Genomic DNA, 72,089 nt, shown 5'->3' with positions numbered 1-72,089 from the left:
ACAGCGGCCGGTGGACTCCTCACTGAGCGTGTCGTACTCGCACGTGGTCTTTTTTGGTTTTTGTTTTTCATATCCGGAAAATCTCTGTTAATATTTACCCGCCCAACGTCAGACCACATCCAAATACGTCTCGTAGGTCTGTTGGGACATTGCAGATTTTCCATCCAACAGCGCCCATACCCGGGAGCGAAGAGGGTCCTTACCGCCTTAGCTCTTTCGTTAGAAAGGAAAATATAGTGCAGTCAGGTGTTTTTGTTTCAAGGAAATGATTTAAAACTAGATATTACGCACGTCTGTAGCAGGTTTGGAACTTTTTTATAGCTCCATTATTCGTCTTCCAAGGTATTAAAAATACTCCATATCCCGAGATCTAAACCGCCCCTACAAACTATCGTACGTGTGCTCTTCCATCAATGTGCATTACAGGTGCAGACAGTGAATATGGGTTTGGATAAGGTGAGCAGGGGTTTACTCGTAAAGCCGTTTTATCGAAACAACACCAATAGTGCTGCTTCGTTGAGTATCGAAGCATTAAACAAACACGGAGAGGTCCTCTTTCCGCACCGGGGTTGAAGAAGGTTATTCGGAAGTTCGAATTAACTGGTCATTTGGGAATTGCTGGTGGGAGAGGCCGACAGCCAATTGTGCGACAGATTGTTGTAGTTACTGTTCCCATGGCTAAAAATGCTGGATGCAATATGCGATCTTCAAGCAATGCGCGAGCAGTGTCACTACAGCTAAACATTCCATGATCCAACGTTTGAGAAGTTTGTGAACAGTTGTAAAATGATATCTCTAGTGCGTTTCCAGCGTCGTCGTGGATGCAGACGACCGTCTCATTCGATAACGTTTGTAACCGGGAACGTAATCTTGGTACTGAATTAACAAATGTTAGCCTTTCATATCGAAAATAAAATTTGTTTCTTCAGGCGGTTTATTCGTTCTCTCTATCCCGGGTGTCGTTACAAATGTGTCCACAAAGATTCATTGTCCTGCTATCAAACAGTGAAATTTAATTATAACGACCCTGAGTACATGAACCCCAGGTGCCTGCCGTCTGCCAAACCTAAGTCGGGAAGCAATGCGCTGCGATGCACGCTCTCGAACCCGAAGAAAATGCGCCTGGCTGAATACGCAAGTGTGCTTGAACTGTTGATAACGCAAGCGCATGTGCAAAGCTGAACAGAAAATGGCAAGGTGTGGACGCACCTATAATGGCATTTCCAAAGTTACCAATAAACAGTAAGTATTTTTGTAAACGAACAAGCGGGTGTGTCTAGTGGCGCGCCGACGCGCGCGCCATCTGCCCACCGAAGCTGTAAACTCGGCAAGCCTCAACCGACACTGCTCGCTCTCGCCATATTATGTAGCAGGTATTAACGGAAACAGCCAAGTATATATATATCTCATTACTTGGTCTCGACATTAAATTGTTGGATTGATCCGGTAGAGTTAGTGATAATTAAAATGACGTTAACGCCATGGAAAATTTTAAGGGGAAAGGGGCAGGTTGCTCTGAGAAGCAGGTACGCCAGGTCACCCGCACAGAAGCGCCCTTCTGCCGGCTGGGAGTTGTGGCGTACTCCTGTAATCCCTGCGTCTGGGAGGCCGTTGTGTGGGAGAGATCTGTAGTACAACTACATGTTCGGGCGTTTCGTGAGCTCAGGGACGTCCGCGGCGCTTCCGCCGTGCTATGGATTCAACGAAGATGACAGTGCCGACAGTTTCGTGAACCGCAGCCATTGGAATTGGAGCAGACGAGCCTCAATTATCCTCGGGAAACCGAAGCGATGTACTTCAGATTGTTCCTCCGGGAAAATCATACTTCAGACGGAACGTCAGCGACTATGGTTAAGCAATTGATCGATATCCACTGCAGGTAGCAGTTCTTCGAGAAGACGAATTTCGGGGTTGTCGGTGAGCTGAGGTAGTCGGCGCGCATTGGAGGCGAGAGCAGAGCCCGCCGTCGGTGCCGCTCCACCACACAACATTTTTTTTTTTTTTTAACTTTCGTAAACATTTTTGGTACTGTGACGTCTCATCTGTATTCCTTTACAACCTTTACAAATGAAAATTGCCCCAATTTCATTCTCGCACCACTACAAGACACAAATGTCTTATGACCATGAGTCCCACAAAGTACATGTTCTGACATATGAATTGGTGCTATGTAATGTAATCCTAGGCAATGCATTATTTCTCATACTACAGACCACTACCTGATGATTAACGTCAGTTACAATCCCTGGCATGGAATACTGCAAGGCAGGAGGGCATCACGAACGTGTGGTTGCGTATACGAGCACCGTTGTTGCATTGGCGCTCCTGTCGTTGCAGGGTCAGCAGCGTGCTGCGGTAGCCCCGTGTTGTAAAGTTGGCTCAGCGGTCTGCGGTGAGCTGTTCCGTTCTCGTTGTGTGATTGCGCTGTATTCTTGCTACATCTTTTTACGTTCGCGTACATTTCTAGTAACTCCAGATGCGTACCATAGTGTTAGGCTCACTTACAGGTCACGTTTAAAGTACATATTATTGTGATATTTGTAGTGAGACACAACACATTTCTCTCTTGCAGATAATCTGACACAAGCTTTCAATGGACGCCTTTTATTCTACAAGACAAATGGCAGACATGATTTACTACTGTGGTTCAGCAGATGTGCCCTGAACGATTTCCAGCACGCAGGGTACCTTCTGTTAAGCTGTACAGCCGATTGTTTCAGCGTCTTGGGGAAACGGGTTCCGTAGCACCCAACAAAGTAGACAGTGGAAGGCCTCGTTCAGTTCTCACGCCTGAAATGGAGGAGCGTGTTCTAGGTGCAGTGGACGACAATCCTGGAACTAGTGTGCGATGAATAGCAGCAGCTGAAAGTGTTAGACATCCTCTGGCGTGGGCGGTATTCCATGAGCAGTTGTTGTATCGGTGCCATGTTCTGCGCGTGCAGGCACTTCGGCCACAAGACCATCCTGCCAGAGTGCAGTTCTGCCAATGTTTCTTGAGGCAGTGTGGTGAAGATCCACAATTTGTCTCCAAGATTTTGTTTACTGATGAGGCAGGCTTTACACAAGATGGCGATGTGGCTAGGCGCACCAGCACATTTTCTCTGCATTGTGCGTTGGCACCCGACGAGGACATTGAAAACCTGTGGATTGACTGGGGAGTTCCCATACCTTGACCTGCTCGTTTCCCTAACCTAAATGCACTAGACTTCTGGTTATAGGGACACATGGAGCAATCGACCTATGCCACTGCAATAAACGATGTGCAGACGCTACAGAATCGTGTCTTCTGTGCATCTCAGCACATTCAAAACCAACGAGGGCGATCTCAAAGAGTGAGTCCTTACACCGAAGGACAGGGGCATGCAATCAGATGAATGGACATAATGTTGAGCACCTCCTCTGAACAATTGCTCATATGTCAGAATGTATGCTTTGTAAGACTCATGGTTATAAGATCGTTTTTCTTGTTTTGACGCCTACAATTCTCTTCTGCAATGTTGGATAGTTTCTTTAACATCCTGTATAGATCGACATCAGCGCATCTCAGTAACAGCAGAAATCATTAAAATTCAACGCAGCCGCAGTGTCCGATTGAAGACCTATACTGAATTCACGACTGAGTCAACCTCTCTCTTAACATGCGGCGGTTGTCGACAGCGAATAGAATATCGACTTCAGTGACAGCATCGGTATCTCTGACATCGGATCTATTTGACAGTTCTGTTCTAGCCAGTTGTTAATGCATGTGTGAGCATTCGGATGCCCAGAACGACAATTCTGCCCGCAACATCTCCTGCAGCTCGAAGTCACGTTAATTAGGGACAGCACGTTTTAAACGTATGACGGTTAGCGTATTTTAACTGTTACTACTTCGCGATGCTTCATATAGATCACCTTCAGAAGTACCGCGAAGCTCTGTATGCGTGTTTTAGAGACAGCTTAACAAATTGATACCAAGAACTGAGGTTGCCTTAAAGATGTGAAGAGCACCAGTACTGTGCTTTCTCGCTATAACATCAACAGCTCAGATACACTTTATTTTCGTGATGACTGGGTGTTGTGTGCTGTCCTTAGATTAGTTAGGTTTAAGTAGTTCTTAGTTCTAGGGAACTGATGACCATAAATGTTAAGTCCCATAGTGCTCAGAGCCATTTGAACCATTTGAACACTTTATTTTACGTTTTTCTCGGTAACGGGATAAGATTTGATAGTCAAAAATATTTTTTACGCTTTCTATTGCATTTATTCATATTCTCGAATTCCTGCTCTAATTAATTACGTCATGATGACATTGTAGACGGCGCCGAAGCGTCACGAAAAAATGATGCTTTTGGAACTATGAAACTATTACAGTTAATACGGTAAGCAATTTGCAGCACCTGCTTGTCCATTATTATTTTCAATTTTTCTTTACTGACCCTTCTGCTTTCTGTAGACAAGTAAAATAAATGTAGCATTTTTTGCCATCTCAGCAGAAAAGTAAAACTTTATATTATGCACAAAAAAATAAAAAAATACAGGATCAATGTTCGAATTTTTGAGTAATAAAAAATGTATTTTTTTACGTTTTCTATTGCACTGATCGTATTTTCGAATCGTATCTAATTAACTGCGATACAAAGTCATTGTACAACAAACTGTCTAATGCAGAAATACTTACATACACAAAAGGAGTTGAGAGCCTGAATAAACAGGAGGAAATTAATCAAAGTGTCGTGTATAAATTTTTTCTACATATGAACACAGCATGTGTACATTGACTGGCGGTTTACTGAAACACACTTGCAGATTTATCTATCTACCACTTGTCTCCTAAACACATGCCATAAAATTGCAGAAATTATCTCTAGAATACAAGAAAATTTTTCGATACGTAAAGTGCCTCATATCAGTATGAGATTTACAATAATAAATTTGTTCTACATACCTACGAAAAACTAGTCTTCCTTTCACATACTTCTCTTTACAACTGTAGCAACGACATTACTGCACCATAGCTGTTACTAAAACTCAAATGTGCAGAAACAATCTTGAAGCAGCTGAAGCCCATATTTACTGCAAGATATTTTCAGAGGAGTAGAATCCCGGTTTCCATCATCTCAAAAGAGACCGGCGTCGTCCATGCATGGCCTACAGTAGCGCTATTGTTAAGAAAGATGAGCTTACATATAACTGTAATGCTCACCTTTTAGCGAAAGGCAGAGCTGCAGAGGAGAGGAACCAAGACACCGAGAGAGCGCAGAACTCAGGTGGGAGTTCTGTTAAGTTGCAAGTTCGACCAACAGCAAGTTTTGTTGGCACGAACTTATCCCTCCAACAATATTTTGTTTTAGAAGAAATGATTGAAATCTTCTAACTTTACGGTGTAAGGCGCGTAACGAAAACAAGTAGATTGCTTCATGTGATCAGAAACAGAGGCAAAACGAGGAAGCTGAGAGATAGCAAGCTGTACGAATATTTCAAATCTCTCCCTGGAATGATAAGCCACATTTACTGTTTTAGCGATCACTGTGGAGGCCGGAATCAAAACAAAGTTGTTGCTAGAAAGTGCTTGACCGCTGTTCAGGAAATAACTGACATAGAAATCATCGATTTTAAAATTTATGATCGTTGCTCATAGTGAAATGTGTTGCGATTAGATGCGTTCTGCAATCACTATAGATCGATTAAAATTAGTTACTTGATTATTGACACTTCAGGCGCTGGAGCTGGTTTCCTCCAAACACTGCACTCAACGTCACGCCGTTCGCCGTTGCCAAACTGTCACAACAGTTGGTTCACTTCCGACTCTTTCCCTGATTTTCTTTCTTGAGGTATTTGGATCCCGAATCCTGAGTTTTATTTCGCATTTCATCACAAACGATAACCACCCGACGAACAACACACGCACACACACACACACACACACACACATACACACGCATACATACATCCACACGCAACGATGCTAATGAAATACGCACGTTTCATCCACAGCATTAACGAAACGCTGTTGGATCCTTCCGCACAAGACGTGATTCAGTGTCACATATACAGTTACTATAATCACAAATATCTGCTTATATTAGATAAGCTTCGCACGACATTGAGTGAAACCGAATTTTTGAAGGCTCTTATTCATCGTTGCGACTGGATGACAAATATAGCACTATTCTGCAGTGTAGGGACGGCAGTGGCTAGCGTACAAACATGGCGTGTACAAGGTTGAAGTTCGAACCTCGTCAAATACAGCGAATTTTTTAATTTCTAAATCTGATTAAATTACTTTGATTATTACACTACTGACCATTAAAATTGCTACACCAAGAAGAAATGCAGATGATAAACGGGTATTAATTGGACAAATATATTATACTAGAACTGACATGTGATTACATTTTCACGCATTTTGGGAGCATAGATCCTGAGAAATCAGTACCCAGAACAACCACCTCTGGCCGTAATAACGGCCTTGATATGCCTGGGCATTGAGTCAAACACAGCTGGGATGGCGTGTACAGGTACAGCTGCCCATGCAGCTTCAACACGATACCACAGTTCATCAAGAGTAGTGACTGGCGTATTGTGACGAGCCTATTGCTCGGCCACCATTGACCAGACGTTTTAAATTGGTGAGAGATCTGGAGAATGTGGTGGCAGCAGTCGAACACTTTCTGTATCCAGAAAGACCTGTACAGGGCCTGCAACATGCGGTCGTGCATTATCCCGCTGAAATGTAGGGTTTCGCAGGGATCCAATAAGGGGTAGAGCCACGTGGTTGTTGTCTTGTATACGTCCCCATCTGTTGACTCAGCGATCGAGACTTGGCTGCACAATCCATTACAGCCATGCGGATAGAATGCCTGTCATCTCGACTGCCAGTGATACGAGGCCGTTGGGATACAGCACGGCGTTCCGTATTATCCTCCTGAACCCACCGATTCCATATTCTGCTGACAGTCATTGGATCTCGACCAACGCGAGCACCAATGTCGCGATACGATAAACCGCAATCGCGATAGGCTACAATCCGACCTTTATCAAAGTTGGAAACGTGATGGTACGCATTTCTCCACCTTATACGAGGCATCAGAACAACGTTTTACCAGGCAAAGCTGATCAACTGAGAAATCGGTTGGAAACTTTCCTCATGTCAGCACGATGTAAGTGTCGGCCCCGGGCCAACCTTGTGTGAATGCTCTGAAAAGCTAATCATTTGCATATCACAGCATTTTCTTCCTGTCGGTTATATATCGCACGTCATCTTCGTGGTGTAACAATTTTAATGGGCAGTACTGTATTTTTATTCAGTTAACTGGTTTAAATGTAATTTTTTTAGTTCTGATGCTTTTTCAAGTCATTGTCATAATCGTGATCACTTTTTTTATTTGCTCCTATTTTTCTTCCTGTCATTCTGTTTTCCGTTTGGAAATTGCCTGTGTCACCTATAATCTGCAACCAAGTGCCAACCAGACAAAGCGCCCATGCCGATGGGATAGCGGAGAGCGGGGGACGTCCGCGGCCCCCCTAGGACTTAGGGAAAGAAAAAAAAAATAGCGTAGCCACGTGCTTTTCTTTCAAGAAAATAGTTCAGAAGTCAGTACTGCGCATGTTTTTAACGGGGTTGGAACTGGAACTTTAGTATGGCTACTTACAGGTCACCATTCGTTTTCAAAAGATAATAAAAATACCACATACCCCTACGTCTACGCCACCTCCCCCTACAAACTATCGAATGGGCACCCTTGGTTTCATGTATCTGACTTCACCACAGCCGTATTTATCGAATCCTTCGCCTTTGAGAGCCCTATTTAATTAGATTTCTTTCGACAGGCTCTACGCTCGTTAAGATGCCATTCAGTGCTCCAAATTTTCCAGCTTTATGTTGAAAGCTGCTAATTACAAGTCGCCTTTCAGGCTATTCATTATTACGAGAGTTATGAATCACGAAATTATCCCAATTGCATTCTGTTCATGAGTTGCCGCGCGGGATTAGCCGAGCGGTCTTAGGCGCTGCAGTCATGGACTGTGCGGCTGGTCCCGGCGGAGGTTCGAGTCCTCCCTCGGGCATGGGTGTGTGTGTGTTTGTTCTTAGGATAATTTAGGTTAAGTAGTGTGTAAGCTAAGGGACTGATGACCTTAGCAGTTAAGTTCCATAAGATTTTACACACATTTGAACATTTTTGTTCCTGAGTTCTCGACTGCTAAGCAACATATAGTCTTCGCCTGGTCAAGTGAAGATGTAGACGTAGTCGGTGCTATGGAACTAACCAATGAGGATCCCGCGTGGCTGAGTTCGGTCGAAGTAAGCCCCGCTGAATGGCAGACAAAACGAATCCTTTTATTTTTTCTGTTTTCCGTCGTTTCTTAGCTGCTTCAAAATTCATGGAGGTATGTTCCGTCTATGTAACTAACGGATGCCAGTTTGTTTACTGCCATACGCGTTTTGCTTCTTTTATTTGTGAAGCATCTTCAGTGACCTGTAACACACGTCTAATTTTATACATACAATAAATACGTCATGTGGTGGTTACAATATGTTAGTATAGTTGCAATATGTTAGTATGCTACATTTTACCATGTTTCTCTCTTGTTTTTCAGGTTAGAATTAACTTTTGTAGCACAAATTTCGTGGTACTTAATGATTTCCAGTGCTGTTAGCCCATGTATGTAGTTCTGGAAATGTGTTCATTAGTCTCCATACCCCGGCTGGCCGATTTCCGGCGTTCTTTCACCCTCGTTTGTCACGACACATCGTTTACATCGCTTGCACTTCACATTTTGTGTTCAACAAGCGTGTGTTTACGGTGTGTGGTGTTTCAGGACCACACACCGAACGATAATTTTTACCTCACGAAATTTGTGCTACAGATTTAATCAAACTTATTCACAATGCATAATGCATATAAAACTGTTACATTACAACTTTGTCCGAACAGACCTTGTAAGGCTCAACGGTACCGGCCGGCCGCCGTGTCATCCTCAGACCACAGGCGTCACTGGATGCAGATATGGAGGGGCGTGTGGTCAGCACACGGCTCTCCCGGTCGAAGTCAGTTTACGAGACCGCAGCCGCTGCTTCTGAAGTAGCTCCTGAGTTTGCCTCACAAGGGTCGAGTGCCCACCGCTTTCCAGCAGCGCCCGGCAACCCAGTCCGACACCGCTTAACTTAGGTGACCTGACGGGAACCGGTGTTACCACTTTGGTAAGGCCGTTGGCCAAACTGTTGTATTATTAAACTAAAAACATTCAAGGTGTTGTATATAAAAAAATGGTGGAGGATGTTATTACTTACAGTATTTATTTCCTTTTGAAGTACACATTATTACTCCACATTTTGCTAATGTCTTGTTATTGGATATCGCTATTATTAGGCTAAGGATTGAGTGGAGACTAATATTCATCGATATTTTGGACGCCATTTTTGTTGTTATCCATAACTCCTGCCAGCTGTGGACCTGACAAAAGGATCGTTGGACTGTCATCATAAATCCACTGCTCTTGATATTCTTTCATTACAATGACGTGACAAACGTCATGGGATATCTCCAAATGTCGTGTCGGACTTTCTCTTGATCAGTCTAGTGCAGTAACTCTACGTGGCATGGATCAATAAGTCGCCTGCAGAAATATTGAGCCATGCTGCGTCTATAGCCGTCCACAATTGCGAATGAATTGCCGATGATGGATTTTATGCACAGACTAACTCTCGATTGTATCCCATAAATGTGGGGTGATCTGGGTGACAAATAATTCGCTCGAACTGTCTAGAATGCTCTTCAAACCAGTCGCGAACAATTGTGACCTAGTGACATGGCGCATTCTCATCCATAGAAATTCCATCATTGTTTGGCAACATGAAGTCCATGATGCCGGAACATAACCGTTTCCAGTCAATGATCGGTTCAACTGCACCAGTCCATTTCAAGTAAACAGAGCCCACACTATTATGGAGCCACCACCGGCTTACGCAGTGCCTTGATGACGAGATGGGTCCATGGCTTCGTGGGGTATGCGCCACAGTCGAACCCCAACATCAAGTTACCAGCTGAAATCGGGGGTAATCTGACCAGGCCACTGTTTTCCAGTCGTCTAGGGTCCAACAGATATCGTCATCGGCACAGAAGAGCCACTGTCGTGGTGTTAGCAAAGGGACTCGAGTCAGCCGTCTGCTGCCATAGCCCAGTAACGCCAAATTTCGCCGCACTATCCTAACGGATACCTCCGTCGTACGCCCCACATTAACTTTTGAGGTTATTTCACACAGTGTTGCTTGACAATTCTGCGCAAACGGCGCTGCTCTCGATCGTTAAATGAAGGCCATCGTATTGTCGTGGTGAGAGGTAATGCCTGTGGATCTCGGAATATTGTATTCCCTAACGATTTCCGAAATGTAATATCCCATGCGTCTAGCTCCAACAGTCATCTCGCGTTCAAAGCCTGTTAATTCCCGTCCTGTGGCCATAATCACGGCGAATACCGTCTCCCATGAATTGCCTGAGAACAAATGACAACTGCGGCAATGCGTTGCCCTTTTGTACGGAGCGTACGCGATAGCACCGCCATTTGTATACACATATGCATATCGCTATCCCGTGCCTTTTCTGACCTCAGTGTATACAGTCTATGGAGTTGTGATGACAATACATTCCTATTTGTTACCATCTATCCATGGCAATACCTTTATGAGTCACACTGAAGACAGTTTTATTGTTTGTATGTATTTCACTGTGGAAATTTGTGGTGAGGACTATGGGACCAAACTGCTGAGATCATCGGTCTCTAGGCTCACGCAGTTAAACAAGCTTATGCTAAGGACAACACACACACTCGAGCCTCCGACGGGGGAAGCCGCGCTAATTGTGATTAGGCGCCTTACACGCCACGGCTACCCCTCTTTGATGCTAACGTCATTTTGATTTTTCACTGCACAACTCTGTAAGTACTGCAGGTAATTCTCCGTTCATACAAACGATATTTTTATTTGATCACGTATACAACGTATATTTTTAGTTTTATTTCACCTCTAGTCTTCCAGTGGTGATGCTTCCATTAAGTGAAACCAGTTGAGAAATAAAGCTGCAGATCTACTGCTGAAGATCAAGATGCTTTGTTTCAAGCATTTAATATCTTCTCCGGTGAATTACCAGTTGCACGTGTCGATGAAGTGAGCAAGTGTAGTCCCGCTACAAAATCGCTGTTCCAGCTGCCATGAAGCTATCGTTCCAACATTCACATGAAAGAATTCACATGATTCGCAACAGACACCCCCAAAATTTATGAAAACAGTTGAAGTGACTCTTCAGGAAACGAAACACTTCTCAGGAGGAGTCAGACAGCATATTACTTCGCCCCACATACATCTCCCGTATCGATTACGAGGAGAAAATTCGAGAAATTAGAGCCAAGTCAAATATCAGTTTAATAAGCCACGGCTGCAAAATACTAACACGACAGTGTCTTGAAAGGAGGATATAAGATGAACATCAACAAAAGCAAAACGAGGATAATGGAATGTAGTCGAATTAAATCGGGTGATGCTGAGGGTATTAGATTAGGAAATGAGACACTTAAAGTAGTAAAGGAGTTTTGCTGTTTAGGGAGCAAAATAACTGGTGATGGTCGAAGTAGAGAGGATATAAAATGTAGACTGTCAATGGCTAGGAAAGCGTTTCTGAAGAAGAGAAATTTGTTAACATCGAGTACAGATTTAAGTGTCAGGAAGTCGTTTCTGAAAGTATTTGTATGGAGTGTGGCCATGTATGGTAGTGAAACGTGGAAGATAAATAGTTTGGACAAGAAGAGAATAGAAGCTTTCGAAATGTAGTGCTACAGAAGAATGCTGAAGATTAGATGCGTAGATCACATAACTAATGAGGAGGTATTGAATAGGATTGGGGAGAAGAGGAGTTTGTGGCACAACTTGACTAGAAGAAGGGATCGGTTGGTAGGACATATTCTGAGGCATCAAGGGATCACCTATTTAGTATTGGAGGTCAGCATGGAGGGTAAAAATTGTAGAGGGCGAACAAGAGATGAATACACTAAGCAGATTCAGAAAGATGTAGGTTGCAGTAGGTACTGGGAGATGAAGAAGGTTGCACAGGATGGAGTAACATGGAGAGCTGCATCAAATCGTTCTCTGGGCTGAAGACCACAACAACAACAACAACAACAATTACAGAGGCTTACCGACAATCATTCTTCCCACGCACTATTCGCGAGTGGAACAGGGTTAGAGGGATCAGATAGTGGTACCGAAAATACCCTCCGCCACACAACATTAGGTGGCGTGCGGGGTATGATGTACATGTATCACGTTGGGGTTCATAGCAGGGATTGGTTCAGGGTTGGGCTCTAAAATCATTTTTGGAATGCGAAGTCCAAAGGATACGCCTTCCTCCAGTTTCACTTCTGGCAGACGAGGAAACTTCGAGCAGAATATTCTCTAAACATATTCCGGTTTTGCGTAACGGTTTTTTTCCTGATGGACGACATTTCTTTGCGCCTTCTTCCCTCGCTTCCAGAGTGGCTTCCCCCTTCCCCCGCCAGGGGCGCTGGCTGCGCAAAGCGGATCGCCGCAGGCCCATCGCGCGCCGCCACACCACACGGCTGTGTGTGAGCTCTCGCGTTTCGCCGCCTCGCGTGACCTTGCTGGCGTCCACGTTCGCCCGAGGAATGCCGCCTGGGCCCGCCGGCCCACCACACCCACCCCGGCCGTGACGTCAGCCGCGTCCGACGCTGGAGGCGGCAAGGCTGCCCCGCGAGGACCGCCGAGCGAAATGTGGAAGAAGGCGGCTGCCCGCTGGGGGGCTGCAGGCTGCCTCAACACTGGAGCCGGCAAGAGCGACAGGTTTTAACGACTGACAGGCCAATCAATGTATTGTTTTTTTTTTCGTTCAGTCGGTTTTCTCAGTCGAATGAAACAACTGAATGATCCAGAATGAGATTTACACTCTGCCGCGGAGTGTGCGCTGATGTGAAACAAAATTCACGCCTCCATATAGCTGGTTCGAACAAGGAAAGGCAACCCAACAGTTGAACTAGCGGCAAGTTCTGTTGCCCAAGGCAATTGCCGCAAAACTCGCCCATTTGTAACAGACAAAAAATCGAGACCACAATTTTTCGCTGACAGTGGGGGATGATGTTTCTGTAATTCCAACTGACTCAAACGTTAATGATGAATCACCGTTTAAACCGTATGCTACTAATGGTACCGAAATTTCTGCATTCGGGATCGACCTTCGTACCATCGATTTGCGACTGCGACGTCAATTTCAATGGTCGTTTATCGCTGCGAAAATGAATACAGCTATACTGGGAGATGTTTGAATAAATTCCAATTATTCAAATGGTTCAAATGGCTCTGAGCACTATGGGACTTAACATCTATGGTCATCAGTCCCCTAGAACTTAGAACTACTTAAACCTAACTAACCTAAGGACATCACACAACACCCAGTCATCACGAGGCAGAGAAAATCCCTGACCCCGCCGGGAATCGAACCCGGGAACCCGGGCGCGGGTAGCGAGAGCGCTACCGCACGACCACGAGCTGCGGACAAATTCCTATTATTAGTAGATGTCCAGAGTAAGAGATTAGTAGATGACATAACTAACCTCAGTTGTGAGGGCAAAGTTATGTCAGTCTCAGAGCGAAACGTCGTACGTACCATGAATCAAAACACAAATTTAAGGAGCTATTGCTGCAATATCCAGATGCAGATAAACCTAATATGGTACCCCGCGAAAGTAAACATGATGTCAAACTCTACAACAGTATATTACCATTGAAGGCCCTTCCTCCCTCTCCCCCCTTTCCCGTGTTTTTAGGGCAAGACAGTTAGACCCGGAGCCCATATGTCCTTCAAGTGTTCTGCCACAAGATGAACCACATATCTGAAAGCAAACAGCAGTTGACGTTTTACAATACCTGGACAAAGAAAATGCTATACCGTGCACATTCCATAATCCTAGAATACCGGAAAGTGTTTGGCACGCTGCCAGACTGTCAACGGCGGTGCCGCGGTGGGAAATGGCTTCCCGTCAGATCGCTGAAATTTAGCATCGCCTGGCGTTGCCAGTATTTGGAAGAGAACGGCGCTCGCTGTTGGCAGTTTTCCTCTTTGGCAGAGGCGACTGGGGTGCTGGTACCAGCGGGTCCCTGATCGCAAATCTTGGCGCCAGTGTCCTGGATTACACTCGATACCCTTCCGCCGGCCGGAGTGGCCAAGCGGTTCTAGGCGCTTCGGTCTGGAACCGCGCGACCGCTACGGTCGCAGGTTCGAATCCTGCCTTTGGCATGGATGTGTGTGATGTCCTTAGGTTAGTTAGGTTAAGTAGTTCTAAGTTCTAGGGGACTGATGACCTCAGATGTTAAGTCCCATAGTGCTCAGAGCCATTTGAACCATTTTTTTAAAAACCTTTCCGCAGTGGCCCATAAACTGAGGGAATGTTGAAAGGAATCTGTTTTATTTGCCATTTTTTCCAGGTAGATTTGGCAGTAAATGTGAATGAAATTATGAATTTGATAAATGTACCGAACCTCCGTAGTATCGATATAACCGTATTCTTTGTAAGTCCCTTCCTGAGGCCACAGACCTTGGTCAGAGAGGTTAGTTTGTCAGAGTAGAAGTCACTATGTGATAGACAGTCTCGCTATGTACTTGCTTTGAGAGGGATGGAAGCTGGCCTGCCATGCACTGCAGGCTACATTATCTGAAAAGGAATTTGAATTAATATATTCTGAGGAAAAACTTTTTGGAACTGAGATGATATGACTCCAAGAATATCAGAATGGAGAATGGGAGTTTTCTAAGGTAGCCTAGTTATACACTACTGGCCATTAAAATAGGTACACCACGAAGATGACGTGCTACAGACGCGAAATTTAACCGACAGGAAGAAGATGCTGTAATATGCAAATGATTAGCTTTTCACAGCATTCACACAATGTTGGCGCCGGTGGTGACACCATCAATGTGCTGACATGAGGAAAGTTTTCAACCGATTTCTCATACACAAACAGCGTTGCCTGGTGAAACGTTGTTGTGATGCCTCGTGTAAGGAGACGAAATGCGTACCATGACGTTTCCGACTTTGATAAAGGTCGGTTTGTAGCGTTTCGCGATTGCGGTTTAACGTATCGCGACATTGCTGCTCGCGTTGGTCGAGATCCAATGACTGTTAGCAGAATATGGAATCGGTGCATTCAGGAGGATAATACGGAACGTCGTGCGGATCCCAACGGCCTCGTATCACTAGCTGTCGAGATGACAGGCATCTTATTCGCACGTCTGTTACGGATCGTGCACAAACGTCTCGATTGGCTGTAACGGATCGTGCAGCCACGTCTCGATCCCTGAGTCAACAAATGGGGACGTTTTCAAGACAACAACCATCTGCACGAACAGTTCGACGACGTTTGCAGCAGCGTGGACTAACAGCTCGGAGACCATGGCTACGGTTATCCTTGACACTGCATCACAGACAGGAGCGCCTGCGATGGTGTACTCAACGTCGAACCTGGGTGCACGAATGGCAAAACGTCATTTTTTCGGGTGAATCCAGGTTCTGTTTGCAACATCATGGTGGTCACATCTGTGTTTGGCGACCTTGTGGTGAACGCACATTGGAAGCGTGTATTCGTCATCGCCACACTGGTGTATCGCCCGGCTTGATGGTATGGAGTGCCATTGGTTACACGTCTCGGTCACCTCTCGTTCGCATTGACGGCACTTTGAATAGCGGATGTTACATTTCAGATGTGTTACGACCCGTGGCTCTACCCTTCATTCGATCCCTGCGAAACCCTACATTTCAGCAGGATAATGCACGACCGCATGTTGCAGGTCCTGTACGGCCCTTTGTGGATACAGGAAATGTTCGACTGCTGCCCTGGCCAGCACATTCTCCAGATCTCTCACCAACTGAAAATGTCTAGTCAATGGTGGCCAAGCAACTGGCTCGTCACAATACGCCAGTCACTACTCTTGAACTGTGGTATCGTGTTGAAGGTGCATGGGCAGCTGTACCTGTACACGCCATCCAAGCTCTGTTTGACTCTATGCCCAGGCGTATCAAGGCCGTTATTAAGGCCAGATGTGGTTGTCCTGGTTACTGATTTCTCAGGCTCTATGCACCCAAATTGCGTGAGAATGTAATGTCATGCCAGTTCTAGTATAATATATTTGTCCAATGAATACCCGTTTATTATCTGCATCTCTTCTTGGTGGAGCAATTTTAATGGCCAGTAGTGTATACTGTTAGAACATTGTTTTTTTGTTTTTCTTTTTTTTTATTGTTCCACTCGTCTGACGTGAGAATTGCGTGGTGCAGGGTAGTCAATAACATCATCAGCACTAATGAGTGTCTCTTTACCATCGCTTTAAGTGACACTCATCTCTGCAGCAAATGCAATATCGTTGATAGTGTGCCTCATCGTTACACACGTGGAGATCGGATTATCAAGTGGAGGTGGACCAGAGAGAAAATAGCTCAGATAACAAGAACTTCAGCAAACAATCTACTGACTAATATTTTCTTCAGACCAGAAGAAAGTTACTACCCTCAGGCAAAAAATAACACAGCGATTTGGTTAATGGGCAAATATACAAATTACATTTTTAACAATATTGGGAGCGATGAACATATTGAATACAAAATGTATATAGAACATGAATTCGAGAAAACACTTAAGTACCTGAATCACAATAAGAAATATGGTAACATGCTCCGAATCGTCTTCAGGAAATGGATTCCTCGTGGAGAGGCTAGTGTCACGTTCCTGGCCCTAACCTCACCTGCAAGTGACACATGAAAAATAAATCAGTAGTACAGCAGATACAAGAATATGACGGCAAACACCTGGTGTCTGTTATAGAGGAAGATCTTGAACTCCCTGAGGATGCGTTTAGAAGGGAGGAACCGACAAAAATAACAAGGCAGTGAAGGGCTTTGTGATGTCGCTGTTCGGGACTTCTGTCCACGTAATTTACCCTGGAAGGAACACACATCAAGGATTTACTGGATGATTAATTTGGGTCTGGGAAATGAGGAACCTCAGGCTGCAGGAGAAGAAAATGTGCATGCTGAACTGCCACCAGTTGAAGGTGACAGTGAAGGTGCTAAATGTATGCTACTGCTACTAAATACTCCAAAGACTGAATATCAGTCCTCATTGTATGAATGCTGTAATTTATGACTGCAATTATCTGTCACCTTATTTATGTCAGTTCATTGTAAGCTAGCCATTTGGTTAAAGTCTACTGTAGAAATACTGAAGCACATGCATTTCTTTTATAATTGAAACAAATATGAAGGAAAGTAATTGTACACAGGAAAATTACTATGAAATGTTTTGCTAACTTGTCTAGTTGCGAGAACTTTATGAAGATGTGTATTTTCGTTCTGGCTTTATGAAGCATAGTTATACCTGAAGTCTTTGTTCTCATTTATCATTCGTTAAGTTTAGTTCCTTAGTTTTCATTCTTTGCGTTTATCAATGTGTTTGTACACTCGCATTGCACATCGCGATTTGGGTGCTGCAGAAACATTTTCATGAAAGATGAGAAGGCTCCGTCCTGCATTGCTCATGGCAAGCACGGTAGGCCTAAATGAAATTTATTTTTTGAGAGTTTCATCATCATCTTAATAGTGACAGGTTGCAGAACGGACGAGCATTCCCTGTGCACACGCAGGCCAGTGAATTTAATTAGCGTCAAAATTCATATCAACTGAAAGGCACAGTGATTCTCAGAGATTATTTGTGAAAGTAGTACATGGTGTATCAAAAAAGAATCCTCCGGTCTTAAAAATTGAGATACCTGTGTGAACAACGTACTGTTGGAAAGAGCAAACTATCGAGTTTTACATGCTTCTCGGTAGGTATGAGAAGTGTGGGCCCACGTCAGTTCTAGTAAAAATGGCGTCGGGACAACAGAAAGCGTTTTGTGTTCTACGTTTTGCGCAGTGCGGATCATTAATAAAAGTTCAGCGTGACTATCGTATTCGGTATGGTGTGGATCCTGCTACAGCACAGAGCATTAGACGAAGGCATGAACAATTCCGGGAAACAGGTTGTTTGTGTAAAGGCAAATCGCCGGGCCGTCCCCGAGTGCCTGACACGTCGAACGCGTCGGCCATGGTTTCATAAGGAGTCCGCAGAAATCCGTTCGCCGTGCAGCTCGAACAGCTCAACATGGCCTCGATGTCCATCTGGCGTGTGCTGCGTCGACTTTTACACGTGAAACCGTACAAAATTCAGCTGCTGCAAGCTGTTAGTGAAGGTGACAAACAACAACGTGTGGAGTTCTGTTGTTCCGTTCTTGGCAAGATGGAGGATGACACTTTTCTTCCACGAGTAGTGTTTAGCGACTTTTTTTTTCTTTATTATTATTTTGAAACCTGTATTACAGGCAGGCCTGCAGCAGCATACGACGCCGCTCTTTGGCCGTAGAGAAACACAAATATACAAATGAAGACATTTAGAGAAAAAACATGGTGGACATATAAACGGAGACAAACACTTTTTAAAATACAAGGTGCCCTTCACGGGCGTAGAGTCTAAGATAAAATTGTTCAGACACTCGGACACAGACAGAGACGAAAATTGTCACACGTGAACGTAGGTGCACAAAACGAATAACACTGAATCACTTAAGCACAAAACGACGGCACACACAGAACACGAGGCGTTGATCTCCGGCGCGCGAATGTTCACTAACCGTGTACGAGTCTGGGGACCTGCCAAGAGAGGAGGAGGGGGGGGGGAGCGGGAGAGGGGAGAGCAGATGCCATGGGCAGGGGAGATAGGGGGAAGGGAGGAAGGGGTAGGGGAAGCCTGGGGGAAAAGGGAAGGAGGGAGGGGATGGGGGAAAAGGAAAGAGAAGGGAGGGAGGGTGCCTAAAGGAAAGGACACAGGAAGTGGGGGGGAGGATCAAAGTTGATAGGAGGGGTAGATGGAGGGGAGGAGGACATCATCAGGGAGGGGGAGCTGGCGGAAGCCACCTTGGGAGAGGGTGAGGAGGGTGGAGAGATGGAGACCGGGTGGGACGTGGGAATACAGGCGCGGCAGTGGGTGCGGGTGTGGGTGGGAGAGGATGGGTGAGACAAGCGGATGAGGAGGATCGAGTTTGCTGCAGGTGTACAGGATCCGTATCCTTTCAAGGAAAAGGAGGAGGTGGGGGAAGGGGATGAGATCATACAGGAGACGCGTGGGGGAGGGGAGACGGATGCGATAGGTGAGGCAGAGAGCATGGCGTTCAAGGATTTGGAGGGATTTATAAAAGGTAGGGGGGGGGGGCGGAGGTCCAAGCCGGATGGGCGTAACAAAGGATAGGGCGGATGAGGGAGTTCGTTTAGTGATGAGGCAATATTCCATTTAAATGGAATGATGAACCGTTATGATATGAGCATATGGAGTACGGAACAACCACATGAAGTTGAACAACATGAGATGGACTCTCCAAAATTTAATGTGTTTTGTGCAGTTTCATGGGAAAAGGTGTATGGTCAATTTGCCGAGAACACTTTTACAGGAAGCACATATATCGACATGCTTGGGAACTTCCTTTTCCCAGAGTTGGAGACTGATTCGAACGACTTCATTTACCAACCAGCTGGCGCACCACCACACTGGCATCTGGAAGTGCGGGAATTTTTAAGTCCAAGGATTACTGAACGATGGATCGGTCACACTGGACCAAATGATTCAGTCATACATTACTGGCTTCCAAGGTCACCAGACCTATCTGTATGTGATTATTTCTTGTGGGGGCTGTTTACGAAAGACTCTGTTTATGTGCCTCCGTTACGAACAACGATTAATGAACTGAGACATCGCGTAACAGTAGCTGTGGAAGCCGTAACTCAAGACATGCTCGACGCAGTGTGAGAACAATCTGAATACCGCATTGACATATGCCGTGCATCCCAAGGGGGACATATTGAATACCTATGAAAAACATGAACTAAACTTTTTGAGTTTCCTGATCATCAAAAAACAAAATTCGCTGTACATTAATAAAATTTTCTCGGGCTTCCAGCCGCGTCAGGTGGTTAAAAGTGTACAAGATACCATGTCAGTGTGGCTGTTACTACAGTACCAGTTATCACAGTACGCACTGTGGTGCAACGCTGGCCGGAACACGAGAGGTGCTTACGCCTACGCTATCCAGAAAAATCAGCCGTGGCAGAACACGCATTAGAAAATGAACACCGAATTCTATTCGACGAAACATCTGTCGTTATGAGGACGAAGGGGTTTTGTGATAGCGTAACAAAAGAAGCTATTGAAATAAAAACGTCTGAAAACACCATTAACAAGGACGGCGGTCTGCAGCTCAGCACGGCCTGGGACGCGGCCATCGTGAGGTTGAAACGGGCGCGACGGACGGGGGATGAGAACATTACCATATATGGAGAGGAAAAGAGACATCACAGGCAGCAGTGTGGTTATATAAGGACGCGGCTACGGCGACACAGCAGTCATTCTTACCACTTGACAATGGCTGAAGAGAGCTCATTCGAAAGCTCGTGGGATTTCAGCCACCTGACGCGGCTGAAAGCCCGAGAAAATTTAATTAATTCATATCGCCGCGAAACCATGCATTCATACTTCACTGTATATGTTTATTAGTTTCAGAAATATAGACGTGCCAAATTGGATGATTATTTTTGATACACCCTGTATACTATGATGATAAAATCTTCTCGGGTTGATAGCCGAGCCAATGTGTTGCTTTCCAGCAACGTTTCAGCAAGTTTCTTACTTGCCATCTTCAAGCTAAGTGTCGGGTTCATGTCTCGTCCAGATCTTTATAGCCGCTGGACCACGGGCTTCTCTGCATCCTCGGCGTCGGTCGGGCCAATCAGGAGCGAGCGGAATCGGCGCGGTGGTGCGTAGTGAAAGGGGGGGGGGGGGGGAGCCCCGGGCGTTGGGTCCTGGCGTCTCGTCTCGGTGCGGCCTATTTATTCCATCCTCCGCCACCGACCTGCCTCCATCGGTGCGCTCTCGTCTCATTCTTGATAATGTTATGTTCCACGCGCTGCTGAGTTGGAAGCCACTATCCCGATTGACCAGGTTATCACTGACCCGTATCTCCACTGCCTCTGCACTGCATCCGAGATGATTTTATCATCGAGATTCGCCGAGAAAGTCTGCATTGTCACCCTGTTTACTAGTTCAGAGGCTTAATATCAGATTATCTCAGTAAGGTGCTATCTTGTGAGTTTTCAAACTGTTTTATCAGAAATGCAGATGCGTTAAATTTTATGTTCATTTGCTGTGTAAATAAATTAACAGCTCTGCTACAGTCATTATTTACAAGACTAAACATAAAGATTGACAATATTGAGGGTGTACATTGTAATCGGAATCATTTGTTTTGCAGTCAAAGAGCATATGTAAATTTCATTGAAAGCAGATTACTCTCTCGCAGGCAACTTGTTTGGTATACTGGGTAGTGGGAATTTCGCATTACTTTCGCTCAAATTTTAATTTCAACACAGTTCCGTTGCCCTGCACCGACTAACCAGACCGTTACAAACACGGATTGAAATGTTTACACATTGCTTTCATTGTGATCCGTCCCTTGGATGTGGGCGTTAAAATCGGCGGCTTCCTTGGTGCAGTTTGGGGGGAGCTGGCTAGGTGAAACCACACTAAACACACACACCCATCACAGTCATTCACACTCTACAGCTACACTTCAACGACACACAACGCTCACACTTCAAGGTGACTGCGTGTGCGAAGCATAGAAAACAACTTTCCAATTGAGGCGGCTGAACCTGCCATCCGGGGTCTCCCAGCCAATCACGCCGTTACAGTTTGCTAGTGCCCTACTGCAAACTATTAACAAAGATCCGAGCATACGGGCTAGTTTCCCAGGTACGTGAGTGGCTCGAAGTACAACCCAGTAAGTTGTCGCCGGCGGTGAGTGTTCGTCAGAGACATGGTATCATCAGGAGTGGCTTGGAAACGTGTGACAGGAGCGCTGTTATTTCCACCAAACATAAACGGTCTGACGGATATTGTGAGCAGTTTGCTAATGACGCTGCTGCGGGGAAGGTGAAAGGAGGGGGGGGGGAGAGGGAGGGAGGAATTTCTTGTGCTAGGATGAAATCAGTAGACACATGAAATGAAATCGGAATTGCGAATAAGGATTACCATCAGCTGTAGAATGGAATGACGGCAGTGAAAATTTGGGCTGGACCGAGACTCGGACCCGGATTTCCCGCTTATCGCTATTTGGCTACCCGTGCACGACTCACGGCCAGACCCCAACTTTCATATGTCGTCAACCATGCGTCTACGACCTGAAGGCGTACATCTATTATATACATGGTGGTCCATTGATCGTGATCGGGCCAAGTATCTCACGAAATAAGCGTCAAACGAAAAACCTACAAGCAACGAAACTTGTGTAGCTTGAAGGGGGAAACCAGATGGCGCTATGGTTGGCCTGCTAGATGGCGCTGCCATAGGCCAAACGGATATCAACTGCGTTTCTTTAAATAGGAACCCCATTTTTTATTATATGTTCGTGTAGTACGTGAAGAAATATGAATGTTTTAGTTGGACCACTTTTTTCGCTTTGCAATAGATGGCGCTGTAATAGCCACAAACATATGGCTCACAATTTTAGACGAACAGTTGGTAACAGTTATGTTTTTTAAATTAAAATACAGAACGTAGATACGTTTGAACATTTTATTTCGATTGTTCCAATGTCATACACGTACCTTTGTGAACTTATCATTTCTGAGAACGCGTGTAGAATGGAATGACGACAGTGAGTACCTGTAAATACCACATTAATGCAATAAATGCCCAAAATGATGTCCGTCAACCTCAATGCATTTGGCAATACGTGTAACGACATTCCTCTCAACAGCGCGTAGTTCGCCTTCCGTAATGTTCGCACATGCATTGACAATGCGCTGACGCCTGTTGTCAGGCGTTGTTGGTGGATCACGACATCCTTCAACTTTCCCCACAGAAAGAAATCCGGGGACGTCAGATCCGGTGAACGTGCGGGCCCTGGTATGGTGCTTCGACGAACAATCCACATGTGGTGAAATATGCTATTCAATAACGCTTCAACCGCACGCGAGCTGTGCGCCGGATATGCATCATGTTGGAAGTACATCGCCATTCTGTCATGCAGTGAAACATCATGTAGTAATATTGGTAGAACATTACGTAGGAAATCAGTATACATTGCACCATTTAGATTGCCACCGATAAAATGGTGTCCAATTATCCTTGCTCCCATAATGCCGTACCATACATTAACCCGTCAAGGTCGCTGATGTTCCACTTTTCGCAGCCATCATGGATTTTCCGTTGCCCAATAGTGCATATCATGCCGGTTTACGTTACCGCTGTTGGTGAATGACGCTTCGTCGCTAAATAGAACGCGTGCAAAAAATCTGTCATCCTCCCGTAGTTTCTCTTGTGCGCACTGGCAGAACTGTACACAACGTTCAAAGTCGTCGCCATGCAGTTCGTGGTGCATAGAAATATGGTACGGGGGCAATCGATACTGATGTAGCATTCTCAGCACCGACGTTTTTGAGATTCCCGATTATCGCGCAAGCCGCGACAGCAGCTAAAACATGTACTTGGGCATCATCATTTATTGTAGGTCGTGGTTGACGTTTCGCATGTGGCTGAATAGTTCCTGTTTCGTTAAATAATGTAACTATCTGCCGAACGGTCCGGACACTTAGATGATGTCGTCCAGGATACCGAGCAGCATACATAGCACTCGCCCGTTGGGCATTTTGATGACGATAACCATACATCAATACGATATCGACCTTTTCCGCAATTGGTTAACGGTCCATTTTAACACGGGTAATGTATCACGAAGCAAATACCGTCCGCACTGACAGAATGTTACTTGATACCACGTACTTATACGTTTGTGACTATTACAGCGCCATCTATCAGAAAGCGAAAAACGTGGTCCAACTGAAACATTCATATTTCTTTACGTACTACACGAATATGTAATAAAAAATGGGGGTTCCTATTTTTAAAAAAAACGCAGTTGATATCCGTTTGACCTATGGCAGCGCCATCTAGAGGGCCAACCATAGCGCCATCTGGTTTCCCCCTTCAAGCTAGACGAGTTTCGGTCTTTGTAGTTTTTTCGTTTGATGCTTATTTCGTGAGATATTTGGCCCGGCCACTATCAGTGGACCACCCCGTATATGAGCGTACCAGTCAGACGTTGTGCTTGGCAGTCGCTCGCCCGATATCGGCAGATAAATACGATATTGCAGTGCCTGTGTTATTTCGATTACGGTGCATCTACATCTACATCTACATCTACATACATACTCCGCAATCCACCATACAGTGCGTGGCGGAGGGTACCTCGTACCACAACTAGCATCTTCTCTCCCTGTTCCACTCCCAAACAGAACGAGGGAGAAATGACTGCCTATATGCCTCTGTACGACCCTTAATCTCTCTTATCTTTGTGGTCTTTCCGCGAAATATAAGTTGGCGGCAGTAAAATTGTACTGCAGTCAGCCTCAAATGCTGGTTCTCTAAATTTGCTCAGTAGCGATTCACGAAAAGAACGCCTCCTTTCCGCCAGAGATTCCCAGCCGAGTTCTTGAAGCATTTCCGTAACACTCGCGTGATGATCAAACCTACCAGTAACAAATCTAGCAGCCCGCCTCTGAATTGCTTCTATGTCCTCCCTCAATACGACCTGATAGGGATCCCAAACGCTCGAGCAGTACTCAAGAATAGGTGCTTTATAAGCGGTCTCCTTTACAGATGAACCACATGTTCCCAAAATTCTACCAATGAACCGAAGACGACTATCCGCCTTCCCCACAACTGCCATATACATGCTTGTCCCACTTCATATCGCTCTGCAATGTTACGCCCAAATATTTAATCGACGCGACTGTGTCAAGCTCTACACTACTAATGGAGTATTCAAATATTACGCGATTCTTTTTCCTATTCATCTGCGTTAATTTACATTTATCAATATTTAGAGTTAGCTGCCATTCTTTACACCAATCACAAATCCTGTCGAAGTCATCTTGTATCCTCCTACATTCACTCCACGACGACACCTTCCCGTACACCACAGCATCATCAGCAAACAGCCGGACATTGCTATCCACCCTATCCAAAAGATCATTTATGTAGCTAGAAAACAATAGCGGACCTACCACACTTCCGTGGGGCACTCCAGATGATACCCTCACCTCCGATGAACGCTCACCATCGAGGACAAAGTACTGGGTTCCTTTTGGACATGCGTACATGTCCATCCATGTTGACGACATATGGAAGTTTGTGTCCGGCCCTGAGTCGTGCAAGGCTACACAAATGGTGAGGCGACCGCTCGCGACAAGCGGGAAACCGGCGTTCGATTCCCGGCCCGGCACGAATGTTCACTGTCCTCATTCCATTCCATAGCTGATGGTAGTCCTTATTCGCAACTGCGAATTCGTTTCACGTGTTCCGTAACGGCTGTGGTCGCCGCAGTGGTTGTTTCTTTGGACGTCGGAATGACAAAGGCACTGAATATTGAAACCAGTAGAGTCTTAAAGTTTGCAGCAAAACACGTGAACGTGCATTAGCTAACTTTAACGAGGAGGAAGGTATATCACAGAAAGCAAAGTAACGCGCGTTCCATTCCTAAAATATCAGCTCCAGCGAACAGGTATGAGATTCTGAAGCTGAATGTCGCTGCGATTCTGTAATTTCAAGAATTCTGAATAGCATTTCTGACGTACAGACCATTTACGCCCGTTTTTCGGTGATTGTCTGCGGTGATTAAAGCTTTTAGCGCGTGTGCCCTTATTCGGACGGTCAAGTGGCCACTTAGGAGGGCGTACCTCGCTTTAAAACCTGCGCTTAGCGGCCGGAGCTGCTGCGCATGCGCCGTGCAGGTGCCCGCGAACAATGCGCTGCGTCTAGCACAGGCCGCGTAGTCCGGGTCCCGCTTCGCCTCCACCCACCTGCCCCCCTCTCCGAGCCCTTAACGTGCTCATGACGCGGGCTGCAGCTGCTGGCGGTGTCTCGGTTAATCCCGCGTGAGATGCGGCCTCGCCCCGCTGCTGCTTTGCAGTCGCCGCACGCCTCGCCATCTCTCCACGAGACTCCCTCTCAAACGTTCCCCACCCGGCGACAGCTCACAGCCACCCCTCGATGCAGCACGCTGTACGTTCTCTACACACGGGTCGTGCAGAGCGACAGGCGCCAGCTCCGTAGACGGTGCTACTGTTCGCAGCACTGCAAACGCCCCCTTGAAAGAGCAGACTGGTCTGTTATGACACGCGAGAGTCCAACGGGGGAGAGGGGGAGTCATGACCCCATCCTGAAACAAATTTCAATACAAGCGATTTTAAGACATTTGTATTACTTCGCTTTCTTGTTTGTTTATCTGTTCGGTACAAATTTCACAATTCGTTTTAAACTAAGTTCCCGCTCAGGTAGAGACTTGAAAGTTTCAACATGGCCCAGAACTGGATGACGACGCAACATTAACTCTCTTTCTTGTCTGGTCTTTGGCGGAGAGTACTTTCTTTATCACTGCTATTTCCCCTTTTTGCTGTTCCAGCCTCGAATGCGGGTAAGTCACCGCGTGAGTACGATTCTCTTGAATTTCTACCTTCACGGCCTTCTCGCGAGATATACTGTACATCGGAGGAAGCAATACACTGTTTGATTCAAGTGAAGAGAAACTGAAATAAACCTCAAGTTTACCACATGTCTCTGTTGAACTCTCATTAAAATGTTCAAATCGACTGAATAACTTTACACACACAAGGCTAAAAAGCAGAGAGTAAATGTTTAAGTAAAAAACTTTTTAATGTTTTTAAAACGGCTTAAAATGTATAAAATAATTTCCCCCAGCCCCTCACAGATTCCCACCCCATACAGATAGTTTTGAAAATTTGTGCTTGTGAATTGTTAACAACTACGGCAATATTTGTAAAATTTAAAACGTCGGCCGCATGCAACAGATAATGGTAAGGAGTGTGTAGAGAGTAGCTGTCGTTGAGAAAAATCACACAACTGTTCACATGATTTGCAAAGCAGTAAAATTATTAGTAACTTATCTGAACTCTTTGTACAACAAATATCCATTGCTTGCGCCCCAAGATTTTCGTTCTATATTTTACAAGCACTGTCATATCTATTAAAAATTCGCAAGCACAAACTTCTAGAATTGTCTGTATGTGGTGAGGAATCTGCAACCGGCTGGGAGAAATTATTTTGTACTCTTTAGTTCTTTTTAAAAACGTGTTATGTTAATAAGCTTTTTATTTAAATAATTTTTACCTATCGGGTGAGGCACTCAAACGAGAAGATTTGAGGCACGGCTGGCTGCCGTGGTGACGGCTTTGCGAGTGGGGGCTTGATCTTGGAAGTGGACAGATGGCAGTTTCAGTAGCCATGGAGCGTTGGTAAAAGTTATTGCAAAAGCTCGGAAACCTTTGCTGGAGCTCAGTGCGCCTGTGGGATTTCCGACGAGAGTTTGATCAAGCCCATGAGCTCCCGTGTCGTCTTCCAACGCTATCAGCATCCAGTGAGAAAGCTTAAATGGGTTCAACATAAACGGGATGCGTGGCTTTTTAAACTTACTGGACTACCGAATGCTAATTCAACTAAGCGCTCTAATATTCTCTTTCATAGTAAATTATTTGGGGTCGCCTTCCAATGGAGTTGGGAATCAACTAATTACAATTAATTAAACAAATTATTAACTTGTTTTAGTAACCATTAAGTTGTCGGTACTCTCATCAAATGAACGCTGAAATTAATTTACTTAAAAGCGTGATCATACTGAATAAAGCAGTTAGTTAAAATAAAACATAATTCTTTAGAATCTAATTAAAATTCAGAATCTGGGCCTGCAAGAATACTGCACTTTGGTAACGACAGGTTCCAAGTACTAAATCGATTTCGGATGGTGTGGCTGTGTTGATGGGCACTCATGAAGTATAAACACAACTTATTTAACCAGAAATACAAATTAAACACTATACAATAAATAGATTGTAATAACGCTTGCCGTTACCTTAGTTAAGATTAACACTCTTTCAAATGGTTGAATGGTGACGGACCACATGAAGGGGAAGGTGTGTGAAAATTCTGGGAACTGGATGGGATAAATGCACGTTCTTACGCAAGATCCATGCTAAAGAACAAAGCGCAATACACATTACGCCTTCACCAGAGTCAGGGAAGCAGACTCATGCCTTCCGAAGTAGTAATATTTCGATAAAAGCAATTGCTTTGAGAGGCACCCTCATGCCTTGCTCATACTGTGGCATCAAGCAGTCAGGCCTGCAAGATGAGTGGTCTGCCAAGCGAGTGGATTCATTCTTATTTATCGAGTAATATGAACTCTCGTACTCTCAATTAAGTTACAAATTATCCTCCTGTATGAATAATACGCAACGGAAACGCACATCTGACTATCAGTAACTTACAGAACTCTGGCTGTTCACTACGCACTGGCAATACCACATTTTCTTTTTGTCTTTTATTTAACGGCTTTTATCAACACGTGGCCACCGCACTGAATATGAATGGCGCACACATTATAAATTCGGGACATCATGACAACATACAATTCGAAGGAAAAGTCCACCAATCTTTTTCTTTTCACTATGTTATTTATTCCGATAAATTCTATAACCTAAACACACAAATTCTATAACCTACTACAATAACACATGAGAAATTCCGCCCAGTGGGCATGGCTTTACATTGGTGATTCTCTACCTTATGGTCTCGTAATTATTTAACGCTACAGTGCACTTTCTGGATAGGATGGTGGATCTTTTATTATATCTCACACTTCGACTCTCACAATCATCATCACGAAACTTTCCTCCAGATCGAGCGGTACAGAAGTAACAAGCATAACCCACTAATCTTTTGAAACTACCTTGCTACTCTCCCATGCAAACCACACATACCCAAATTACATGACATACACCACACTACAACATGAAATACAACACAATAAGTAGTCACAACACTGTCACTTTCAGCTTTCCCACTTCAATTAGTATTTATCCCAGTTTCACACGACACTGCACCACTTCGTAATTCTTCTTTCCTACTATGAACTCTGGAGGTATACGCACGTCTTCCTGTGCAATGCAAGCCAAGTGGCGTTGCTGGATAGACGGCTGACTCACCTTGCTTCTCTCTCTCAGAGTATTATAGTTTGAATCAAGTGTCACGCGGAAACATAACACGCAAAGTAATATTAAGAACGTATTCATCACACACGTGAGTCCTCAACTGATACCATGGACGAGTACTTCTATTTATCCTTTGTCTCATACACACATTGAGACTCACACAGTACTCACCACGTGGAAGTACTCGTCTCTAATTTCAAGTCCTGCACACGCCATTTCTTAAATATTTCAACTTATTGTACACACGCTAGTAATTCAGCTTAACTTAAGCACTCGGAAGTATTTCAACTTATTGCTACACGTGGTTTCATTGTGACCGTTGGTCACTTCCGAAGATTACTACGATTCCCTTAATATTACCTGCCTGACATTTAATTCTCCCCACAAAAGTTCCTGAAATAGAGAAATCATTATTCTAAACTGCTATTAAGTATTTCACATGCATACCACGTCTCCACTCTTTTGTCTTCACGGAGCACATCTAAGACAGGTCTTACCAACACCAGATCCAGCGGCAGAGTGCTGAAACATGGCCGTTCTTCAGGTCATCTCGCACCTCTGTCGAGGTGGGGGAAGACCATGCTACCCATTGGTCAGCCACATTTCAGGCGCTCAAAGCTCAGGTAAATTTCATCTCTTTGGTTCCACCAAAGGTGACCAAAAGATCGTCTCAAAAATGATCATATATTCACATTCACTATCTGCGGTTAGCAGACGACCATGCATTCATTCATTTGACAGATCTCACCAAACTGGATGTAAGGATTTATTTTGTGGGAGTGCACATGTGATCAATTAAATAAATAAATTGTCATTCTTTCCTCACTGGTATCCTGCTTCGGTGTATTAAGTGAAATTGAGTTTTTATTACAAAAAATATGTTGTTCTGACAAGAATAATGAAGAATGTTGTACCTATTTTCAATGTCGGGCGGTACTGTACCCTTTCACTACTAGTGACTTGAATGTTCAAAAGGTCTCTGTGTACTGCATCACTATAAAAATACTTAAATTACCTAATTGTTTAAATACAAGCCCTAAAATTATATTGAATATACACTACGTGATCAAAAGTATCCGGACACCTGGCTGAAAATGACTTGGAAGTTCGTGGCGCCGTCCACCGGTAATGCCGGAATTCAATATAGTTTTGGCCCACCCTTAGCCTTGATGACAGTTTTTACTCTAGCTGGCATACGTTCAATCAGGTTCAAAGGTTCAAATGTGTGTGAGTTGTTAAGGGACCAGCTGCAACTTAAACTAACTTAAACTAACCTATGCTAAGAACAACGCACACACCCATGCGCAAGGGAGGACTCGTACCTCCGGCGGGTTTCAATCAGGTGCTGGAAGTTCTCTTGGAGGATGACCACATTCTTCAAGGAGTGTTGCGCTGAGGAGAGGTAGCCTAAAAAAATGGTCATGTATAACCAAGCCAGACCCAAAGGTATGCTGATCGTGTAGGTGAAGCTTGACGAAGCAGTCAGCGAAAATCATCTAGAAGGAAAAGCAAAGAGCTTGATCTCAGCAATCGATCATTGACAATGATTTTGAAGAATCATTGCCAACAACCTAAAAATTACAATAACCGCTTTCGCTTTTGTCAGGCGATGTAAAATGCTTTCGGAGAAAATGAGAAGAGAATTCACAACTTATGGATGAGTGATGAAGTCCACTGGTGGGCCAACCCCATGTCACTGGAAAAGATGTCGTGCCTGGTGGGGGGGACATCTCTTCCGGAAGTACACGACTGGCTGACCTGCTGGAACATAGGCAAAGGAGTCTGCTCTCCAGCGGCTCTAAAGGAACGACCTGCACATGAATCCTACACCTGAAGATAGTGGGCAGAAAACTCGTCGAAACGTCGCGACAGCAGGAGCGCCCCACGAGTCGGCTGATAAACCGGGAAGATTTCATCAATGAAATTCACAGAGAAAGCCTGCATTCGTGTATGATGGTGAATTCATCTTGAAATGGAAGCTGACTTTTTAGCCCGTGTTTGCTTCAACAATAACAATGTTTTGAAAGGAATTCTGCCCTGAGTGAAACTGCATTTTCTTCTTCTTCGATAAAATAGGTTATCGCTACATATCAAGCAACAAACAAGAAACCTTCATCAGTTGCAGATGATAAACTACGCCAAAATATCGTCGATACTTCTGAGACAAACGGCAACCTTTACAGCAGCAGGTGCTATTGAGGCATACTTCTTGAACTATGTATCTCTTCAACTAACATTTTACATGTTGTTCGACACAAAAACGGAGGAAACACTATATGGATGGAAAATTTGAAAACTGTATACTGCTCAAAGGGAATTACATTCAAAACACATTTATTTGATTGATACTGAATTTATACGCCAGTATTTTTGGTGACGCAGTATGTCAATTTGATTTATTTTTTCTTTTTTAAAGGTGGTGGTTGGGAGAGTGGTATGGGGGGGGGGGGGGGCGTAAGGGTGAGCACCTGCCCTTTCCTGCCTTGACACACCAGTCATTTGATGAATCTCATCTGTCAAGCAGGCGGTAAGATGCAAAACACTCTGAAAGCTGTGGATGCAAAAATTAAACTGCAAATGCTAAATCATCTGCTTACCATTTCGAAGTAGTAAATGTGAGGAGGCGAAGCCAGTTTAGGTGCATACGTATTTTGCATATATATTTTGGCATATTACTTCCAATGACGTTCGGATATTACTTAGATGAAGAGATGAATTGATAGTTTCATACGTGTGGTTCCAGACAATATAGGACAAGATCTGACAATAGAATAAAAACACTCAGAAAGGTGAAAAGCAGAATACCAAGGGCCCACTGTCACTAAAGATGGAAAAGAGGTAGCGTTTTAAGTTTTTGCAAGTTACTTACAGTACTGTGGTCGAAATTACGACTGCCTTCCTATGTTCTGGTAGCAACAACTCACCTGTAAAAGAAGAAAACACACGATAAGACACTCATTACAGCGATACTGAAAGGCAAGTTTTTTAAATTAATTTTATTGGCTTCCGAGCATAACCTGTACAGGAAGCCACCACGTGTTTTATCCAGTTATATAACTTCGTGTATATCTGGAAGAAAGTTATGGGTTATAACACATATTGTAACAGGGCATAATTACACATAGAAGTATTATTGTAGAACGGATCTTATGGTTTGGTATGATTAGTTGGACACGTATTCATGATGCAAAGTGCTACACTACTGGCCATTAAAATTGCTACACCAAGAAGAAATGCAGATGATAAACGGGTATTCATTGGACAAATATATTATACTAGAACTGACATGTGATTACATTTTCACGCAGTTTGGGTGCATAGATCCTGAGAAATCAGTACCTAGAACAACCACCACTGGCCGTAATAACGACCTTGAAACGCCTGGGCATTGAGTCTAACAGAACTTGGGTGGCGTGTACAGGTACAGCTGCCCATGAACTTCAACACGATACCACAGTTCATCAAGAGTGGTGACTGGCGTATTGTGACGACCCAGTTGCTCGGCCACCATTGAACAGACGTTTTCAATTGTTGAGAGATCTGGAGAATGTGCTGGCCAGGGCAGCAGTCGAACATTTTCTGTATCCAGAATGGCCCGTACAAGACCTGCAACATGCGGTCGTACATTAGCCTGCTGAAATGTAGGATTTCGCAGGGATCGAATGAAGGATAGAGCCACGGGTCGTAACACATCTGAAATGTAACGTCCACTGTTCAAAGTGCCGTCAATGCAAACAAGAGGTGCTCCTGGTTGTGCTGAGTCTTGCTGGCAAGATAGCACAACCAGGAGCACCTCTGAAGATGTCCAACGTAGCTTTGGACGAAACGTCAGGGATAGAAGAGTTCCATGGACCACGGCCATACAACCCGGAAGAATTTCCGGCAGTCTAAACTTTTAAGTCATAATTAGAGACACTTACGATGTTTTGAAAAGATGACCCCTTAATTTTGTTGCTCAATTTGGTTCCAGATTAAGTTCAGTTCGTTTCCAATGCCTTCAAGAGACACTTCGGGGGTATCCTGAGAAATTATTCAATTTTTATGCTATGTCAATGACGTTACCTGACGTAGATATTACAATAATAATACTGTCTTTAAATTGTGGACATTAATGTCAGGAAACATACGAGGGCAGTCAGCCAGTTCCCGTTATCACTTCTGAAAAATCAGACTGCGACCATTAAACGTGATGATGGTGTCCGTCCTTGTCTCCATGTCCCCTTGGGCAGCTTCCCGCGAAGTCTCGTCTTGACACCTTCCTGTGACCTCACTAGAGTATTTCGGTAGCATTCTGACGGTTTGCATCTTACGAGCATAAGCTGTAAGCACGATGCCATGGCATTTGTCGCGATTTGTGGGCACGGTAGCCTTCACGGCTCTCCGCTTACCGCGGCCATACAAAATACCTGTTAAGTCTGTGCCTCCTATAAAAATCAAGTAACTACTCTTCAGACTCACATAAATTTTTTGAAAGCAACGGAATTTTCCCGTCGGAAAAACAATTTCACCCTTATTACGACCACTCGAAAACTATTGAATTCTTTCGTTGATTGATTACGAAAAGACCTCCTTCGGTAGCGGATCTTTTCAATATGGCGTATCGCACTGCGTTTGCAAAGTAAAGGCATCGGAAAACAGCGTTCTTTTTATCTCGTCAATATTTAACTTGTGACAACTAATAAGTTCAAAGTTTGTAAACCTTCAACCCTCACATAAAAATTCCAAAGCTCGATAATGGCTCTAATTGTGCTCTCAGTTTTAATTAAGGCAGCCGTTATGTTTATTCTTGAAACAGCAGAGATTTTTGCTCCAGGTATGGGCTCGTATTCGAGAACTGGGATGCACAGTACTTCGCATGGCTGAAGCGTCAACACAGTGGGATCCTGGGGCTGCACACGCCAGTGGTCTCCAGCTGCCACTGGTGTACTGCCCACGGAAGCAGTCCAGCTGGTTTCTGTTCAGGTACCAGCCACTTTAAATAGGACTCTGCTATTGCTGTTGTGGTCTCCAGTCCGAAAAATAGCTTGCTCCAGTCCGCCTCGGCAGCCAAGATGCGGGGTCAGGACGGTGGGTAGCTAAGCGAAGGGGTTCGTGTTCGATTCCCGGCAGGATCGGAGATTTCCTCCGCTCAGGGTCTGGATGCTGTGTTGTCTTTATGCTCGTATCGTCGTACTCAAGCCTTGGTCTCCCTCTGCAAAGTTTAGCCTCACACCTCCCTCCATTACCCGTCAGAATGCGTACTGTAAACCGATCCCTTCTTTTAGTAAAACTGTGCTGCAAATTTCTTTTCTCAGCAGTTCGATAAAGTACCTCTTCCTCAGCCTACCTATCTAATCTTCAGAATTCTTCTGCAGCACCACTTTTCAGAAGTTCTATCCCTTCTTGTCCAAGCTGTCTAGCTTCTACGTTTCACTTCTGCACTAGGCTACGCTCCAGATGAACAACTTGAGCAAGGACTTCTCAACATTTAAATATATATTCCATGTTAACTAGTTTATGTCTTTCAAAAACACTTGTCTTGCTGTTGTCAGTCTGCATTTTATATCCTCTTTACTACCGCCGTCGTTACTTGTTTCGCTGCGTAAATAACAACACTGATCCCTTACTTACTAATGTCTCATTTAGTAATCTGATTCACTCATATATGTGAATGACCTTCCACTTAAGATTTAACAAACATATTTAGTAATTCTTACAAACGATACTAGTGTTATAAGAAACCTCATTAGAGGGAAAGCGACGAAAGGGATGGTACATGGTATTCACCAAAGAATTATTAAATTCGTGGAGGCATGTTCCGTCTTTGCAACTAAATAAAAGACAGTTTCGTTCCTTTTATCTGTGAAGTTGAATGATGCGTGTCGTCTTTTAGTACTGCATGTTACTATCCGCTACGCAAAATATCTCTTTCCTGATTCCCTAACTCTCAAGAATGACTCTGCTAGTAGGGGCTACATTTGCTTGCCTGCAACAAGTACCAAACACAAAATTTCTGATTAGTGGACAAAATTTATTTAAACATTAATTAATTAAACTGATGAAAAGGTGTCACCTCACAGATCATTTGATGATTTAATAAAATACTAACCCATATATTGGATATACAATAATCAAGGTAAATTTCATTGGAACATTGATAAGAGCAGGTGCAAACTGACTGATTTTAAGGATTCTGATTAGGGAGCGGAATGGCGCTGTGAGATGTAATAACAAAGGATTTATCAATAATTCACATCTGTTTTCTCATTAGCAGTAAAACACACACACACACACACACACACACACACACACACAGAAGTTTAAATACAGTTACTTTGGATGCTAGCGCGTACATCGACACATGGCACATTATACAGCGCAACATCTGGACCGCTACATGTGGGGCAAGACTACTAAATTACTGGATACGATTTATCAAGATCACACGCACCATTTCCACATTGGTCACTCACACAACGAAAGATAGTATTTAGGAAAAAGCTTTCCTATTCCACATGTAATCCCACTGGGTCATAGCGCGACTGCCTTTAACGGCCAATTTCAGAGAACAAAGTCCACTTCTAAAATTCCGTACAACTCCACAATTTTGTAAATAAGTTTACCAAACAATAACGCATCTACTCCTTCATGAAACTGAGGCTTCAATTCGAACACGAGAGATGTTTACGTCGAACTGGAGCCACGTGGTGTACATAGAAAAACACGTGGTTCACCAGAGGATGGGGTACTAAGTCCGTGGGAATGAAACACGAATTGTACAGTAAATTAAATAAAATTTAGCACAAGCTTTCCACAAGGCACACAACACATTCATACATAATACGCTAAACTAACGAAAGCTGTACATTATGTAGTGGCACCGCTCACCCACGCCAAGTTACAGTTGCACAATAGATCTCACCGAATAAACTGAATATTGCTGAAATTAACACGGTGCCCCGATTGAATTAGTTGGTGCGGCATGATTATCAATGCCACGCACCAGAATGACTACCCGGAACTCAAGCAAAGCTCTCACACATTTCAACTCAGATGACAGAGATGCTGCTCAGAGCATCCGTACTCACCGGCGTCCTAGGGAAGAGTAACCTAATCGTCTCTCCCGTCCACACACGGTGTTCGTAAGGGCTCAGAGAACGTAAGCGGTTTCTACCTGTACCAGCCTCACATTGGGTGCTGACCAGTCGCCACTAACGCCACTCTGACCCAATGTAGCCGTATTCGAGGCTCTGTAAGGTGGCTATGATTTCGCACCTTGCAAGAACTCATCCACATACTTTGCCGTGATCTACAAACACAATTAGGTATCATGTGATAGGTTGTACACCGTATATATGAATATATAAAGGAGACTGACATTGTCATTTACCTCTTGTAAATAACTGTTAACGCTTATTGCATGAAAGGTGACGAGTATCTTTATTATAAAAACGTCGTAATGAATGACTGCCTATACTAGTAGAGGTTGGAACGCCAGTAGAGATGAAATGGCAGGCAGAACTCAAGCTCTGGGTGGAAGGCCCTCGCAGATGTTGGTCCTGCTTAAACACAGGAAGTAGCTAGACGTACGTCGTGGCACCTCAGCTCTGGAGCACAATAGCGTGACGGCCGGCCGCTATTGTAGTAGGGGCTGGAAGAATAACCGGATAAGGGCGCAGCCCCGAATCCTTCCGAAACCAGGTAGGTAAGCAGGTAACAGGACCGAATCCTCTCAAACTGACACATTGTATGTTGTATTATAGACAATAAAATAATTATCTCTGCCGTGTTCTTATCTCCTCCCCCTACCCCTCCCATGTTTTAAACAAAAAATTTTGATTCACTTATGCACGCTTTGCGCGTAACCTTGAGCGGAACTTAGTCGCTGGCGCTGTGTCGGCTGGACTTAATCTCAATAAGATAAAAGATAAAACTTTTAAACATACAATACACGCGAAAGATTTTTTCGTCTTCTACTGTAACTTCATATTCTTTCCTTTGCCTGGTTAGAATATTCTTAACGTTTAGAACTCCTACCTGTTTCAAACGGGAGGATTCGGTCCCATCGTTTTTCAGACCCTTGCGGGCTTGGGAGGATTCGGTACCGCTTTTTTGAACGCGGGAGGATCCGGGGCTGCGTCCCCGGATAATACTTCCGAACGTTGAAAATCTTGGACGCAGGTGAGAGGAACGAAGAAGCGGCGTGTCGGAAACCACGCAGGTTGGGTTACTTCCAAGGATTTTTACTCAGAAGCGCACCATTGTACGAGTATAGGTTTTTCCTCGCAAACTTTCCACGGTGGACGACAAAAGACTAAAATATGGCTGCTCGGTGTTCGGAAGAACCTGTGGAGACGGAGAATATTCCATGGTTTCGGGAAAATGATTCGTTTTCGGGGGGGAGCCGAGCCTTGCTGGGATGCCAGCGGTGGAGAGAAGAGGTCTTCCGTTGTGAGCGCCTGTGTGTGACGATCGCTCAATATCAGCTTTTGTTGGTACAGACGGACTTGCTGCCTTTGCTCTCAGAACAGTTAGGCACTGTACTGTTGCGAACTTATAGGATTCTGGACTTCGCCTCCGGGTTGGAAGTCGTCGTTGAGTACACAGCGTTCTGTGATTGAGAGCACTTCCTCTGCGTATACTTACGTTGAGACGTTATTAGAACTCTGTCCTTGTGGCTGGGAGTTCGCGTTTCTCGTCTGTAGAACACGGAGAGGAGAAGACAGTATTAGAGTGTATTAGTCAGAGGACCGCCTTCTGCTGTCCTAGCGTTTGAAAGAGTTTTATTTTGAGGCTCGAGTTCTTCCATCGACGCAGACGTGTACGAGAACCAGCACACCGACGCACCAGAGGCAGTACACAAGGTGATACCGCAAACTGCTTCGGCTTATTAGGGCTATAAAGCTAAACAGCTGTGATCACGTTAGTTTATTTCCACTGAGGTTCCACACCACAGCAGATCATCTTTGAAAGTAGTGTCTTCTAGTGTTTGGTACGTAGGTGATATCGGTCATTTCACGGTATTCATATTATATCGCGCAGTCACAATAAGGGGCAGAGTTGGGCAATTGATTAGCGAAATGTAAACTTTGTAATATAAAGGTTTTTTTTAATCTACAATAAATATATAAGCAGGAACAACGTTTATCATCTAGTAGGATTAGTTGCCTTCATCATTCATTTATGTTGAAGTTATAATTTATATGTTAAAGAGCATTAAGAGATCCTAAGATCTACTTCAGGAGATAGTCAGACAGGGCCAAATCATCATTGTAGCGTCCAATATTTTCCGTTGCGCACATGCATTTCACACCTGTCTGTAGTAGCATCTTGGACCTCTACACTCGGGGTAGCTACACTGCTCTGTACGTTCATAGAACTATGCTCACGTGGAGCGTTACAAAAAGCATCTTTATTGGTATTTAATACATGTTTCCTTGTATAGATATAATAAATGCATTATGTAGTAGTTACAAATACGTTACTAAGTCCCGTCTTCTCATGGTTTTTTTTTCTAGTTTTTCAGGTTAGAAACAACTTTGGCTGTACAAGGTTCGTGAGATTAAATTACCGTTTGGTGTTACTAACTATTTACAATGTTCCTAGTCCATTATTGAGTCGTTCTCTGAAAATGGACAATTCCTTACTTTCGAAAAAAAAAGTGAATGCTATATTCAGTTCTATACGACAAATAGAGTGGTATCAGTAATTTATGTAGCTTATGCACATGAGTCAGCAATAGAGTAGAACGTTACAAATTTTCGGGTGTACATACTGACAAAAACTATAACTGGAAGAAGGATATTACTGAGCTCCTCAAATAATGTTCAACTATTTTTGCTCTTCATATGATTGCTAGGCTTGGAAACGAATGAATAAACCTCCAGACATATTCTGCTTATTTCCACTGAGTAGTGCCTCGTGGAATAATTTTCTTGGGTAGCTCACCCTTGGAGAGAAAGTACTGATTCTATAATAGCGTGACGTAAGGGTAATATCTAGTGTTCACCCGCAGCCGACATTTAGTTACCTATTCAAGGAGTTAGCCATTTTGTCAACACAGAATATGTATATCCTCTCTCGAAATTCGTCATAAATAATCCATCACAGTTTGAGAAGAACAGTGATGTCCATACATAAAACGCTAGGGGAAACAATGTCCTTTATTACCTGTTATTAAAGCTGTCAGGCGATCAGAAAGGAGTTCGATATATACGAACAAAAATATTTCATCATTTTCCCAATAACATAAAATGTCTGACATTTTAAATCTAAGCTAAAACCATTTTCATCACGCTGCTTTCACTTTCACTGATGTTCTCCCAGCAACTTTTCAAAGATCTATTCGTTGCAAGGCCTTTCCCGTCTCTAAGTTACATATCACAGTTAGACCTCAAAGGTAAAAAAAGGATGTCGTCTATAAACAGGGTGACCTTGCGTCGCCACTAACAACATGACGGAGAGAAACACGGTTTTTCGAAACTCCTTCACCAAAGAAGACGAAGTAAATATTCTTGAATTCCAATCAAGAATAACTGGCAAGATGACAAACATAGAAGTAGATATCCTCGGAGTAACGAAACAGCTTAAATCACTTAATAAAGGCAAGGCCTCCGGTCCAGATTGTATACTAGTCAGGTTCCTGTCAGAGTATGCTGATAAAATAGCTCCATATTTAGCAATTATATACAACCACTCGCTCACAGAAAGATACGTACCTAAAGACTGGAAAATTGCTCTAGTCACACCAATACCCAAAAAGGGAAGTAGTCCTAATTCGCTGAATTACAGGCCTATATCACTAACGTCGATTTGCAGTGGGGTTGTGGAACATATACTGTATTCGAACATTGTGAAGTACCTCGAAGAAAACGGTTTATTGACACATAGCACGGTTTCAGAAAATATCGTTCTTGTGAAACAAAACTCAAGGAAGTGTTATAGGCCCTCTATTGTTCCTGATCTATATTAACGACATACAAAACAATCTAAGTAGCCGTCTCAGATTGTTTGCAGATGATGCTGTCATTTACCGTCTTGTAAAAGTAATAAGTGCTATCCACAGGGGATGTCAAATTGATTCCATATTTTTAGATTTCCAGAAGGCTTCCGACACCGTTCCTCGCAAGCGTCTTCTAACCAAACTGCGTGCTTGCGGAATATCGCCTCAGTTGTGCGACTGGATTCGTGATTTCCGGTCAGAAAGGTCGCAGTTCGTAGTAAAACAGAAGTAATATCCGGCGTTCCCCAAGGAAGTGTTATAGGCCCTCTATTGTTCCTGATCTATATTAACGACATACAAGACAATCTAAGTAGCCGTCTCAGATTGTTTGCAGATGATGCTGTCATTTACCGTCTTGTAAAGACATCAGATGATCAAAACGACTTGCAAAATGATTTAGATAAGATATTTGTGTGGTGCGAAAAGTGGCAATTGACCCTGAATAAAGAAAAATATGAAGTTATTCACAAGAGAACTAGAAGAAATCAGCTAAATTTCGATTATGCGGTAAGTCACGCAAATTTTGTATTGGTGTACGTTTTCCCTTGAGGCCACAGTTCTCGAGTTGTTCTAGAAAAACGTACAAAAGTGGCCTTCAGACGCATCTCAAACCTTTCAATATTTCTATTATGTTGTTTGTGGCACTCCCTACTACCAATGTACAAAAATTTCCGACTACAGGTACTGTTCCGGATATTCGACCTTACGTCGGTTCTTCTGACTGGTCCATTACGCCACCAGCACAGTCGACTAATTCGTTAACATTGACAATTTTAACAATGAAAGAAAAACGTCTTTTTAAACGTTACGCTATAACTAATTACGGTGACAGTTCGATCCAAACTTAAATCTTACAAGCGCAGTAGTTTCGTAGTCAGAAGACCAGACGAGTACAACGATATAACTGTTTATTTCATGCCATTAAAATTCACAAAATTGTTAGGTAAAATTTATACAAATATCAAGGTCGCAGTTCGTAGTAAAACAGAAGTAATATCCGGCGTTCCCCAAGGAAGTGTTATAGGCCCTCTATTGTTCCTGATCTATATTAACGACATACAAGACAATCTAAGTAGCCGTCTCAGATTGTTTGCAGATGATGCTGTCATTTACCGTCTTGTAAAAGTAATAAGTGCTATCCACAGGGGATGTCAAATTGATTCCATATTTTTAGATTTCCAGAAGGCTTCCGACACCGTTCCTCGCAAGCGTCTTCTAACGAAACTGCGTGCTTGCGGAATATCGCCTCAGTTGTGCGACTGGATTCGTGATTTCCGGTCAGAAAGGTCGCAGTTCGTAGTAAAACAGAAGTAATATCCGGCGTTCCCCAAGGAAGTGTTATAGGCCCTCTATTGTTCCTGATCTATATTAACGACATACAAGACAATCTAAGTAGCCGTCTCAGATTGTTTGCAGATGATGCTGTCATTTACCGTCTTGTAAAAGTAATAAGTGCTATCCACAGGGGATGTCAAATTGATTCCATATTTTTAGATTTCCAGAAGGCTTCCGACACCGTTCCTCGCAAGCGTCTTCTAACCAAACTGCGTGCTTGCGGAATATCGCCTCAGTTGTGCGACTGGATTCGTGATTTCCGGTCAGAAAGGTCGCAGTTCGTAGTAAAACAGAAGTAATATCCGGCGTTCCCCAAGGAAGTGTTATAGGCCCTCTATTGTTCCTGATCTATATTAACGACATACAAGACAATCTAAGTAGCCGTCTCAGATTGTTTGCAGATGATGCTGTCATTTACCGTCTTGTAAAGACATCAGATGATCAAAACGACTTGCAAAATGATTTAGATAAGATATTTGTGTGGTGCGAAAAGTGGCAATTGACCCTGAATAAAGAAAAATGTGAAGTTATTCACAAGAGAACTAGAAGAAATCAGCTAAATTTCGATTATGCGGTAAGTCACGCAAATTTGAAGGCTGTAAATTCAGCTAAATACTTAGGAATTACAATCACAAATAACCTAAATTGGAACTATCATATAGATAATATTGCGGGTAGAGCAAGCCAAAGGCTGCGATTCATTGGCAGAACACTTAGGAGGTGCAACAGGTCTACTAAAGAGACTGCTTACACAACGCTTGTCCGCCCTGTTCTGGAGTATGGGATCCGCATCAGATGGGACTGACGGATGACATAGATAAAGTACAAAGAAGGGCAGCTCGTTTTGTATTATCGCGAGATAGTGCCACAGACGTGATACGTGAATTGGACTGGCAATCATTAAAACAAAGGCGTTTTTTGTTGTGACGGGATCTTCTCATGAAATTTCAATCACCGGTTTTCCCCTCCGATTGGGAAAATATTCTGTTGGCACCCACCTACATAGGGAGAAATGATCATCACGATAAAATAAGAGAAATCAGGGCTCGCACAGAAAAATTTAAGTGCTCGTTTTTCCCGCGTGCCGTTCGAGATTGGAACGGTAGAGGGGCAACTTGAAGGTGGTTCATTGAACCCTCTGCCAGGCACTTTATTGTGAATAGCAATCACGTAGATGTAGATGTAGATGAAGTGGCCTCTGTATCCTAATACAGGAGGCCTCGCGCCACTAGAATTCTCCTTTCGAAGGGTCCACCAAATTCGCTCACGCCACATCTGCGTCGCGCCTTCTCATTTCCTGACATCGCAGGTGCAGACCGTGCACCTGCCAATCTCCGGTCTGGAATGGAGTCACTCCAGTAGCCGCCAGGTTCGGCCAACGGCTTTCCACACACATCACTCCCGAAGCTCCAGGCGCAAATCGTTCCCCAATATAGCTCGGGCACATAATCGTCAATTTAAAATGCGCTCTGAAATATTACGACGGTGGTGTGACTAGAGCTGCGTTAGCATGGACCGTAGAAACTGCATTGTGCCGGCCACACAAAGCTCTTTTGTCAGCGGCATTTGGTCAAAGACATTACAGTCACCCCAGATGGTTATTAACAGGCCCACATTACGACAGAGGTCCTTTGCATCAAGTCTTCAGAATAAAGTGAACCAGCTAGATTGCTCAACAGGAATTTGCACGTGTTAAAATACGGATCATACGAAAGACATTAAAATAGTACAGAATATCAGCTCGTATTAATGAAATTCGAATAGTGAAACTGATTTTCGTTGTGATTTCATGGTTAATTTAAGCAATTGTACGTTGTTCTCACTAAAAGTGAAATTATGTTCTTTGGGGAGAGCGTTGCTGCGTAACACATATCTCAATGAGTGCTAGAATCGGTCCCAACATCTAACGAGGGCCAGCCGAGGTGGCCGAGCGGTTCTAGGCGCTTCAGTCTGGAACCGCGCGATCGCTACGCTCACAAATTCGAAACCTGCCTCGGGCATGGATGTGTGTGATGTCCTTAGGTTAGTTAGGTTTAAGTAGTTCTAATTTCTAGGGGACTGATGACCACAGAAGCTAAGTCCCATAGTGCTCAGAGCCATTTAAACCATCTAACGAAGAATGGGCTATTAATGAATCTCAGGTGGAGGGCGACCTCCGCCCGTCATGGGATGGTGTCGTTGTCTTCTTATGTTATCATATAGTAAGGAATGAATTATCTGAACATACTGATCATCAACTGCGGTTAACTGAAACCGTTCCAGTCGCCAAATTCAATTTCGCACCGCACCATGTGGAAGTTCCGCTGGTCAGTGGGTGGTTTGCCTTTTCCCTGCCAGCTGTTGTTGCTAGTCTCAGCTGACGTCTGATCCTTCGGTTGTGACAGATTGTGCTGTTGTTGCCCCGTTCGCAGTAATCTGTCACTGTACCAGAAGAGTCACAAAACAGCCAGTTTGCATCTGAACTGACTGGGATGATCAAAGAACCGTTAGGTTCTGGAGAATGCGACCAGGAAGTATTCAAGACATTTGATGAATACGTCCTGACGGACGGTGAAATGTGTCAATGCCACTGTCGGCCAAGACCTCTGCGGCGACCAAGACGAGCTACGTACAACGACGGAGGAGACTTGCCATTCCCTTGAGACGGCTGTGAAGTGGTCAGAACAACGACAAGACTCTACTTCCTATCTGTAAACGCTTACGTGGTATAGCGATAAAAAAAGTCTCCTTTCTCAGGCAATAACAAATTTTGAATTTCTTTTCATAAACTGTAGACCTATTGGAATGGCCGCAGAAATTTTATGCGTACAGTGTACACTCAGTTCTCTGTGCTATTTGCAGGATTTGTAAGACGAAATATTCAAGCTGATGAAGCTGCCCCTACCGCTGTCGTTTCATGCAACCCACAATGTTATACCTGGTCTTCAAAAACCACGTGCGAGATTTTCATATTCCGTAGCTCGCTACGCGCAGATTATTAGTCCTACAGAAAAAATGAGAAGGACTTTTTTTGTAGGGAATGTAATGTAGTTAAATTTTGTATTGGTGTACGTTTTCCCTTGAGGCCACAGTTCTCGAGTTGTTCTAGAAAAACGTACAAAAGTGGCCTTCTGACGCATCTCAAACCTTTCAATATTTCTATTATGTTGTTTGTGGCACTCCCTACTACCAATGTACAAAAATTTCCGACTACAGGTACTGTTCCGGATATTCGACCTTACGTCGGTTCTTCTGACTGGTCCATTACGCCACCAGCACAGTCGACTAATTCGTTAACATTGACAATTTTAACAATGAAAGAAAAACGTCTTTTTAAACGTTACGCTATAACTAATTACGGTGACAATTCGATCCAAACTTAAATCTTACAAGCGCAGTAGTTTCGTAGTCAGAAGACCAGACGAGTACAACGATATAACTGTTTATTTCATGCCATTAAAATTCACAAAATTGTTAGGTAAAATTTATACAAATATCAATTTTGTGACAAGTTTGTTTGTGTGGCCATCTTCCGCAGCAAGCATATAAATACTTGTTTTGTAAATAAAACTGCCTTTTCCTGCTGCTAGTTACTTTAATTATCCCATACGCATTTCGCCTTTCCCTGTTCTAAAGTATCATCAGTGGGATCTACAACGATACAGTTTTGTTGGTTATAGATTACCAAACAGTTCAGGATTTTTTGTAAAAAAAAGTAATTACTTACGATTTGCTGATCTGCGTTTCCTCACATCTGGTCTGGAGGTCGCACTACCACTTTTATCACTGCCATATAACCACATCTTTGTGTTCTCGCCTTCCACACACTGTTCACCGTGTTTCTCACTCTAATCTATAAATAACAAAACTGTATCGTTATAGATACCACCGATGATGCCTTAGAACAGGAAAAGGCGAAACGCGTATGGGATAAATAAAGTAAGCAGTAGCAGGAAAAGGCTGTTTTATTTACAAAACAAGTATTAATTTTGTGATTTGTAAGTGCTCGACTAAGCCGTTAGTTAATAAGACCAGTCAATGATGACCAAAAATGGCGAATGTGGGAAATAATTCGTGCAGTCGCAAATAGTTGTATAGTGGTATGAGGGAGTGCATGAACATCAAAGTAGAAACCTTACCTGGTAGGGGACGAGTGAGAGAATGGGGTGCATTTTAAAATGACTTTTGTACGTCTTTCTTGAATAACTCGACAACTATGGCCTCTAGCGAAAACCTATCACATTACAAAATTTTGCTACATTAAAATTCCAGAGAAACAGGCCCTGTTAATTTTTTTCTATAGGGCTAATGGCTTGCGCGTAGCGAGTGAGAGAATATAAAATCTTGCGAGTGGTTTCTGAAGGTCGGAGTAACAATGCGAGTTGCATAAATCGATATGACAAAGGTAGCTGAACCGCCCAGTATATATACCGATCTATCCTTAATTCATTGTGAGCTTCATATACGTATGAACAAAGGTACAATATTATGATCTGTTATATGAAAAATCCGTTACTGCAACAATTTCCATCCTGGGTTCTATCGTATTATAGGTGCTCAACTGTAGTGCGTTACGGTGATGTTTTGCTTTCAAAGCTGGGGAAGGGAGTCCCGATATTGTCCGATGGACGGTGTTTGCTCCCCTCTAACGAATCCGATAGGGTTGTCGGTCAGTCACAAGGCGTGAGAGTAGAACGCCTATTCAATCACCTGAAGAGTGGGCTCAGCCGGTCATTCTCTCCCTGTTTCACAACGGCCCAGCTTGGTCTGGGGCGTCCAAGCCCAAGAAAGGTGGCAGAAGTGTGTCGAATCCCTTCACGAGCAACACAAAGCCCTTTGTGTGTTGTGGGGGGCTCACGCCTGCCGTGTCGTCACAGCAGCCACCCCTGCGACCAGCGCACGCGCGTTGCTGATAATTAGTGTCATTTGGGACGGCGGGGGAGGAGGGAGGCGCTGTGGCCGTTACGCAGAGCCGCCAGCAGGCAAACAGAGCGCCCGTCAGACCGTTACAAGGCGGGCCGAGACCGCTATTATGTGCAAAGTAGCGACCGGGCGAGCTGGCGAGTGAGTGGCGAATTCTGCCAGCTGACTCAGGGGGTGCAGCTTGCCGCCCGCTGTCGCGAACGCGCTCCCCGCTGTAGTGCTGCCAGAGCACTGCTTGTTTAGAAACCTAAAAAAGGACGTAAATTTTTAGTCATTAGGTGCCGTAAGCCTTTCCTTACAATACGCTGACGGATACAAAAATCGCAACACCAAGGACTTGTGCGACATAAAAAAATGTTGTTGGGCGTGTTTCTAGATCTGTAAAGATGACGTCTATTCAAATTTCGCAACAATCGCGTAAGTGTAGCGCTAGTAGCGCCATTATGCGAATGCAAATCATATTGGCTTTAAATAACATAGGTTTTTGAGTGGGGCCCGCCTCTAGCAAAACACTATGTTGTTTTTGTCCCAGATGTGTTTCACTGCAGTTGCAGTATCATGAGTGGTTTTTCTTTTCTTGCTATAGCTGTTAAACACAAGGAATGTTCTTTACCGTTTAAATACATACAAATATTTGTTTCTAAATCGTAATTGGAGGTTTTTCAGGAGAACATAAAATTGTGTATTCATACCTTCTTACCACATGGTGTGGATTTCCTGCTGTATCACGTTTTTATAGTGTTTCTCACCTGCAACTATATGTAGGCAAAACAATTACGCAAAAATCACAATTTCTAAACTTTTGGGGCTATGCCTGATATAAATAATTTATGTGAAACGTTGTGTGTGTGTCTTCACTTTCACTTAGGCTTTCTTTTTTCGTCATCTTCTTCATTGCCAAGTTCAGTGTTTTGAGTTGTCACTGTCACTGTCTTATCAGTTGTGATAACAAGATGGCGGACAGTGGAACAGTAGGAGATGTGAAAACAAGATGGCGGACAGTGGAACAGTAGGAGATGTGATAACAAGATGGCGGACAGTGGAACAGTAGGAGGTGTGATAACAAGATGGCGGACAGTGGAACAGTTGAAAGTGTCATTGGTGGTTGTTTTGAATTTCTCAGAGAGAGAGAGAGAGAGAGAGAGAGAGAGTAAAGAAAGAGGGAGGGAGAGAGAGAGAGGGACGGAGGGAGGGAGAGACAGAGAGAAAGAGAGGGTAGGTTTAAGGATTTATCCTTATTATTATTATTATATTTATTTATTTATTTTTAGTTTTATGTGGGTGTTTGTACGTGTGTGTCTGTGTGTGCGTATGAGTGGGGGTTGGGGGGGGGGGTCGGGTTTGGGGGTTGGTTTGGGGAATGAGACCAGACAGCGAGTTCATCGGTCTGATCGGATTAGGGAAGGAAGTCGGCCGTGCCCGTTGAAAGGAACCATCCCGTCATTTGCCTGGAGCGATTTAGGGAAATCACGGAAAACGTAAATCAGGATGGCCGAACGCAGGATTGAACCGTCGTCGTCCCGAATGGGAGTCCAGTGTCTGCGGGGGGGTGGGGGGGGGGGAAGGGGTAGGAGTTCTATAGGTTGGTATTATCTACTAATTCTTTGAGGGCAGAGAACAGAGTTGTTGTGTTCGTGACATTGGACATATTGAGTTGATGTAGTCAAAAATGCCTTTAAGGTAACAAAAACGCCATTATCAACACCTCACTGAGTTTGAACGAGGTCGTGTAACAGGGCTACGAGAAGTTGGATGTTCCTTCTGCGATAATTCAAAAAGACTGGCCAGGAATGTAGCCATCGCACATGACTGCTGGCAGCGGTGCTCAGTAGAATGTACGGTCGCAAGAAGACTGGGCTCTGGAAGGTCACGTGGAACTACCGAGAAGGAAGACCGTCGTGTTCGCTGTAAAGCTATGGGGCGTCGTACTGCGTCTGCAGCAGCAATTTGGGCAAAAGCCTGCACTACAGTGACACAATGAACTGTTACAAATCGGTTACTTGGACCACAGCCCCGAGCGAGACCTGGTTCAAATGGTTCAAATGGCTCTGAGCACTATGGGACTTAACTTCTAAGGTCATCAGTCCCCTAGAACTTAGTACTTAAACCTAACTAAGGATGTCACACATATCCATGCGCGAGGCAGGATTCGAACCTGCGACCGTAGCGGTTGTGCGGTTCCAGACTGTAGCGCCTAGAACCGCTCGGTCACCCCGGCCGGCTCAGAAGACCTGTAGCGCGCATCCCACTGAACATAAACCACCGCCGTTTGCGACTTCAGCGGTGTCGAGCGAGAGCTCATAGAAGGGCAGGTTTGAGCTCTGATGTGTTTTCCGCTGAAAGCTGCTTCTGCCCCGGTGCCAGTGGTGGCCACGCGGACCCACACCTGGAGTTATGGCCTGGTGTGTGATTTCGTGTGGCAGCAGGAGCACTCACATGGTTATCCCACGTACCCATACTGCAAATCTGTACGGCTATATGGTGATTCGATCTGTTGTGCTGCCATTCATGAACAGCATTCCAATGGGTGTTTTCCAACAGGATAACGCTTGGCAGTATACAGCTGTTGTAACCAAACGTGCTGTACACAGTGTCGACACGTTGCCTTGACTGCCGGAAGCTGTAGCCGAGCGGTTCTAGGTGCTTGAGTCCGGAAGCGCGCATGGATGTGTGTCATGTACTTAGGTTAGTTAGGTTTAAGTAGTTCTAAGTCTAGGGGACTGATGACCTCAGATGTCAAGTCCTATAGTGCACAGAGCCATTTGAACCATTTGTTGCCCTGACCTCAACGATCACCAGATATGTTTACTATCATGCAGAAATGGGACATCATGGGAAGACAACTCCAGTTTCATCCATAATCAGCATTAATCGTCCCTATTTTGTCCAGATAAGTTCAACGTGCTTCCCAGAAACTGACACCCGGCACCTGTACAACACAATGGATGCATGTTTGCATTCAACATTCTGCCTGTTACCCGGGTTATTAATGTACCTGCATTTCGCATTTGGGATGGCTTATCTCGCGCTTACATTAACCTGAGACCTTACAATGCTAATGACGTACATGTGTTACCTAGACAAATGTATTCGCAAAATTTCATTACTCTATAGTAATTATTTTTTGTAGTAGCGACTTTTTCCGTCAGTGTATATTACGAACAATGTTGGTGTACTGGTACAACTGAAGTCATCGGAAATAGAAGCTACAGTACGGTAATGAAACATTTCTGTTACACTTAAAAGACATCATAGTCGCCGTTGACTCTATAAAATATTTATTATTACGATTGCAATTTCGGACGTATGGCCATTTTCAAGTAACACTGCAAAAGTTACATTCTGTGAGAATATAAGACTATCTGACATGAGTACATGTCGTCGTCAAAATGTAGCCTTTTGACTGTGAGAGTCCCACAAGATCCGATGAGTCTTATACTCTGGCAGAATGTAACTTTTGCAGTGTTACATGAAAATAGCCAGTTCCGGACTGAAGCGCCTAGAGCCGCTCACAGCGGCCGGCACCTGACAATTACAACGACGTATCTGCTTATTTTATGATATTAAAAATCACAAAATTGTTAGGTAAAATTTACACAACCGTCAATTTTACAATCTGTAAGTGCTCGACGAATGCGGTGACGTTATAAGACTTCTGAATGAAGACAAAAAAAAGTCGAATGTGGGAAATAATTCGTGCAGACGCCGAATTTATACAGTGGTAGCAGGGAATTCCATGAACAACGTATCAAATACATACCTGTCAATTAATTAAGATGTGGCTGTATTTTATGTACTTTGTGCAACCCGTAATTTTGTCTTGTAGTCATATTTACATCACATATAGTTTTCCTACACTAATTGCAATTGTGACCAGTGATAGACAGGGACACAGGTTACCTAAAGTCGTTCATACAAAACACACACTCCTTATTGATTGACATACATCCTATTACTAGTACAGGTGTAGTCCTCCGAAAGACCCAGCGGAAAGTATAATGTAATTAGTTTGAGTGGGCACAGCAGCTTGTATTTTCAATTGAAAAATGTGAATGTTTAAGTCATCAGAAACTACTAGTTGAAGCACTGCGTACCTCAAACGAAAATGTTTCTAATTAACCACACAAGTATTGCTTTTATTTTCTTTGACACCTCTGCATGAGAGGTGAAACGTGTTTGGTTAAATACAAAACCGAAATTCAGTTGTATATGACTAATAATAGCCGCACTTGTCCGCAAGATTATGCGCGTGTTTCTGCTTAATTATGTGTTGGTTCCCTCTCGAATGTCTACCTTACCATCAGATCCAGCCGCTATGTCAGGAGGTCTTCGGTGCGCTGGTGCAGAATACAGAATTCGTTCTTCCTTCCGGCAGTTCCACAGCGGAAGTTTTTTCCATAAACACGGAGAAACAATGGGTACGCCTGGTGGGCGCGTCGTTTGTTCCACTGGGCTTTTATGCCGGCGCAGAACAATGAGCGTTTAACGTCAGGCCGCTTGCCTACCGCACATCGCAATCTCCCACTCTTCACGAGGGACGGGCAGCGCGGTCCATTCAGAGGCGCGGGACTCCGCGGAGTAACAGGTCCCTTACTACTCCCATCAAATCCAGCCATCTTTAATTTCAAAAGAAATCTGAGTGGTATAATAATACTTCGGTATGCAGCAGTGAAATTATGCACCTTCGTATAAAATTGTAGTGTCTGTCCTATTTATGACTGCAAGATGCCAGAAGAAGAATATACATGAGCCGAATTGAAAAAAAAATCATTGCGAATTCTGATGTGTGGTGTTACGACTGTTCCCTGTAAAAAGTATCCGTTCAGCTGTTCCAACCCACTTGGTAAACAAACAGTTGACACCACTTTAGTTGATTCACTTTTATTTCTTGTTCTTGGTTATGACCACTGTAGTCAATCTCGTAACTATGAAAAAATTATGAAAAAATATGAATGCAAGGCATTCGAGTTTTTCCCTTACTGAGTCTAAAAAAGAACTACTATTTTGCTCACGGCAAGAGTTTGAAAGCTATCACTCTTGAATTTTGAATGTTTCACTATATTTTAGTTTTTCGTTCAAATCTTTTACAGTACTGTGTGTCTTTCTGGAGTGCCTATAACAGAATAAATTAGACATTCTTATACATGCACTGATTTCACTTTAATTAGGCTCACTCCAACTTTTTCTGGAAAATTATGGAATTAATCAAATTTTAATTTTTTGTCTTGAAATAATTAGTCTTAATTTTTTTTAATGTACAAAATGAACAGTGATTATGTTATTTTACATGGAATAGCCGAAATACAAAGTTTAGAAAATCACTAGAAAGTGACAACAGGAAACTAATTTTCGAAATACAAAATTTTGATATACAAGATATTAAATAAATGCAAACAGAAGGGGTAAAAAATTAATACTGAATTGCGATTCTAATAGACTCTAAATCTTTTTGAAGTATATCTTAATTCTGAAACATATATTAACAGTTGTAAACGGTGTAATAAGAAAGCACTGTATATGGAACAATTGTACTGAAATTTTCAAACTGAAAATATATATTAGTGTAATTTTGGCCCCAGATGACTAATCCGCATCTAATTAATTGCAAACAATGCAATGAGAAATGTCACTAATAACACACAAAGCACCAATAATGAATTTGTATCAACCTTAGTAATTTACAGTAACTTAGAATTTTATGTCTAAATAAGAATGGCGTGATGTACATTTACATTTCAACAGTAAAGAAGGTATTTTGTCTCAAAAACCTATCACTTGCTAATCCAGTCAGGAAATTAATGCGAACTTCCTTACTGCAGTGAATTGAGAGAGTGGTCTACAATCACACAATTGTTCTGTGTCCTCAGTACTGATACTGGACACTGAACGTTTCCCTCCCGCAAGTGTAGTGCGGGTAAGATTACTGTCATTATAGACGTCCAAGTAATCTTCCTGCGATGAGAAGTTATGTTTCCATTGAACATGCAGAAACCGCATACTCAGTTTTCAGTTTCAAATAGAAATTTTTATTTTATTTTAAATAAATGCTGACTGTATTTCAGGAAAGTCATAAAACTGTAAGTTTTTGAAAACAGTTGTTACTTTAGCATTATTCAGAATATGCCAGTGAGTGGTTTAATATTGTCTCAATGACGAAAAACAATATCCACTGTACATGCCAGAAATACCACCACACAAATTCTGATTAATAACTAACATTAATTTTAATTCCGTGAATGTCACAGTAATTGTGATTTGCCCTGCCTCGATCAACACTTGAAATTGCTGCCCATAACAGCTTGATCGCAGGAACGAAATTGGTTCTGTTAGAAACACTGCTGCCATTTTATATAAACACTTCATCAGTTTTTGCTATTTTACCATATAACATAATTCCATAACAGAACAGCGAAGTACACAAGATGTGTAAACGTATCCATAATGTGCGAGCATTTTTGTCTACCAGCGAAACAAGTTCGCTCAGTTGCTTGCTGCCATGATCATTGGGAATCTTGCTGCTTTTATACTGCAGTCTCGCTGCTGGCACATTGCAGCTCATTGGTCGCACAGAATATCGCTTCGTGCGATTGTTCACGTCGCTACTCTAGTGGATTACTTGTTGTGTGTGTGAAGCAAAAACTATGTTCATTGCATTGCCAGAGGAGAATAATAGTAGTTCGTTCACGCCAAAAATGTGATCACTGACAACGAGAAAGAAGAAGAGGTATGGATGCACATATGAATGTAGAATGTTCTCACTGCAGGTAATTTCACCAGTTCTAAAAATAGCTCAAAAATTATAGAGAACATTTTTCGGACAGCTGTCAATGTCGTGAAAAATTTTTTAGTTTATTTTAAATATTATTGAACGCGTTCAAGAAATCGTTCACACAGGAGAATCGTACTAACGTAACGTCGTTTCACTATCGTACAGAGTCCCGTATGCGTCAAGGATACTTGACGCAGTGAAACAACTGAACGACTTGAAGAAAGAAATAAGTCTACGGGTCTGAATGGAATCCCAAGTCGGTTTCACGAAGAGTACTCTATCGCAATGACCCCTTACTTAGTTTGCATTTATCGCGGGTCTCTCGCGACTGGAAGAATGCACGGCTGGCTTCTGTGTATAAGAAGGGCAAAAGAATGGACTCGCGAAATTACAGACCAATACCTTAACATCGATGCAGAATTCTAGAACAGATTCTGAGTTCGAAAAGCCTATGTCTACGAATCAGCACGGTTTTAGAAAGCATCGCTCGCATGATCTACTGAGAAATGTGGATGAAGGGCAACAGGCAGATTCAATATTTCTAGATTTCCGGAAAGAGTTTGACACGTTACCCCTTTGCAGGCCGTTAACGAAGGTACGATCATATGAAATAAGTTAGCCGACATGTGGCTCGAAGACTTCTCAAGCTATAGAACCCATTGGTTCTCGATGGCGAGAGTTCGTCAGAGACAAGGGTATCGTCAGAAGTGCCTCAGGGAAGTGCGACAGGACCGCGGTTATTCTCTGTATACATAAATGATCTGGCAGAGAGGGTGGGCTGCAATCGGCGGACGTTTTCTGATAATACTGTAGTTTACGGGAAAGTGCCGAAGATAGGTGACTTTAGGATGACAGAAGATGACTTAGACAAAATTTCTAGTTTGTGTAGTGAACGGCAGCTGGCTCTCAATGAAGAAAAATGTAAGTTAATGCGGATGAGTAGGAAAAACAGACCAGTTATGTTCGGATACACCTTGACACAGTCACGTCGTTTGAGTATCTGAGCGTATCGCTACAGAGCGATATGAAGTGGAACGAGCATAGGAAGATTGTGGTAGGAAAGGCGAAAGGGTGACTTCGGAGAATTTTAGGAAAAGGTGGTTCATCCGTAAAGGGGACCGTATTTAGGATGCTGGTACAACTTATTCTTGAGTACTGCTCCAGTGTTTGGGATCTGCACCATGTCAGACTAAAGGAAGACGTCGAAACAATTCAGAGGCAGGCAGCTAGATTTGTTACCAGTAGGTTCAAACAACTCACAAGTTTTACAAATGTGCTTCGGGAACTGAAATGAGAATCAATGGAGGGAAGGCTATGCTCTTTTCAAGGAACACTGTAGAATACCGGACAATGAAGATAAAATACGAGAAATTAGGGTCGACAAAACTCTAAAATCTGGTGAGCAAGATGTATAAGTCAGGCGAAATACCCTCAGACTTCAAGAAGAATATAATAATTTCAATCCCAAAGAAAGCAGGTGTTGACAGATGTGAAAATTAATAAGTCACGGCTGCAAAATACTAACGCGAATTCTTTAGAGACGAATGGAAAAACTGGTAGAAGCCGACCTCGGGGAAGATCAGTTTGGATTCCGTAGAAATATTGGAACACGTGAAGCAATACTGACCCTACGACTTACCTTAGAAGATAGATTAAGGAAAGGCAAACCTACATTTCTAGCATTTGTAGACTTAGAGAAAACTTTTGACAATGTTGACTGGAATACTCTCTTTCAATTTCTGAAGGTGGCAGGGGTAAAATACAGGGAGTGAAAGGCTATTTACAATTTGTACAGAAACCAGATGGCAGTTACAAGAGTCGAGGGGCATGAAATGGAAGCAGCGGTTGGGAAGGGGCTGAGACAGGGTTGTAACCTCTCCCCGATGTTATTCAATCTGTATATTGAGCAAGCAGTAAAGGAAACAAAAGAAAAATTTGGATTAGGTATTGAATTTCATGGAGAAGAAATAAAAACTTTGAGGTTTGCCGATGACATTGTAATTCCGCCAGAGACAGCAAAGGACTTGGAAGAGCAGTTGAACGGAACGGACAGTGTCTTCAAAGGAGGATATAAGGTGCACATGAACAAAAGCAAAACGAGGTTAATGGAATGTAGTCGAATTAGGTTGGGTGATGCTTAGGGAATTAGATTAGGAAATGATACTCTTAAAGTAATAAATGAGTTTTGCTATTTGGGGAGCATAATAACTGATGATGGTCGAAGTAGAGAAGATATATAATGTAGACTGGTAATAGCAAGGAAAGCGTTTCTGAAGAAGAGAAATTTGTTAACATTAAGTATAGATATAAACGTCAGGAAGTCGTTTCTGAAAGTATTTGTATGGAGTGTATCCATGTATGGAAGTGAAACATGGACGATAAATAGTTCATACAGGAAGAGAATAGCTTTCGAAATGTGGTGCTACAGAAGCATGTTGAAGATTAGATGGGTAGACCACATAACTAATGAGGAGGTACTGGATAGAAATGGGGATAAGAGGAGTTTGTGGCACAACTTGACAAGAAGAAGGAATTGGTTGGTAGGACATGTTCTGAGGCATCAAGGGATCACCAATTTAGTATTGGACGGCAGCGTGGAGTGTAAAAATCGTAGAGGGAGACCAAGAGATGAATACTTTACCAGATTCAGAAGGATGTGGGTTGCAGTAGGTACTGGGAGATGAAGAATCTTGCACAGGATAGATTAGCATGGGGAGTTGCATCAAACCAGTCTGAGGACTGAAGACCAACACAACAACAACAACATGGAGGCATATAGATAATCGTTTTTCCCTCACCCTGTCTGTGAGTGGAACGGGAAAGGAAACGACTAGTAGTGGTACAGGATACCGCAGACCGTGCAGTGGCTTTGAAATATGTTATAACCACCTATTTAATGACGTTCCGCTTTTCAAAATGTTCAATAGTTCAAATGTATGTGAATTCCTAAGGGACCAAATTGCTGAGGTCATCGGCCCCTAGACTTACACACCACTTATACTAACTTAAGCTAACAACAGCACACACATCCATGCCCAAGGGCGGAGACGATTCTCCGGCGGGAGGGGCCAGGCAATCCGTAACATGGCGCCCTAATGCGCGTGGCCATTCCGTGCTGCGTTCCGCTTTTGAAGCACACTACAATAGATATTCTGCTTGGCATGGATGGCTTCTATAAATCCTTTATAGGATTCCAGATGTATGCGGCACCAGGTATCTGCTCACAGTCAAGCACTTCCCCCAAATTAAGGGATGGTGGCTTACGCGCACGCAGCTGGCGCCCGATATGTGTTCCAATGGGTACAGGCGAGGACAGCAATGTGAGTTCACTATAATGGCCCTCAAACCACTGTAGCACGATTCTAATCTTGCATCACGGCCAATTACCCTGCTGGAAGGTGTCATCGCTGCAGAGAGAGACTTCAAACTTGAAGCGATGCAGGCGGTCCGCTAGAATGTTCACGTACTTCACTGCCGTCATGGTGCACTCTATTACTACCACAGATCTATCGGAAGACCAGCTCAGTGTACCCCATAGCATAATCCTCACCGGCCTGCATCTGCTGCGCGGTGCACATTTCGGGCAGCCATTCGCAAGGCTGACGGTGTTTAAGGGCCCGTCCATCGACCTCAAGTAACAAGAAATGCGGTTCATTCGACAGGCGACACGTTTCTATCAATCCACGGTGAAAACTCAGTGGTGCTGTGTCCACTGCAGTCATAACTGACGACGTCGTTGTGTCAGATCAGGAACACGTAGGGGTCGTGTTATGTGCGCTCCACGTTCAACGATGGGCTTTGAACGGTGTGCTCTGAAACACTTGTGCGTGCACCGGCATTGTACTCTGTCGTCAGATGTGCCACAGATCGCTCCCTATCGTGGATTACACAGTGGGGGATCCCCCGACCTCTACGTTTTGTGATGAGACATGGTCGTGCAATACCACACGGCCTACTCGTTATCCCACGTCCTGTAGGTGCTCACGACAGTGGTACTCAAGCAGCGGACCAGCTTCGCCGTTTCAGAGATTCTCGTTACCAGCCGCAGCGCCACAACAATGTGTCCTTTGTCAAAACCGCTTATAGCAGCGGCCCGTATCTTCGCTATAATGACTGCCCATTCGTCTGTCTTCCGCTTAAATCCTTTCCCCACGGCGTCACGTGGCCGCAACACCATCAGGAGGCATTCTGCCTTGCGGTGGGCAGCGATCATAATGTTTTGGCTCATCAGTGTGTTTGGATGTAGACGTAACGGTCCAATTACCAGTAGAAAACATACTGTTCAGTACTTCATTTTTTTGTTTGGATGCAGGAAGGTGTCTCCAGTGGTGGTAGACTCAGCCGACCCACGCCACAACACAGTAGCACGCCGCCAGGGGCGCCGTAACAAACTAATGATCATTAGGACTTGACGCCCACCGCTCGCACTGTACACAGCGACGAAATGGGCTCATATTCTCCGCGGCCGCCATTAATACGCAGTCGGATGCCAGCGACGAGGCAGCGTACGCACTAAAACGGTCGCCTTCGCCCCGTTCATTTGTCAAAGGCAGCGAGACACTTTACTTAAGCGCGACACGGCTGCCGCCGGCGGAGGCGGGGTGCGGCTCTTCGCGCTGCAGACCCCTGGCTCTCAACCCAGACGGCTCATTTGCATTGAATGGACGGTAACGGGTTTATCTCGAAGGGCAGTAAAAAGTTCACGTCGCGGATACATCCGGCACATAAACCACTAGCTTTCAGCTCTCACAGTACGACGCGACTCTAGTCATGTACAATCATGACCCAAAACGTTATGACCACTGCCCATCATGACGTAGAACGCCACTCGGTGGCGTTGCAGCCAAGTCACGTGGTAATACACTACTAGCCATTAAAATTGCTACACCACGAGGATGATGTGCTACAGACGCGAAATTTAACCGACAGGATGCTGTGATTTGCAAATTATTAGCTTTTCAGAGCATTCACAAAAGTTTGGGCCGATGGTGACACCTACAACGTGCTGACATAAGGAAAGTTTCCAACCGATTTCTCATACACAAACAGCAGTTGACCGGCGTTGCCCGGTGAAACGTTGCTGTGATGCCTCGTGTAAGGAGGAGAAATGCATACCATCACTTTTCCGACTTTGATAAAGGTCGGACTGTAGCCTATCGCGATTGCGGTTTATCGTATCGCGACATTGCTGCTCGCGTTGGTCGAGATCCAATGGCTGTTAAGAGAATATGGAATCGGTGGGTTCAGGAGGGTAATACGGAACGTCGTGCTGGATTCCAACGGCCTCGTATCACTAGCAGCCGAGATGACAGGCATCTTATCCCCATGGCTGTAACGGATCGTGCAGTCACGTCTCGAGCCCTGAGTCAACAGATGGGGACGTTTGCAAGACAACAACCATCTCCACGGACAGTTCGACGACGTTTGCAGCAGCATGGACTATCAGCTCGGAGACCATGGCTGCGGTTACCCCTGACGCCGCATCACAGACAGTAGCGCCTGCGATGCTGTACTCAACGACGAAGCTAGGTGCACGAATGGCAAAACGTCATTTTTTCGGATGAATCCAGGTTCTGTTTACAGCATCACGATGGTCGCATCCGTGTTTGGCGACATCGCGGTGAACACACATTGGAAGCGTGTATTCGTCATCACCATACTGGCGTATCACCCGGCGTGATGGTATGGGGTGCCTACACGTCTCGGTCAGCTCTTGTTTCCATTGACGGCACTTTGAACAGTGGACGTTACATTTCAGATGTGTTGCGACCCGTGGCACTACCCTTCATTCGATCCCTGCGAAACCCTACATTTCAGCAGAATTATGCACCACCGCATATTGCAGGTCCTGTACGGGCCTTTCTGGGTACAGAAAATAGTCGACTGCTGCCCTGGCAAGCACATTCTCCAGATTCCTCACTAATTGAAAACGTCTGGTCAATGGTGGCCGAGCAACTGGCTCGTCACAATACGCCAGTCACTACTCTTGATGAACTGTGGTGTCGTGTTGAAGCTGCATGGGCAGCTGTACCTGTACAGCCATCCAAGCTCTGTTTGACTCAATGTCCAGGCGTATCAAGGCCGTTATTATTGCGTGAAAATGTAATCAGATGTCCGTTCTAGTATAATATATTTGTCCAATGAATACTCGTTTATCAACTGCGTTTTTTCTTGGTGTAGCAATTTTAATGGCCAGTAGTATATTATGTATGTAAGCGGAGCAGGCACGGGCGGGGTATCACCCTAGCGAGGATGTGGACTGGAAATGGGGGAACACATTGAGATAATTGACAAAGGACACAGCCTGTAAATGAGTATCTCGAAAACGGCGAAGCTGGCTGAATGTTCACGTGCTACTGCGGGGTATAGTAGGGTAAGAAGTAGAACTACCACTAGGTGCTGAATGGTTGGACGTCCATGACTGTTCACCGAAAGTGGGTTTCGGAGGCTTGCCTACTCGCTAAAGTAGGTATCTCTGCCTGCAGAGCACAATGCTGGTGCGCGCATAAGTGCTTCGGGGCACGCCGTGCACCATACATCGTTGAACACAGAGCTCCGTAACGCACCATCCCTAGATGTTCACATATTGACTCAACGACATGGTAAATTACGACTGCAGTGAGCGCAGAACCATCGGGATTCGACCGTCGATCAATGGAAACGTATCAGTTTTTCGAGTGACTCACATTTTTGCTACACTATGTCGACGGTTGTGCCTATGAACGCCGTCGTCGAGGTGAACGGCGGCTCGAAACGTGCAGCGCGCCAGGGACGCAGGCTGGTTGGAGCAGCATTATGCTATGGGAGACATTCTCCTGCCCTTGCATGGGACCTGTGGTAGTAATCGAAGACACGCTGTCAGCTGCGAACCACCTGCATTCCTTCATGCTTGATGCCTTCCCCGACAGCGATATCATCCTTCAGCGGTATAACTGTCCGCGTCTCGGAGCCAGAACCATGCTATAGTTGTTTGAGGAGTATTGTAGTGAACTTACGTAGATGTCTCGGCGACCAAATTCGCCTGATGCAAACCTTATGGAACCTACCTGGGTCGTTTTGGAAGCCATTACCGTGTAAGCAAATCAGCGGCCCATATTTACGCGAATTACATGAGCTGTGTTTAGACTTTTAACGTCACATATCTTCACAAACCTACTAACAAACTGTCGGATCCGCGATACACAGAATCAGTGACGTATTTCGTTCCAAAGACGGACAAACAAGCTATTGAGCAGGCCCATTAGTGTTAATGCTCTCAGTTCGGCAAGGAAGAGTCCACAAGTTTCTTCACGTATGCAACATCCAGCTAACATCATTCATTGATGTTCAGATGACGTACAACAACTATAAAACATCGTGTTACGAACTCTCCCAAGAACACCGCGTGCAGTGAAGAGTGCGTGGGCCGCCGTGCGAGGCCGGAAACAAAGATGAGTCGAGAAGTCATGAATGAATATGCAATCAGGTTACGATTCGGGACATTTTTATGAGGAACAAACGACTACTCTATACGTAATTTGCAATCAGTTTTATTTCGAAGTATGTAAAGATTCACCAGAGAATTAAAGCACCTACACAATTACAGAAACGAAATAAACCTTGTAATAAATTCCCTATATACCGAGTGAAACAGGGCTACTGGGAACTTTTTATCTGCATTTCTGTGAATTTGTGTATACTTTAGGTCAGCAACTGTAGTTGGAAATTTGCAGCTGGCGCACAAAGAGAAGCAAGCACAGCGTTTCCAAGCAGCTGCATTACGAAATGAGATATTTTCATTTCAGGATCAGTTTGCTATAAAAATTATCAACTAACAGGAGCTATATGACGAACAGCGTTATTAGGCAGATAATCAACGCACAGGGGCCACTTTGTTTTATTAATTAAAGACATTAATAGTGAAGTTCAGGATTTAATCTTATTTACTTACTCCTCTGCTCTACAGCCCTTGAAGGGTCATGGCCTGCATCACAACATCCTGCCGTTCTATTCGGTCCATGGCTTCCCGTCTCCATCCTCTGACGCCCAGCTTTTTCATGTCTTCTTCAGTTCCGTCCACCCATCTCTTTCTGGGACGTCCCTTCCGTCGTCTGCCTCCAGCCTTGCCGTCGGAAATCTTCTTATGTGTTCTGTCTTCCTCCCTACTGACCACATGTCCGGCCTCCCATAGTCTTCTTATTTTAATGGTAGTGACAATGTCAGATCCTTCTAAAAGTTATTCTAATTTCGCATTCGTACGGATGCGCCAACCTTCTTCATCGTATATTGGGCCATATATTTTACGCAGAGCCTTTCTTTCCCAAATGCTAAGGATTCTTTCCTCATCTGCAGTCATACATAATAACTGGTCTTATAATTTTTTGTAAATGAGGTTTTTAGATTTTTGTGATAGAAGCGAGCTCTTAAGCAAGGGTAGTGCGGTAAAGCAGCATCTGTTGCCTGCTGCTATTCTAGCCTTCACCTCGCTGCTGATGTCATTTGTCTCTCTGATAGTCGATCCGAGCTACTTGAAATCCCTCATCCTTTGATACTCCTTTCGTCTGTCCTGAGTTTTGATAGGTTTCGCTGATTGGTCATTGCCATATATCTGGTTTTTTCAACATTGAGTACCAGACCAAGTTCCCTTGACGTCTCTACAGTTGTTAATAGGTGTCAGCCAGCACACCAGTGTTTCGTGCCAGTAATGCCACATCGTCTGCGTAGGCTAGGTACTGCAGTGAACGATTAAAATGGTTCCTCCTCTATATGACTTATGACTTTTTCTAGGCTAGCAGTGAGGAGGAATCGTCACCCTGTCTCAGTCCCTTCTTCACTTCCACTTCTCTGAAGATTTCGCCTCGTATTTTTACTTTACAACTGGTTTCACTGTGGGTCATCATAGTAAGCTTAACGTGCTTCTTAGGTATTCCAGCCTTTTCCATTGCATTCCGCAATGCCACTCTGGAGATGCTGTCATAGGCTTGTTTGAAATCGATATAAAGCTAATGTAAGTTTATTTGAGTTTATTTGATGTTCTTTTCGGGTAGTACGTGTAATTTGAAGTTGTTGACCTATTTCTTCTAAAGCCACTCTGATAGTTCCAATTCTCTCTTCCGTATAGGGAGTAAGCTTCCTAGCCAGGATCTTGGGGAACACTTTATGTGTAATATATAGCAGGAAGATTCCTGCAGTCTAATTTATCTCTTTTTTTTTTGTATGGGGCACATAATAGCCGTTTTCCACTCCATTGGTATGCTGTTCTCCTGCCAGATGCTCAGTATTACTTTATGTATTGCTTTCCACAGTGTTTCCACACCATATTTGAGACGTTCCGCCTGGATCTGATCTGCTCCAGCTGCCTCATTGTATTTTAAGGTCTTAATGGTTTGTATCTCTTCCTCCAGTGTAGATTCTGGTGTTAAGGCCTCTGGTCCATAGTAATTTATTTCCACCAGTTCTTCTTGCTTTAATCCTTCTACTTCTGGGTTCAGTAACTCTTGGAAGTATTCTGCCCATCTGTCAAGTATTTTATTACTCTTCCCTATCAAATCCCCTTCTTTACTCCTACATATATATGTTCTGACTTGGAACCCGACCTTTCCTTCCTTAATCTTTTGGTACATTTCACGTACTTGCTTCTCTTCTCCTAGCTTTTCAATTTCTTCCAATTTTTTCTTTTCTAGAGCTCTTTTCTTCTATCTGCAAACACTTTTAGCTGTAAGTAGGCTGTTTAGGTTTTTATGTTGGTAACGCCACGTAACGCTCTGTATGAAAATCACTGACTGTGCTGTGGGCAGTCTATGGCTGGTTGGCATTGTTGAAATATTCGCTATTGTAATGTTGGGCAGTTCGATGTGAACAGCGCGTAGCGTTGCGCAGTTGGAGGTGAGCCGCCAGCAGTGGTGGATGTGGGGAGAGAGATGGCGGAGTTTTGAGAGCGGATGATATGGACGTGTGTCCATTAGAGAGAGTAAATTTGTAAGACTGGATGTCATGAACTGATATATATATATGTATTATTACTTTTGAGCACTATTAAGGTAAATACATTGTTTGTTCTCCATCAAAATCTTTCATTTGCTAACTATGCCTATCAGTAGTTAGTGCCTTCAGTAGTTAGAATCTTTTATTTAGCTGGCAGTATTGGCGCTCGCTGTATTGCAGTAGTTCGAGTAACGAAGATTTTTGTGAGGTAAGTGGTTCATGAAATGTATAGGTTATTGTTAGTCAGGGCCATTCTTTTGTAGGGATTATTGAAAGTCAGATTGCGTTGCTCTAAAAATATTGTGTGTCAGTTTAGTGATGATCAGAATAAGTAAAGAGAGATGTGTCTGAGTACGTTCAGTTTTGCTCAGCTGTTTGAAAACCAAATAACGTAAGGGGTTTACCAGCACAGTAATTCATTAATTTTTCTAAGGGGACGTTTCATAGCTACGCAGCACTTCTCATTATATTCATTCAGATTTGCTCTGGTTCTTTCCGAAATAATTTCATTCGTGCTATGTCACACTCCTCAATACTTCTCATATATTCTTCAGCAAACCAGTCTACCTTCCTTTGAGCCCATACGTGTCCCAAAACCTCTCCAGCTGCCTCGAGGATTGCAGTCTTGCATCGTTTCCACCTTATTTCTATATGTTCATTTGACGTGTCTGTATCATTCTTAATCCCCTCTTCTGTTTTCGTCTGATATGCTGTCCGTATATCTTCTAACTTCAGTTTGTTGCCGGCCGAAGTGGCCGTGCGGTTAACGGCGCTGCAGTCTGGAACCGCAAGACCGCTACGGTCGCAGGTTCGAATCCTGCCTCGGGCATGGATGTTTGTGACGTCCTTAGGTTAGTTAGGTTTAACTAGTTCTAAGTTCTAGGGGACTAATGACCTCAGCAGTTGAGTCCCATAGTGCTCAGAGCCATTTTTTTTTCAGTTTGTTAATGTCAAAACTCTTTTGTTTGTGACCTTTTAGTTTACTCAATAGTGAGATCCTTTGGCTGTACTTAACTCTCACTTCATGATGGTCTGAGTTGCAGTAAACTCCACGTTGGCTCCTAACATCCATTATGTCCGATCCGTGCCTCGGAACAATTTGATTTATAGTTTGCCCATCTGCTGACATCCATGTTTCTTTGTGTATCATTTTATGTGGAAAAGATGTAGTGTTGACAGACATGTTTTTCCTTATAGCAAAACCTACAACCCTGATTCCTTTGCCATTTGATATTTCATTGAGGCTATAGCTTCCTATAGTTGGCTGATAGGCCTCAGCTTTTCCTGTTTTTGCATTCAAGTCTCCTATTAAGATACAAATATCACGTTTGGGAGCCTGATCATACTATTGCTCTACCTTGCTATAAAACTCGTTCTGTTGTTCACCTGTCTCCTCTGTGGATGCATGTACATTTATATCTGTTATGTTCAAAAATTAATGAATTTGCACATTTTTATTAAGACTATAAAACAGGGTCAAATTGATGTTGTATTCTCGCAAGCAGATATATTTGGTTGCTCTCGCAGTCGGAAATGCACAAAGTCACCCAAAGCTAAACAACCAAGCAAGCCAGCACGAGTTAAAAACCATGCGAAAAGAATTTTAAAGGAAACTTTCACTAGGCGACAGCTCTGATCGGTTCGGGGGTCGGAGAATGTTTTGTGAATTTCGTAGTCAGACATGTGGACTGCTCTCTGTAACATTTTGTTCGTAGCTAGTCTTTGCGCTGCGCTTATAAATTAATCTTTCCCATACAGGTCAACATACTTAATTTTGACAAATCATGTTCTTGTGAATATTATTCTTTATTGAGATGACACGTAAGACAGTAAACAGTAGTTCCCGTACCAGTATTGTTCACCCACTAGCTTTGTCCAATTCAACAGAAAATAATACCGCGATTTCAGACGAATTATTGCATCCTATTTTAGAAACTCAAACTCGACAACGCAAGAGGCAGATTCTTCAAATGATTCAAATGGCTCTGAGCACTATGGGACTTAACATCTGAGGTCATCAGTCCCCTATAACTTAGAACTACTTAAACCTAACTAACCTAAGGACATCACATACATCCATGCCCAAGGCAGGATTCGGACCTGCGACCGTAGCAGCCGCGCGGTCCCGTACTGAAGCGCCTAAAACCGCTCGGCCAAAGCGGCCGGCGGCAGATTCTTCCCTCACAGGCAGACACGTTCCAACAAATATGGAAACGTTACCAAATTCGCATTGTAATGTGTTTTTAAGTCTAAATATTTCATCAATGATGCACCTAGTTCAACTTTATAAGTTTTAAGATACCAGATAGGCGGAATCCACCACAACACAGACATTACAGAGTCAGGTCACAGTAGATATGGACAATGAGACTACCGATGAACAATCCGCGCATCCCACAATGATTAACAGAAATTCTTTACAGACCAGTGATCTTGGGACAATTCTTGAAATTTTACTCGCAGAAAACAACAAAAATTTAGCGACACATTTTGACGCAAAACAGAGAGAAAGTAACAAAATTCTAGCTAGTCAGCTATTCAGTCATACTGATCAAAAATTACGAAAGCACAATGAAACACTTCAGAATCAACTAACAAACCATTTTGATATGATGTTAAATAAAATTTCTGACTATTGAGAAGCGCTTACATAAAATCAGACACTGTTGCAGACTTTATTTTCGCAGCGAGTTGCTGAAGTAGATAATTCGTTGTAACATACTAAATAAACAATGCACGAAGTGGCAGATTTGCTTCTCAAGAAAATAAAGTAGTTCCCAGCGCTGCTATCGCTAGAAAACGACGTAAAGCACTTAAGCGTAGAGAACAGATCAGTTCGTAGATATTAAGTACTCTTCATGATACCAATTAAGTGGCACGTGCACAGGTTTAGGTTTTGTGATGACATTTTCATTTGCTTTATGTTTTGTGACTGACACACGACAGACAGATGTAATAATTTCTTTTTTTCCATAGCAGCAAAATATTGTGCACATTCCTTTCTTTCCCTTCTCTTTACCCTGTATCCTTATGCGCATGTAATAACAATACGAGTAGCCCACTCATACTCATGTAAAGAAGTAAGAAGACTGATAACAGTGTTTGCCTATTGATATCTTCGCAATGCATTTTACATGTAATGATTACTATATTTTAATATTTCTTTCCTCTCACAGCATTAAAGAGATTCTGATTATGATTATTTTCTTTGCGATGTCACTACTGACACATCAGTATAAAACATAATTTCGATATTCGTCAGAAATGTTTGTCATTCTTTGTCATGTAATTTGAGAGTTTACCACACGTAGTTTTAGATAAATGCCTTAGCTATATTTTGTTTTACTGTAATGTAGCATAATATTGTACTTTGTAAAAACACCACAGTACTTTCTGTACTGTGAGGAACTTCGACGTATTATGAATTTTTTTTTTACCACAACATACCACATTGATTATCACGATTTTAGACGAATTAACGGACATTTGGTGAAAACGGTGTGGCAGTGCCTTTTGTGAGTGGACTGGCTCTGAGCTGTCACTGGATTTATTATGGACAAGTACCGCCTCCAATGAATCTGCTCTTAGCCGTCTCACAAAAAATCGTGATTCAACGCTTTCACTTGATGAGGTATTACAACGTTACAAGTGCTGAAGACACTTCAACATGTGCTAGGTAGTGTACTGTGTACATTCATGTCAACCAGCTTCGTGTACAAGAACCACGAAAAGACATTACTTCGATGCATATTTTCTTCGACTAAAAGGACAACGAAATCACAGTCAATCTCACGAGCTTTTGTACAGGAGAACTACAAAAATAATAACGCCATGAATGTTATATTTCCCCCAGTTGATGATTTCATAACTAGTGCACACTAATGCAACGGACAGTTCGCTTTAACTTGTGCACACTTCTTTCAAATGTAATATATTCCGAGTGCATCTGAGCGGCAATATAAGCAACATTTGGAACTTTACTAGGAGTGCACTTGAGCACGAAATGTACAAGGGTTTTTGCAAATTAATTTATCTGCAACTGAACACCGATACTTACAAAATAAAGAAATTTTTCATGTTTCTTTACAGTGCATATATGGATGTCACATGTGTATATTGTTTACTCTGTAATGTTTGTATGTTTCTCTATGACATGTTTTACTACTTCCTGCCTTGCTTTTGTGTAATATTATTTAGACGAAATTTTCAGTAAAATCTTTGGCACATGCAAAAATCATCCTCTCCCGTCGTCGTGAGACAGACGCCGAGCGGAGAACTTGTGGCAATGTAGACGTAAAGTTCAGTGCATCTGTATTTAAGTAGAATGCTTTGTGTTTGAAACAGGGGAGAATCATTCTATTAGCGATTTAGAAAAAAAATGAGATGTAATGACATTAGAACCACATGAAGAGGAATGAAGGTAATATTTTTTATGTAATTGCACTGCAGTCATTCGTAGTTTGGAATCCTTTTGAATGAGACATCCATATCAGCTACAGATTTTTCATTAATCTGTAATTCTGAGTAATTTTCACTGCAAGGTATTTTTCATATTTATTAATTTTTTGTCTAAGATTTGTGAGAGTTTGACATCAGTGTAGCCATTTTTGAATGCTAAGGAGTGTTGTAACATGAATTTCATACAAGTAGTAATATATCAGAGAATTTAAAAACAGTTTTTAAAGAAACATTCCACCTAAGAGCACTGTCCACATCCTCAATCCACGTCATTTTTATTGAAAGAATGACTCGAGCAGTGATGTGTATAAAACTGTTGTCTGGAGCATTGCAGTAAGCTCTCAGCAACTGTAGTCAGAAATTTGCAGCTGGAACACAGAGAGTAAGCACAGCTTTTCTAATCAATTACATCACAAGGTAAGAAACTTCCATTTCAGGATCAATTTGCTACAAAAATTATCAACGCACAGAGGCCATTTCACGAACAGTATTACTAGATAGATCTAAACAGTTTGCAACATTTTTAGAAAGACTATAGAACAGGGTCAAATTGGTGTGGTATTCTTGCAGGCAGATATATTTTGTTTCTCTCGCTGTTGGCACACAAGCTAAACAACAGCTAAGTTATAACCAACCAACAAAGCCAATATGAATTCAAAAGTGAAACGAAAATAATTTTTAAAGGAAACTTTCAAGAGGAACTGAAATCCGTGGACAGATTTCGGCTGTTGTCATTTTGAGAGGAATTGATAAACTGTGCAACAAGGCGGTGGTCGTTGGAAAGACTGAAGTTTAAACGGAGCATCTTCCTGTTGTAGAAGTGTGCACGATCACAGAGAAACCCGTCGTCTCTACAGCCGAGGCTGCGCCAGGTTAGGAAACCTTTGGTACAAAAGGGAAGCGGCCAGTTCTACGGTCCAGCAGGCGACAGCCGCTTGACCACCCAGCAAGTTGTCGCCGGCACTACTTTTTTCAGCCGTAGGCACACAAGTGTGAGGTGCCGACCAGCCAACAAAACCCCTGAGCATCGCCGCTGCGGAGGATTCTCAACGTCTTCTTGGGAGGCCCACCAGCTGCCGTGTCACCCGCGACCGCCTCTTGTCTATAGATACGCCCTGCCATTCTACAGAAAATTTAACGGGTAGCTACTTCGGGCACAGCCTAGTAAAGATTGTTTCGCTCGCCGTTTCGGTCTTTAGCCGATCGCGAGCATTTCGCGATACTACGGGAAAGCAGCAGCCCCAGCCCAGCAATGCAGTAAGGTTCTCCGAAGTCTAACCATACAATGAAGGCTTTCACGACCGGATGTTTCAGCTGCCGAGAATTCTTTCGGGTTGTATGGCCGTGGTCCGTGGAACTCTTCTATACCTGACGTTTCGTCCAAGGCTACGTTGGACATCTTCCGAGGTGCTCCTGGTTGTGTTAAGTCGGCAAGAGTCAGCACAACCAGGAGTACCTCCAAAGTTTTCCGAAGTCTGCCAGCCCATCTTTTGTTGCCGAAACAAAGTTCTCACCGTTCAGTATTCTCTCTCCGAATTGTTTTCAGTTAAGCTTGAGTAAACGATCCTGCTGCAGGAACATCCGCAGCTGAGCATATTCTGAAAGTAGGTCCGATCGGTCACGAAATGGAAACCACAGTGAAAATCAAAAGCGTTTTATTTGCAATAGTTAGCCACACCTTTCAGAAACATCCCTACATAGTCGCCGCTCCGTCTGAGACATCTGTCGTAGTGTCGTACAAACATTCCAATAGCCTCGTCATAGAAGGCAGTCGCCTGCACTTTTCGCCGATTCTCTGCGCTGGTCTGCAGTTCGTTGTCTGTGCCAAAACGTTTACTTCATAGCCTGCAGTTCCTGTCAGCAGAGGTGAAAATCAGAGGGAGCAAAGTCCGGGCTGTATGGAGGGCGATCAAACGCTTCCCATCGAAAACGCTGCAGGGGGCGTCCACATTGCCCCTGCAGAGTGCGGTCGAGAACTGCCATAAAGATGGAAATGCATGACAGCTATGTTGTGTGGGCTGCATCAGATCAGGCGAAATCTCTCACGGGCACTCGTACTTGGCAGAAGACACTGTTTGCTAGGCATCTTTACGAGCTCACTGTGCGCTTAGAACTGAAAAGACAGATGTGACGTGATCAGTAAGCAACTAGAGACACTGTCCAACACACCTATGCAAACCTATATTGGTTTCTCACTGTGGTTTCTATTTAGCGACGGATCGGACTCTACTTTCGGAATACTTGTCGTTACAGAGATTGAAAATAGGTAAAACATGATCGGTTTCGGGCTCTTAGATGCTCATCAGACGTTATAACTTCGTGCTGAGACCTCGAGAGCTGCGGTGGACGACTTCAGGACGCGGTTATCACCAGCGAACAGCCGGCCGGAATGGCCGATCGGTTCTAGGTACTACAGTCTGGAACCACGCGACCGCTACAGTCGCAGGTTCGAATCCTGCCTCGGGCATGGATGTGTGTGATGTCCTTAGGTTAGTTAGGTTTAAGTAGTTCTAAGTTCTAGGTGACTGATGACCTCAGAAGTTAAGTCCCATAGTGCTCAGAGCCATTTGAACCATTTGAACCAGCGAGCACAGTGCCAGAAAACGCACGTTCCTCAAAATAAAAAAATAAAAATAAAAAAATAAAAGCTCTTGCCTTTGATCATGATGAAGAACGTTCCATTAAGTAAAAAATAGTAACAGTCGTATAGATTTTTATGTTTGTGCGTTTTATTTGTACTTGATTTGGTTATTTATAAGCGCAGAAGTGATCAACTAATTTTCATTACTAATAAAATGCAATGCATATTTTGTAAAGATATAAAATACACAATGAACTTACACTGTACGATGTGCAGTTCTAATTAAGTGAAAAACTAACAAACATACCACCAAAAAACAAACATAAGTCGTTGGGTCCCACTTCATCTCTGAAACATGCATTTATGTCTCTTTCCCTACCAACGCTACCAACAGTGCAGGTAATCATATTGTTTACTACGTCGTTTATGTACTGAGCTATAACTACTGAACAGTAGTTTTGGTAGAGCACGACTCTATGTAGCAGTCACGTCATCTTGCGTACCATTACAGGCACTTCTTCCTGCAGAGGAGGTAGTGCACAGATATACATTGCCCGTGAGGCGTTATCAAGGAAGGCCCTACGAAGCTGTTGCGAATATTCCCCGCCCACGCACTGAGACTGAACTTGTGCTGATGGTTCGCTGCCACCATACAACGGGATTCCCTGTAGCCTCCAGGCGTGTGTTGATGACGCTATCACTCGTGAAGGTAGCCTTATCAATGAACAGACTCGTTCAGAGAACGAAGAGAAGCATAAGACACATACATAACAATAGCATTGGGTGGTATATCCATATATGCCTATGATATCTCACCATATTCCCCCTCTCATACTTATTCCTCGCGCTTGCGTCATTAGCTTAGAACAAGCCTTAGTTGTGCGTTTTTTACTTCATCGCTAAAAAACCTAACAAAAGCAGGACAGGCCGGACTTATACATATTTGGCCGGATATGACCGAAATAAGCTGGACACCTGGCAACCGTAGCAGTGGCAGTCGACGTGGGGTACACTCCTCGCGGTAAACTGCATGGTGGTGATAGTGGGGTCACTGTGAAAGTTGTATTCTCTCCACATTCAAGTGAGTATACCTCTCTTCGAACTCAATTCCGATCATATGTCCATATGAGATTTGTTGTTCCTAATCCGCTAAGAGATCATTAGCCACAGTTTGTTCCCATGTAGAAATTTCAACCTGTATTCTGATGACTCTGATGAGCCACAACAATATCACCACTGCCACATATACGCGGGGTGACAATTATTGAACCGTATGAAATAAAATCGTCATAACTTCTGAACGGTTTGCGTTAGGACGTTCAAACTGCACGGTTGACCGCGGGGCTTGATGGCTATTAGTATGCGTTGTATGGTGTGGTACAGCGACGAAGCCCACTTTCATTTGGATGGGTTCGTCAATAAGAAAAATTGGTTGTAGTCCCTCAACTGGCCTCCTTCTAACCAACACGCGGCCATCACTGGCACCGGAGCAGAACCAGCTTTCACCAGAAAACACAAGAGACCTGCACCTGCTCTCCAAAAAGGTCTCGCTGGGCAAGTGGCAAGTGGCGGTGGTTTGGGTTCACTGGAATTCCAGCTATAGAGAGTCACGCTTGGAGCTGTCCTTGAAGTGTGTCACCAATTGCTACTCAAACTGCTGTTGGAGTTGTGGTGCAACGCACCAGAGCTATACGTCGAACATGGTGGTCTTCCCTCTCGGTACCGCTGTCAGCAATCATGTACAGTGGCCACATTCCTGCCAAGTGTTTCTGCAGTACCGTAGAAGGAACATCCAGCTTCTCGTTGCCCTATTACATGACCTCGTTCAAACTCAGTGAGGTGTTGATAATGGTGTCATTGTCGCGTTCTTGACTATTATCAACTCACCAAGAACAGTCTCAAAGGTAACTAACGCT

The sequence above is a fragment of the Schistocerca piceifrons genome, chromosome 8 (assembly GCF_021461385.2).
Source record: "Schistocerca piceifrons isolate TAMUIC-IGC-003096 chromosome 8, iqSchPice1.1, whole genome shotgun sequence".
Classification (NCBI taxonomy): Eukaryota; Metazoa; Arthropoda; class Insecta; order Orthoptera; family Acrididae; genus Schistocerca; species Schistocerca piceifrons.
The sequence above is the reverse complement of the archived record's forward strand: the minus strand, read 5'-3'. Positions refer to the sequence as shown.